This window comes from Miscanthus floridulus, chromosome 15, assembly GCF_019320115.1.
Source record: "Miscanthus floridulus cultivar M001 chromosome 15, ASM1932011v1, whole genome shotgun sequence".
Lineage (NCBI taxonomy): Eukaryota > Viridiplantae > Streptophyta > Magnoliopsida > Poales > Poaceae > Miscanthus > Miscanthus floridulus.
This window is the reverse complement of record NC_089594.1, coordinates 74,756,760-74,827,673: the sequence shown is the minus strand read 5'-3', so window position 1 is coordinate 74,827,673 and position 70,914 is coordinate 74,756,760. Positions and strand designations below refer to the sequence as shown.

The 70,914-nt window shown below is 46.4% G+C and overlaps 4 protein-coding genes across 8 annotated transcripts; 2 read left to right on the top strand and 2 right to left on the bottom strand.

The window, feature by feature from the left end:
- Positions 1–33,228: 33,228 nt before the first annotated feature.
- On the bottom strand, positions 33,229–37,566 carry LOC136507979 (uncharacterized). Its single transcript, XM_066502569.1, has 7 exons — positions 37,222–37,566; positions 34,711–34,848; positions 34,517–34,579; positions 34,326–34,373; positions 34,176–34,235; positions 33,771–33,828; positions 33,229–33,678 (listed from the first exon to the last, which is right to left on the bottom strand). Exons 2-7 carry the CDS (start codon positions 34,834–34,836, stop codon positions 33,590–33,592), a joined length of 444 nt encoding a protein of 147 aa, XP_066358666.1. The 5' UTR covers positions 34,837–34,848; positions 37,222–37,566; the 3' UTR covers positions 33,229–33,589.
- A 228-nt stretch (positions 37,567–37,794) lies between these two features.
- On the bottom strand, positions 37,795–43,102 carry LOC136508745 (putative pentatricopeptide repeat-containing protein At5g43820). Of its 5 annotated transcripts, none has more exons than XM_066503526.1 (6): positions 42,736–43,102; positions 41,807–42,098; positions 38,658–40,715; positions 38,344–38,410; positions 38,188–38,250; positions 37,795–38,080 (listed from the first exon to the last, which is right to left on the bottom strand). In XM_066503526.1, exon 3 carries the CDS (start codon positions 40,457–40,459, stop codon positions 38,849–38,851), a length of 1,611 nt encoding a protein of 536 aa, XP_066359623.1. In that variant the 5' UTR covers positions 40,460–40,715; positions 41,807–42,098; positions 42,736–43,102; the 3' UTR covers positions 37,795–38,080; positions 38,188–38,250; positions 38,344–38,410; positions 38,658–38,848. The 5 variants fall into 5 exon arrangements, with proteins under 5 accessions (XP_066359623.1, XP_066359622.1, XP_066359621.1 ...); XM_066503525.1 differs by having other exon boundaries at positions 38,344–38,381; XM_066503524.1 differs by having other exon boundaries at positions 38,188–38,410.
- Positions 43,103–43,249: 147 nt separating this feature from the next.
- LOC136508744 (uncharacterized) lies at positions 43,250–50,751 on the top strand. Its single transcript, XM_066503520.1, has 5 exons — positions 43,250–43,563; positions 44,740–45,886; positions 46,358–46,518; positions 47,058–47,514; positions 50,201–50,751. The coding sequence occupies exons 2-5, from the start codon at positions 44,843–44,845 to the stop codon at positions 50,609–50,611; spliced, it is 2,073 nt and encodes a 690-aa protein (XP_066359617.1). The 5' UTR covers positions 43,250–43,563; positions 44,740–44,842; the 3' UTR covers positions 50,612–50,751.
- A 129-nt stretch (positions 50,752–50,880) lies between these two features.
- On the top strand, positions 50,881–52,473 carry LOC136508746 (disease resistance protein RGA5-like). Its single transcript, XM_066503527.1, has 2 exons — positions 50,881–51,018; positions 51,185–52,473. The coding sequence occupies exon 2, from the start codon at positions 51,249–51,251 to the stop codon at positions 52,101–52,103; it is 855 nt and encodes a 284-aa protein (XP_066359624.1). The 5' UTR covers positions 50,881–51,018; positions 51,185–51,248; the 3' UTR covers positions 52,104–52,473.
- Positions 52,474–70,914: the final 18,441 nt, after the last annotated feature.

Genomic DNA, 70,914 nt, shown 5'->3' with positions numbered 1-70,914 from the left:
ACCCTCTGCCACGCATAGATATCTTATTTGATCAGTTGTCTAAGGCAAAAGTCTTTTCCAAGATTAATTTGAGATCTGGGTATCATCAAATCAAAATTCGGCCTGAGGATGTCCCAAAAACCGCATTCTCTACAAGATATGGTCTATATGAGTACCTGGTTATGTCTTTTGGATTGACCAATGCCCCCACACATTTTATGTATCTGATGAATTTAGTGTTTATGCCTGAGTTGGACAAATTTGTGGTGGTATTTATAGATGATATCCTGGTCTATTCTGAGAATGAAGAAGATCATGTTGGACATTTATGGGTGGTTCTCACTAGATTGCGGGAACACCAGCTGTATGCAAAGTTCAGCAAATGTGAATTTTGGCTTCGTGAGGTACCTTTTCTTGGACACGTGTTGTCCGATGGTGGAATTATGGTTGATCCCACTAAGGTGCAAGAAGTATTGAACTGGAAGGCTCCCATCTCGGTGCACGAGGTTCAGAGTTTTTTAGGGTTGGCTGGCTATTATCGTTGCTTCATCCTAGATTTCTCTAAAATAGCCAAGCCTATGACTCAATTGCTGCAAAAAGATATGAAGTTTATCTAGACTCCTGAGTGTGATGCGGCTTTCCATACCCTGTGAACTCTTCTAACATCAGCTCTAGTTTTGGCACAACCGGATATCGAGAAACCTTTTGATGTGTTCTGTGATGCATCAGGTATTGGGTTAGGAGGTGTTCTTATGCAAGAGGGTAGAGTCATCGCTTATACCTCTCACCAACTTCGGAAGCATGAAGTGAATTATCCAACGCATGACTTGGAACTCGCTGCAGTTGTTCATGCTTTGAAGGCCTGGAGACATTATCTACTTGGCAATGTGTGCAACATCTACACTGATCATAAAAGTCTCAAGTACATCTTCACTCAACCAGAGTTAAATATGCGTCAGAGAAGACTTGTTTACAAGACTTGTTTTGTAATAACAATGACTCTGTGATGATGTAACCTATTTGCGAACATATGCGAAATGTTGTAACGTACGATATGTTATGTTGAATTACTGTGATCTTGGTTGTATGCAAGTTGGTTTGAAATCCTTCGAGATTTCGGTTGACTACCGGGTTTATATGGGCTCAAGTTCGAGAATTTGATCGTTCCAGCGATTGTTTTTGTACTTGTGCTCTTATAAATTGGTCGGTTCCGTGACACATAGGTTTGAAGGCCCTCCCTTGCCAAGCCCATAGAGTCCCCATTTGGGGATTTCTGTTGGAAGATAGGGTGGGGAATATTGCAATGCCATCCAAGGACTTTGTCGACCTTGTCACAAAAACAACGGAATGGGATTCCATCTGAACGTTTCGGTCTCCAGTAACGCCTGACCCCAGCAAATGTAGGGGGTCAAACCTTACTCGGGGGTTGGTTAAGGTATGGCTACCTCCCTTCCTTTTTTTTGAAATAATCTCCTCGCATCAAGGCCAGCGGCAAGATTCGGGGGAACAGATTGGTAAGATCGCAAAAAACCAAACAAAACAAAATTATGAAGCAAAATCATGAAACTGCTTCCAGACTTGACAGCACCGAGACTTGTTCACATATTACATATAAGTTTTGTTCAAAATTATTCGACTGACTACTCCTGCGGAGGGAGAACCATTTCTTTCAGATTATCCGCCAGGTTCTTCGCAAGAGGAGCCACCACCTTCTCAATCGCTTCCAGCTCATCATCCTCATAGGTAGGCGGGAAACCTTCACTCATCACCTTCAGGTTGATCTCCTTCTCGTAATGAGCATGGGCGATGGTGAAGGCCTGGGTGATCCCGGTGTGAAAAGCACTCTCCTCAAGCTGGCCCACCCGAGCCATAGTACTAGCGGCACGGGTCGCAAGCGAGCTGGTCCCCTCCTCTTGTGCCACCTACAGGTTGTCGTAGACCGCTAGAATGGTGAGGGACAGGCGATCATATTCATCACCTTTAGCTTGAAGAAGCCGCTGTGCCTCGGCAAGATCGGTGCGCAAACTGGCAGAAACTTCCTCGGCATCCAACTGTCGGGTCACCTTGACTCCAAGATCCGTCTGGCGTGCTTTGGCCTCCCGACGTGCTTAATCGCGCTCTCGGGTCGTCCGCTCGATCACTATGGCATCCTGGTTCACCTTCTCCTGCAACGTCGTGGACCTCTCCTTAGCCTTTAGCTTGAGGTCCCGCTCTATCTGTAGCTCCGCTAGGAGCTCGCTGTTTTTCTCACCAGCCGTGGCATTCTTCTACAACAGCTCGTCTCACTCCTTTCGGAGCCTGGTGATCTCCTCCTCATCTAGCTTTGTCCTCGCCGACAAGTCCTCAAACATCCCGTGGGCATCCTCCGCGTCCTAACACGCCTGGACCTCCCGCTGCTGGGCAGCAGCAAGCTGTGCACCCACATCTCCTCGCAGCCGGGCCTCCTTGACAAGGCGATCCCATTCCGCCTTCTGTTCATGAAGGAACTAGGATTTGTTCTAACTGCGAGCAATAATGACCTAAAAAGAAGACCGGTGTCAGAAACACAAAAATACTTGGAAAAGGAGGAAAACATGGAAGAACGAGCAAATACCTGGTTAGTAGGAACGATAATTTCACGCAGGGCCCCTCTGACCTGGTCCAAGGCATTCATCATTATCAAAAGCCTAAAGTCGAGACTTTCCCGCTCCATGCTCTCGAAATGGTCGTCGAGCGTAAAAAGGGCCAACGTTAGGTCCTGAGCGTTCATCCACTAAAGCGGCGGCTCACCCCGCGTAGGGGAGCGGCTGCCTCCCGATAAAGGGGCCAGAGGCGACTCCCTCTGGGTCCTCCGCACCACCACCACGATGCCCGAGGACCCTTCGACCGGATCCTCCTCCTTCTAGGCCGCTTTGAGCACCATGGGTGGATCCACCTGGGCCCCTGGTGGCACGGACTACACTACGCCCTCGAGCGCCACCGTGGCTACGCCCAGCTGATCCTAGCTTGGCGTGGTCACGGCCACCTCCACTGGCGATATGCGACCCTCAGCTAGCTGTACCACGCCCGCCATGGAGGATGCCGCCTGCTCGGCAACCACCGAGGGCACAGGCGCCACCACAGGCGCCATCGGATCGGCCAACACGGCTCCAACAGCGGCACCACCCATGCCTGAAACAGGGACGACACCGGGCAGTGCCATCCGTCCCACCTAAATGGCGAGGCTCTTCTTGGGCGCCAGCCCCACGGAGTGGCCCATCCGCAAGAACCTACACAAAGGTAAAAGCCATTAGATCAAAATAGAAAGGGGGAAAAGGATGAAAACAGGGGAATCAGTGGCTTACACTGACGCCTTTGACCAGCGGAAGCATTTTGGGGACGGATCCCCAAATCCCTGCCCCGACTTGTTTGGGCGGGACCATTTCAAACCTGCCCCCTGCTCTGAGGCAGGGTGGCTCATCTCTCTTACCTCATGGGGCGCGGCACTAGAGCCACTCCCCTCCACCATCTCATGGGGCATGGCTCCAGAGCCGCTCCCCTCCACCATCTCATGGGGCGCGGCACTAGAGCCACTCCCCTCCACCATCACCTCAGGGTCGGCGGTGGCCGGCCCACCTTCCCCCATCCACCGATCCTCGGCCAGCACGCTGTGCGAAGCAGTGGACTCTCCAGCCTCCACCGACCTCACCGACTCACTTCCCTCCGCGTGGAATGGGAAGGGTCCCTGCATGGATGGGTGGGCACTTATCAGCGTGTCCTTGTCCTCCAGGACGCCCCAATCCACGTCGATGGCTACCTTGTCGTCATCGTCATCATCGTCGTCGTCATCATCACTGCTCACGTCCTCTCCCTGATCCCGTGCTTCCTGCTTCAGTCGTCTCTTCTCCTTCATCTGCTCCCTTGCCTTCTTGTCCTGCTCGGCCGTGAGGCGATTCGCCGCCGCTAGGGCCTTGTTCCTTGGCAGCGGAACCAGACTGTCTTTGAAGACTAGCCCCCCCGGCTGGTCCCAATGTCGCAAAAGTGAGTATAAAAAATATGGAGATTCAGGAAAAAGAAAGAGCACGGGAGAAGAAGGCTTACGGATTCGAAGAACCCAGGTTCCGGCCACATTGGGGGATGTCCGGGCACCAGATACACAATGTCAAGGACGCCGCCTGCGGAATCCTTTATCGGCTCCGTCGCCTCCTTAATGCACTACGCCACTTCCAAGAAAGGGAGCGCCTCATCAACAAGCACCGTCCCCTCGAACGACATCCCGGGCATCATCTGATGCAGGGGAAGCATGCGCGCCATCAGCGGTGCCACCCTCCTCGCATGATAGGCGCCGATAATCCCTGCCCCCTTTACGCCCTGTTCCTTTAGGGCTTGGAGGGCGGAAAGAAGGTCAGAATGGTGCTTCTTGTCTTTGAGCTAGACGCCCCAAGTCCACGACTCTGGAGCCTCTTCAATTAGGCACCCAGTGTACCTCGGCAGGGTGGCACTCACATCACCCCTGACATAAAACCACTGCGAGTGCCATCCCTTGTTAGAGGTCGCCAGACGCATGAACAGGTAACCCCTCGACCGGGTATGGCGCAGATGAATGCTGGCACATCCCATCGGCACATTCACATCCTTCCCCCTGATTCGCCTCTTCGACAAACTGACGGTGAAGAAATACCACCACATATCAAAATGGGGATCGATCCCCAGGAAACCCTCGCACAGGGCAACAAACGCCACCATATGTTGAACCTTGTTGGGAGTTAGATGTTGGAGCTCCACCTCATAATAATCCAGCAGCCCCCGAAGGAATCTATGCGCGGGTACGGCAAATCCCCGCTCATGGAAAATGGCAAAAGACACAACATACCCTTCGGGCGGTGCTGGCTCATGCTCGTCATCGGGCAGCAGCCACTCCTGGATGGCGGACAGTGGATGGAGAAGGCCACGGTGGATGAGGCCCTCCAAGCACCGAGAGGTGATGCCAGATCTACCCCACAACTCCATTAAAGCAATTGGGGAGAAAGGTGAGTGTGAGCTCGACGGTGGCTACGAGGCGGGCGCAAGCTTGACGGCGGCTGCGACACGTATGCAAGCTAGTCGATGGTGACGGTGTGGGCATAGGAGGCTAGGGTGATTGGCAGCAGATGTTTCAGACGCAAAGGTAAGGGGGCGAAATATGAAACCTTAGGGGCGAACCCCGTGGTTTTATAGGTGCAACGGACGCGAGAAGGGCAACCGTCCGCCTTGATCTCTGGGCCTGCCATGCGCACCACCGTGTCACGTCACAGGACACGCGCTCGCAGTCCCTATCCTCTCCCACCGAAAATCACAGTGGACGGTTCACATTCCCAAGGTGAATCTAGACTCTCTTCCCACCTGGGGAACGCAGGTCACGAAGATTTTTTCTCTTTGGCCCACCTAGGGCCCAGAAGCTCAGTGGCCGGCCCAACTGAGGACGGGTCCATGAATGATCCAAAATCAAGGGCGCAAGCATTACTGGGGTCTTGATCCATAGTCAAGCCCCAGTTAGGTCAGCCGTGAATGAGATCCCCATGAACAGGATACCATGACCCCCTCGAAAAAATATCCAGTTGACGAAAAACTAATTCCTTTAGCCTTACCTGTGAAGGGTCCGATACAACCCCCCGGGCGACCCTACTCGAATCACCCGGGGGCTCGGGGGCTGCACCCATCTGGTGCGCTCGCGCGCACCCTCCAGCAAAGTTCTCCGATGAAATCAAGAACACCCCCAGGCGATTCTATCCAAATCACCCGGAGGCTCGGGGGCTACTGTTGGGGACCTAATACTGGGGTACCCCAGGAGGTGGAACCAATAACCATCAAATGTTAAAAACTTCTGGATGGACAAGGGCGCCGCTGCATTCCTTGCCCGAATGACAGAAGTTAGGTTCCATCTCGCCCGACGCCTTTGGGCCAGCCCCGCCTCGCTCGAGGGCTAAGGGCTAATCTTTGCCTCACTCGATGTCTTTGGGCCAGCCTCGCCTCGCCCAAGGGCTAAGGGCTAGCCTCTATTCCACCCGACACCTTTGGGACAGCTCTGCCTCGCCCGAGGGCTGAAGGCTAGTCTCCGCCTCACCCGACGCCTTCAGGACAGCTCCGCCTCACCCGAGGGTTGAGGGATACACTTCGCCTCGCCCGACCCCCAAGGGGTGGGCTCGGTCATGCCCAAGGGATAAGGACTGGACTCCGCCTTACCCGATGACCGAGGATGAACCTCATCCCGTTCAATGTCCAAAGACTGGTTTCATCTTATCTGATAACTTCTCTCCTATTCCCTCATGATGATGGGTACATAGCAAGACAAGACGTTCGGATCAACCACGGCTTCAAGGACCATACCCTATGCCCTAGCAGGAAAGGTACTGCTAGGGAACAACTAGACAGGTGCTTTAGACCCTTCCGGGTGCCGTAGAGCCCAAAAGGTATTGCAGGCGCGTGCTCCTCGCCACGTAGAGTTGTAGGCGCCGCCTTCAGCTCTAGGACATGGAACCCAACGAAAATACACGACAACCACTACACTCCAGAAAAGGATTTGTGATCTCCACGAATGTCAGACATGCCATCACCACGTTATGGACCCAAGGGAGCGGCGCTCGCTTCCCAACCCCTTGGGTCCACCAAATCAAAGGACCTTGCCCACAGCGCTACTCCAGACCTCGACCCCGCATCCCTCCGACAGAGACTCATAGGAGCCAGAAGGCGCAGAGCAAGGCTGGGCAAGGTTCATAAGTCAAAACCACTGTACTACAGCCCATACCCTACGTAGGGTAGTATTCTATAACCATCCTGACATTCTACAGGGGCATCGATAGTATTGTAGGCGCTTATCATCCTTTCGCACCCATCAAAATGAGAAACCAGGCTGGGTAGACGTAAGCCACAAGACTAGGTAGAGTACGCATCCTAAGCCCTCACCCTTGTAAAGCCACCCCCTTCATCTATAAAAGGGGATGCGCTTCCTCCAACAGAGGGAGAGACCGAACGACACAAGACACACACACACAGTCAAGCTGATACCAAGCTCTTGGCCTCCTTTCGACCCTTCGATCAGAGACTTGGGACCTGTCCCTCTCTCGATCGTTTGTATCCCCTACTACGAACCATTCATGGTGCTAATAACACGAGCAGCAACAAACTGGACATAGGGATATTCAGCCCGAACCAGTATAAATCTTGTGTCCTTTAGCGCACCATCCGAGCCTAACACGTATTACTATAAATTTACTTATCGGTGCTTGTACAAAACACCGACAACATGGGAGGTTGTGTTGTCTTCTTCAGGTATGGCAGACGTCGGCGCCTGCCACGCTGTTGATACATGGAGGCATATAAGGGGTTTTGCCATGTTCGCCCGGTATGGTAAAAAGCCGATGCCCACAACACTGTCGATTCCTAGAGGCATGTGGGGGGCCTTACCGTATGGGAGTTAATGGTGCCCATAATACCGTAGAGGAAAATGTTGGCACCTATAACACTGCTTGGACTCTATTATGCTAGGGATGTTGCAGAGTACTGTTTTCTGTAGGTGTACAGAGTATGGTCCCCGGTATTGCGGTTTAACTTGTGCGCCCTGTCTTACTTTGTTCATCTGTTTCCTGGTCCTTACCGAGTGGGCGTCCCCGGTCAGGTGGTCCCAGTCGGCTCTGATCACGCTAGTCGGAGAAGAGCAGTGAGCAAGGATTTGGCGCATCCCCGGTCGAAGACATGGGTCAGAGTCGAAAGTAGTGCTTTGGCCAAGCCTTTCGGTCGGAGAGGCCGTTCGGAGGGGGTGTGGAGGCCGAAGCGAGTGCTCCGGTCAGAGAGGTGGGCCGAAGTTGGAAAACGGGCGCCGTTCCTCCTTGGCCAGACCTTCCGGTCGGTGATTGGGTCGCCCTTCTGGCTGTCATTTAGATACTAGGGCCGGCCCACGAGTTATGCATTGTCTGCTTGGGTCGAGACTTTGTTGGGAAGCCGGTCCATGAGGGACCTCGGATTTATGAACCCGATAGGAGCCCCCGAGCCCCCGGTCGAGTCAGGTAGAATCATCTAGGGGATTTTTGTCTTGACAGCGGGTGCGCTTGAGCGCACCGGCGGGTGTAGCCCCTAAGCCCCTAGGCGATTCAGGCAGAATTGTCTAGGGGGTTTTTCGTGTTGCTAGCAGGGGAGGTTTTCATTTCATCAGCAGATGGGCGCGAGCGCACCCGTGGGTGTAGCCCCCGAGCCCCCGGGCGATTCGAGCAGAATCGTCTGGGGGGTGTTGTTAGCGGGCGTGTGTGCATGTTTTCTAGTCAAGACGGAGTCATCAACCAGGGCATCATTGCGTAGCCAAGGCGGTTAGTTTTAGGATCGGGCGAGACGGAGCTCGTGGATCCTGGCGTCGTTGCACGCCGTGGGATCGGGCAAGCCAGTTAGTTTAGGGATCAGACAAGACAGAGCTTGTGGGTCCTGGCATCAGTGCGCACCATGGGATCGAGTGAGTCGGAGTCATGGATTCTAGCCTCGGTGCAGCCCGCGTAGCCAAGGCAGTTAGTTAGTTTAGGGATCGGGCAAGCCAGAGTTCGTAGATCCTGATGGGGCGAGTTTGGGGTCGTAGACCTAGGCGTTTTTGGAGTGCAGTCGAGGCGTAGCCGAGGGATGGGGTGAGTTCAGGGTCACAGACCTAGGTTGTTTGGTCTACAGTTAAAGCGTAGCCAAGGGGTGGGGTGAGTTCAGGGTCACAGACCTAGGCATTTGGTGTGCAGTCAAAGCGTAGCCGAGGGATGAGGCGAGTTCAGGGTCATAGACCTAGGTTTTTTGGATGTCTTGAGCCATTGAGCCCCGTTGGGCTTTGGTAGGGGTCAGTTTGAGTTGTGTGCGATACCCCATCCTCGGTTTCTCATAACTAGAGGGGTTGAGTTTTGTTAGTTGCCTCGATCGCTTGGGCTCGAGTGACACGCTCGATGGGCTCGCTAATAGGTATGATCGAGTGGAATCTGGGTCTGTCGTTCGTGATGGAGTCAGCATAGCCCTCTTATGACATTCCACTACTCCTTTACCTGCAACCTAGTAGATGCCTAGGTCATTCCGGAGACCGACCCAGGTGGCCTGCTAGCCTCCCCTCGATGGAGATTTTGTGGGCTTGGCAGAGGTTTAGGATCGAACGAGAAGGTTGAGATGACCATGTCTGCTTTGGGGTAGACTGGGCGAGGACCGCATGGGGCTCATCTACATTTTCTCCCCTGGCTCAGTTTGATGTGGGGCGGCCTGGAGCCCTTCGTGGGCCGGCCTTCGAACCCTTATTGGTCGTCGCTCATGTCGAATGAGGCAACTATCACTTTGTGATGCAACACGGAGCGTTGTGATGCATTTCGCTGCATGTGCGATGGCTTAGTTCCTGAGCCCCTGGGCCATTCAGGGCCCGAATTGTCTGGGGGCATGGGCGTATGGAATGAATGCGTGTATGGATGTATGAAATGATTATAAAGAAATAACGGGGGTCGGTAGTGTTACCTTGATGACTCGAGTGACGGGGTTTGAAGAGCTCCAGTCGGAAGTGTCCAATCAGGACTCGTGCTCATCGTTCGTGACGGAGTCAACATGGCCTACATGGGGTGTCCCTTTGCTCCTTACCTATCCCTCGATATTTTTCCTAAGCCGTTCGATCGACTTTAGGAAGCCTGATGGTCTCTCCTGGCAGAGATCCCGTGTTTTGGGTTTTTCCAAGTCCCGCCTGGGGAAGCGGAGAGCCGCCTGCATGCAGTGGTGCTTTGGTTCTTGCATCTAGAGTGCGGTAGTGGTGGGGCATACCTAGGCCACATCCCATCTGACCAGGCATCGTTCCGTAGGGTAGGGTGCGTCTCATCGGTCAAGATGCATCCCATCATATCCCATCTGCATTAAATGGGGAAGGGAGAGGGTTTTTCGCTCTGTCATTTTGTCTTTCCCGATCGGTGCGCCTTCCCCAACTGCTGCACCCTTTTCCTTAAGTAAGAGAAGGGAGAAGGTTTTTGCCCTATTCCTTCGCCTATTCCTCATCTGTCACCTCCTCTCATTTTCCTTCTTACCGAGAGCGTTTGTGTGAGCCACGGTGGTTCCTAGGAAAGAAAAGGGAGAGAGCAAGGGAGAAGAAGAAAAAAGTCACAAATCCTTTCGTGAATCCAGAGCGAAATGTTAGACTAGAGGTCATTCACTTTGAGGGAGTCGGTGCTGAACGCCTTTGCCATGAAGGGGTTTCTGCCGTCGAAGGAGGTGACACACTGGAGGGCTCCTGGGCGGGAGGAGTTCTCGCAACCTCGACCCAATGAGGTGGTTTCTTTTCTTGCCTTCCATGAGTGTAGGTTAGGATACCCCGCATATTGGTTCCAGCATGGGCTCCTCAATGAGTAGGGTCTAGAGCTGTAGCACCTCAATCCGATGGGGGGTGCATATCATCGGCTTCATCACCGTCTACGAGGCCTTCCTCGGGATGGAGCCGCATGCGGACTTCTTCCGGTGGCTGTTCTCTAGGCGAGCTTTGCCGGTGGGGAATCTACCCAAGGTCACGCCAGTGGGGGCTAAAAGCTCTAGTTTGGTTTTGGTGAATTGATGAAACCCTAAGTGCTAACCTAGTTTATCAAGTAATCATGAAATAGGTAGCACATTCCAAGTGGTGAAGCAAATGAAGATCATAGCATGATGATGATGCCATGGTGATGATCAAGTGTTTGGACTTGGAAAGAAGAAAGAGAAAAACAAAAAGCTCAAGACAAAGGTATAAACCATAGGAGATATTTTGTTTTGGTGATCAAGACACTTAGAGAGTGTGATCACATTTAGGTTTGATAGCCGTACTATTAAGAGGGGTGAAACTCGTATCAGAATGCGGTTATCAAAGTGCCACTAGATGCTCTAACTCATTGCATATGCATTTAGGATCTAGTGGAGAACCAACACCCTTGAAAATGTTTATGAAAATATGCTAGCACATGTGCACAAGGTGATATACTTGGTGGTTGGCACATTTGAGCAAGGGTGAAGAAGTTAGAGGTGAAATGGAGTTAGTCGTAATGATGTTGGCGTTGGTCAACTGACCGGACACTGGGTCGCTCAGTGACCAGACGCTAAAGGGCTGTGTCTGGTCGTGTTGTCGGTCAGCACAGTAAGAAGTCATAGTGTGACCAGACGCTTGCAGGGTCCGGTCAAGCATGACCGGACACGTCCGGTCGGCAACAATCAGTTTTGGAACCTTACTATAAATGACCGGACGCTGGGTGTTCAGCGTCCGGTCAACCCAGGAGCAGTGTCCAGTCAAGATTGATGACCGTTGAAGTCAGGACACGTGGCTGACTATGAGCGACCAGACGTTGGGGGCTCAGCGTCCGGTCAACTGACCGGAGCGTCTAGTCAGCCCGCGTTATGCCCAGTGAAGGGGTATAATGGCTCTATTTCGTGGGGGTTTCTATTTAAACCCCATGGCTGGCTGTAGCTCAAAAACTTTGGCCATTTTCATTGACATAGCAACCTTGTGAGCTTAGCCAAAGCCCTCCCACTCATCTCTATCATTGATTCATCATCTTTGTGAGATTCGAAGTGAATCCAAGTGCATTGCTTGAGTGTTTACATCTAGAGGCACTTGGTGTTTGTGTTTCGCTGTGGATTTTGCTTGTTACTCTTGGTGGTTGCCACCACCTAGATGGCTTGGAGCAGCGAGGATCGTCAAGCGGAGAGTGGTGATTGTCTCTGGCTCCGATCATGGTGATTGTGAGGGGTTCTTGACCTTTCCCCGGTGGAGAGCCAAAAGGTACTCTAGTGGATTGCTCGTGGCTTGTGTGATCCTCATCTTGTGTTGGTTGTGCAGCACCCTATTGAGGGTTTGGCGTCTGAAGCCAATTAGCACGTGAACCTCCAAGTGAGTGAATCGCCACAATGAGGACTAGCTTGCCGACAAGCAAGTGAACCTCGGTAAAAATCATTGTGTTCATCATTGATTCCGAGGTGATTGGTCTCCATTGTTATTCATCCTTGTGATTGATTGGTTTCTTCATCTACACTGTGGTATAACCTTCTTGATCACTCTCTTTACATTATTGCAAACTAGTTGACAAGCTCTTTAGTGTAACTAGTTGTGAGAGCTTACTTGCATGGTTGGTGTGGCTCTTTAGTTAGCCTTTGAGAGCACACTAACATAGAGTAGTATCATAGCTATTGTGTGAATAGATACTATCTAAACTAGAATTATGGTAGATGGCTTGCTTTTTGAGTAGGCTAGCGCAACACGTGCTTTGCCGCATAATTGTCTAACTATTTTGTTAAGTGTTGTTGTAGAAATTTTATTAGGCCATTCACCCCCCCTCTAGCCATTAGGACCTTTCAGGGGCTTCACCCTATAGAGAAAACCGAGCACAGGAGGCTCATATCCTGCGTACATCCCCTATGACTCCAACCGTGGGTGGCACGGGGAGTGGTTTTATATTAGGAACCCGGTGGAGGCGCCGTTCCCGGTGTTCACCTGTGGGAGGCCAAAGAAGCGGGATAGTTTGTCATGGGGCCCTTCTTGTCGGGAGAAGAAGAAGGTGGAGATCATCGAGGAGGATCTCTAGAAGCTCATGCGGCACGGCCTTGATGGGGCGCGGGTGTTCCACACCCTCTATCACCATCGGGTCGCTCCATTGGCAGAGAGGACACGACCGATGTGGAGGTATGACGGCCCATCAGACCCTGATCATGCGTCGTCGGAGGAGCTGCCAAATGATGAGGTCTAGAGTCACCTCGATCGGGGTGCTACAACTGAAGCCTAAAGAGAGGGTCGATGGAAAGCCTGAACCTCTCAATGTCTCGATGGTGTCCAAACTAGTATGCTCTCCTCTCTTTACTCCGTGTTCTTTTCCCCTCTGCTTTCTTGCTTTTTTGATTTTGAGTCGCCTGTTTTTGTAGGGACTTGATGCTTACAAGTCCTAGATGCACCTCCCGAAGGGGCCAAAGGGCGCGGCTCGGCAGGCCACCTAGAAGGAGGCGGCGGATGCTAGGAAGAAGAAGAAAGCCGAGGAGGCTTGGTGGAAGCATGAGAAGGAGAAGGAGGTCGCACGACGCGTGAAGGTCAGGGAAAGAATGAGCGACATCGAGTTAGAGATCAAGTCAGAGGATCCCATAGAGGTGGATGACATGATTTTCTCCGAGGAGGAAAACCGGGAGGTTGTTGTCACCTCGGTGGAGCGTCACGACCCTGTGGTGATGTCTACTAGTGATAAGCAGGAGGCGGAGAGGCACGCCGAGGTTCCCATGCCGAGGAAGCGTGCTACGAGCGTGGACACCGTCGGTGAATGGGAGGTGAAGCGGATGTGGAAACCGCACCCCTCTGTGGTGTCGCCAGTCTCGTCCCCACCTGCTGTGAACACATCCGAGCAAGCCAGGTGGTCCAAGGAGAGGGCTTGCACCTATGCGTCATCGGGACCAGCGCCAGCGAGTGACTCATAGAGGGAGGATGCCCTGCTTGCTGCTCCGATCGGCATGTCCCGAGCCAAAGGTCGCGGTGACCCATAGGCTGGGCAGGAGCCGGTTGGGATGACTCCACCCTCGACTGAAGTGAGGGGGCACGGGTCGTAGCCCAGGAGCGGTCCTCGCCCTGTGGGCCCGTCGATGCCGGGTCTTGGTTTTAGAGTTGTGCCGCTTACCTCCCGGTATGTTTTTCTTTGTTTCTATTCGATCTTTTGCTATTGAGTCTTTTTGGAGTATGACTGACCTATACTTTTTGTCAGTGGCTAGACGATGATGGGGTTGAGCATCGCCCCAACTCCTAGGTAGGAGGTTTGGAGGCCCACCATGTAGTGCACCATGGTGAGTGGTGGGGAGAACAGGGTGGTGGTGGTGAGCCCTTCTCTTCTGAGGGTGGTGCTCCCCAGGTCGGTTGCTAGTACGGCGACAACGGTGGTGACGGTGCTGGCGGCAATCTTAGTGATGACGACGAAGGCTTCGCCGGTGGTGTCCCTCATGGCCCCTCCTCCACCAGTTCCGATGGAGGAGGAGAAGGAAACCAAAACCCCTGCCTCACTGGGTGGAGGGTTGCACGGCTCACCCTCATGGTCAGAGCTGAAGGTGCCAGGGGGGATGTGGCTAGGATGGAGTCAGAACACCTGTTAGTGGCCCGCGCAACCAAGGTGGTGGAGATCCCCTCCGACAACAAAGCGAATGATGTGGTAGAGCTGCTGATGCCATCGTAGGAGCTGGCGATGGTTTGGTCGGAGGCTAGGCCCTCCGGCGAGCTACCGGAGGGTGATCTAGAGTGGACCTGCCCTGAGGACCCATCAAAGGTGCGGTTCGTCCTTTGGGATTCCCAGGAGTGTCAATTCTAGGACATCCTTAGGGGGAAAGGACTCACCATGGAGTCCGATCTCGCCAAGCTGTCGGTGAAGCTCGTGGACGACTAGGAGCGGGTTAAGTCCACCCAACAGTTGGTCAAGGTTGACATGCAGCTCGCCATGGTGGTCAGATTCCCATGTTTGTCCTTGATCTCTTAGTCTCTTGTTGGTTGCCTTGGCATGCTAGTTTTTCATTTTCGTAGGGTCTGAAGGAGATGTTGTCCCGCAAGTCTTGTTTCCTCTAGATGGAGCAAGCCCAGATGGCCGAGCTTGAGCATCAGCTGGAGTCCACCCGCCATGAGTCCCAGGACTAGGCGGCCGAGGTGACCACGGTACGGGTGGAGGAGCAGCGTGTGGCAGAGCGGGCGACCACCACCGAGCGAGGGCTTGAGGTGACAAAGGCCCACCGGGCAGAGAACGAGGCGAGGCTATAGAAATCCCTAGTGGACATTGAGGCAGTGCTCCAAAAATCCCTGGAGACCCTTGAGTCAGAGCGAAACGCCCTAGAGTCAGAGCAGAACGCCCTAGAGTCAGCGTGAAAGGCCCTGGAGTCGGAGCAAAAGGCCTGGTTGGAGGCAGACCAGGAAGTGCTCGTGCTTTGGGGCCAGGTGATGGGGACAGAGGAGGTGAGCGCCTGGCTGCGCGAGCAGATGGCCCGACAGGCAGAGGAACTCTCCATCCTCGAGAACTTCCACCTTAGTACATACCTTTTCTATTTTTTGTTGTGTTGGTTTCTTCCTTCAGCTTGTTTCTGAGCTTGTTGCCCTTCTTCTAGAGCTGGGCGGAAAGGTGAAGTCATTGGAGAGGGACCTGGAGATGGTAAAGGTGACTTTTGGCCAGAATGTAGAGGCGCTGGCCAAGTCCCTTGAAGAGCGACGTGCTCTTGAGGGGAACTTGACCAGATCCATAATGTTGCCTAGCTCATCATCTCGAAAGTCTTTGGGTCAACGCCAAGTACTAGCGTGCCTACCATCCAACTAGCGGAGGTCCCGGATGAGGTCTAGGCCCTCATCACACACGGGCTATTCTACGAAGCATCGGGGGTGTTGACTTTGGTGGCGACGTACCACCTGAACCTGAACTTCATCACTATCTGCAGTGGGTATGCTGATGGCTTGAGCATGAAGGACATCCAATCACTCGGGGAGAGCTTGCTGCCGCACGCAAGGTTCATGGAAGAGCAAGTCTTGGTGTAGTGGGTGATGGATGCCCACTGTGAGGACATGGCCAAAAGCACACGTTGGGGGGACATCACCTAGCCTACGGATGGTACAGAGCTTAGATCAGAAGTGGACATTGCCCCACCTTCAACCGAGCCGAATGGCATCCCGTCGGGTAGTGAGTAGCCCACGCCTTCGCCGGTCGCACCGACAGCCGATGCCGTCGAGCCGCCCCAATAGCTTGTAAAGTATAAGTAGTTTAGTAGATGCAAAAAGTTTAAGTTCATGGGGGAGCCCCCATGTAAACGTTCTTGTGTACTTAATGACTACAATCGGTTTCGTTTTTTGTGATGGAGTCACTCCGTTCAGGAAACCTTGTTCCTTTCGTTCCTTAGTTTTACCTTAGCATAATTTTATTTTTTATTCTTTCTTTTTTGTACTTGCCCATTCGTCCCGTAGGCTGCAACCTTAGGAGCCCGGGCGTGGCCCGCGAGGCTCAGCTGCTCGTAATCATAGGTAGAGGCGGGGTACGATCGGTCGAAATATTTTAAAACAAAGCTACGTAAGGCAATTTAAAGGAATGAACTACCCTTTTGTTCGGGTAGGAAGGAGTTTCACCATATGATAGTAAACAAAAAAGAGAGGTAGTAGTGCACCCTCGAGGAGCCTCCGAGCGACCTAGGCTGAAAGTGTTCGGGTTAGGGTGCTTTTATAGGAGCAAACGTTTAAGTAAACAATGGTAAAATTGAATTTTAGGGGAAGAAACGAAATAGCTATTCCAAGCGTTGGTGAAAATGTTGTCGTTGTCATCCTTCAGTCGGTAGGCGTCTGGTCGGATCACCTCGACCTTCAGTCGTTCGGATCCTTGCCCGCTACACCCCCTTTCTTGGCTCTCTTCTCCTTTTTCTTCCTTTGGCCCGCCAGCCTATCGCAGAAGGTGCTTGAGGAGCTCGTAGTCCTTGTAGAGGTGTTTGATGGGGTAGGCGTGGTTGGTGCATGGGCTCTCCATGAGCTCGTGGAAGTGGCCTAGAAGGTCCTACTAGGGCTGCTTGCCCGATTGATCAGCCGTGGTGACCAACACGGAGTTGGCCGGTCGGCGGTGATCTTTTCTGTTCTTTTCCCCCTCTGCATGGAGGGGACCTCATCCTAATCCTGGCGCTTGGCCTTGCCTTTGCCATCGGCCTTCGTTGGAGCGCTGTGGGAGCAGCGCTCTCTAGATGCGTCGGACAAAGGCCCATGGTCCCGTGCCATCTGGGCTGGGACTCTGGGTGCTGATGACGCTACGAGCATTTTGGTTTGGCCTAAGCCGCTCGTGTGCAGGCGGGCGGTGCGGAGCGATCGCTAAGTTAAGACGAGGCGCTGATGCGGCCTCCTATGCCGTGCTCGGTGGCTGTAGCGATGAGCAGGTGGAGCAATTCATCCGGTGCGTCCCCACTCCCCTTGTGGGGAGAGAGGCCACGAGTTGGTGTCATGACACGGAGCTCTCCGCCTGTTGAATGGCAGCGGTCTCCACTAGTGCCTAGAGGTTCTGGTGGATCGCCTATTCCTAGGGATCGTTCGGCTCGGGAAGACTGCGCAGAAGCATTGCCACAGAGGCGATGTTTTGATTGGCCTGAGCAAACTATGGGGGATCATTCCCCCTATCCATGGTCTTTCATTGGACCCGACGGCGTGATCTCGGGCGTCGCTCGTCGGTTTATGCGCACGGGGCGTAGTGTGGGGCGCCGAGCGCGCTGGCACAGTCGGCGGCTGGTTCAGCCGCTGTTGTCGTAGCTCCACATCGTGCTCCCATGTGAGCGCGGGGGTCTCCGCACGAGGGTCTAGAGGGGTGTGAGTCTACAAGGACTCTTTACCGCCGGTGGCTGTCTCGAAGCGTCCGCCATAGCGCACTCCTAGGACAGATGGTGGCTAGGCGCCACATCGCCGATGCTGGAGCCGTCACACTCAACATCATCATCCATGAGGTCAAGGAAATAGGTGGGAGCATAGCTCGCCATCCCCACAAATTCGAACATGAGAGAGGGCGGCACCGGCATCCTTCGGAGCCCCCGGGCGTCTGCGTCCACGGGAGATGCGATGCCATAGGGGAACTGATCGCATGGCGGTTGCGGCAGGGACAACGGGGTCCCTCCGGATAATCGGCGGAAGATAGAGAATAGCAAGTAAATAACAACATGTACATTACTCATGGCGGGGTTTGAGCAGAGAGTTTGCTCAGAATGAAGCGTAGATGCCTCGTCGTTGAAGTCATCGTGCGTCCTAGAGCTGATGGAGGGTGCCCCTCCGATGGGCGCCGGAATGAGTGCCTCCTCACAGAGGTGTAGTACGCCGAGCCGGTCGACAATGAAGTCCAGGCTTCCAAAGTGGAAGGCCTAAGATGGCTCGAAGACAGGTGGAACCCACATCCCAATAGGTGGGACTACGGGAAACTCTAGTGAGCCGAAGTGAATCGTATCGCCTGAGCCCGCCATGGCGAAGGTGGCGGAAAAATAGGCCATCCGATGACAAAAAAATGTTGAACGTATAGTGTCCTCCCCATGAACGGCGCCAACTGTCGGTGCAGAAAGTGACCAACAAGTAAATATTTGTAGTTTTGCCGTACGTTGTGATCGGAGGTGGCATAGCACTCAATGACACAGGGTTTATACTGGTTTAGGCAACGTGCCCTACGTCCAGTTTGAGTCGGTCGGTGACTTTATTCCTAAGCCTAGGTGCTCAAAGTTTGCAGTGGGGTTACAAATGAGAAGGAGAAAGATGGGGGGTACAAGAGGTCCGGTCGGAAGGGCCGAGAGTGACGAGAGCCCCGCTATGAGCTAAGTGTTCAAGCGTGTGCTTGTGGTTTGAACCTGGCGGTTCTATGGTTGTGTACTAGTGAACTTGATCGATCTGATGAGTCTGAATGACCTTCTTTGTTGGGAGAGAGCGCATCCCCTTTTATAGATGAAGGGGATGGCCTTATAAGTTAGAGGGAGAGAGTACGTATGCTACTAAGCCTTGTTGCCCACACCGATGGGTACAGGATGATGGTAGGCGCCCACAATACTGTTGAATGTCAGATGCATGTGGGAGGTTGTGTTGTCTTCTTTGGGTATGGCAGACGTCGGCGCCTGCCACACTGTTGATACATGGAGGCATGCAAGGGGTTTTGCCATGTTCGCCCGGTACGGTAAAAAGTCGACGCCCACAACACTGTCGATGCCTAGAGGCATGTGGAGGGGCCTTACCGTGTGGGAGTTAATGGCGCCCACAATATTGTAGGGGAAAATGTCGGCGCCTACAACACTGCTTAGGCTCTGTTGTGCCAGGGAGGTTGCAGAGTACTGTTTTCTATAGGTATATAGAATACGGTCCCCGGTATTGCGGTTTGACTTGTGCGCCTTATCTCTCTTTCTTTGTCTGTTTCCTGGTCCTTACCGAGCGGACGTCCCCGGTCGGTTGGTCCCATTCGGCTCTGATCGTGCTAGTCGGAGAAGAGCAGTAAGCAGGGGTTTGGCGCATCCCCGGTCGGAGACGCGGGTCGGAGTCGGAAGTAGTGCTTTGGCCAGGCCTTCCGGTAGGAGAGGCTGTCCGGAGGCGGGCTGGAGGCCGAAGCGAGCGCTCCGGTTGGAGAGGTGGGCCGGAGTCGAAAAATGGGCGTTGTTCCTCCTCGGCCAGACCTTCCGGTCGGTGATTGGGTCGTTCTTCTGGCCTGTCGTTTAGATACTTGGGCCGGCCCACGAGTTACGCGTTGTCTGCTTGGGCCGAGCCTTTGTTGGGAAGCCGGTCCGGGAGGGACCCCGGGTTTATGAACCCGACAACACATTTTCTAGTAAACCATTTGTAGACATAAATATTGACACTATTTTTTATAAATTTAGTCAAATTTAAAACAATTTGCCATGTTCCAAAACTGTAATTGTATTTTTTTATGAAGCGAGTAGTATTATCTCCGCCCAAGAATACTTTGATGATCTAGCTAGGATTGAAAAATTATCATATCCATTCTATTCTATGATACTTGATGATTTGGGATTCAAATAAAAGTTATCATCTCCATTCTAGATTTGATGATAATGGGATACAAAAATTATCTAAAAAAATATTAGATCTTGGACACACCATGAGAGTTCGCTTGAGTCATACTAACACAACACAAAAACAACTATTTCGATGTCTTGGTCACTGTAGCCACCTTTTACCCTCTCACAAAACACTGTAGCAGCAACGCTGAGATCAGCAGCCGAATAGGCTGTTTGTAGTCTACAGTAGAAGGATTCCATCGTAGAATATCTTATACTAGTTTTTACAGTTAAGACTGCCCTTAGAACGGCCGACCGGAACAATACTGCCGTGGAGACATGATGTAACATATACCGTGGAGACATGCTGTAACATATAGTGTACACCAAACAATTAGTCTATCCTGAATCTCGCGATGACCTGTGGATCCCTGAATATTATAAACACGTTCGCGTCAAGTATCGTAAAAGGGTTCTGTTGGGCTTACCCCATATTATTCGGCTTCTTTTTTTTAGCTGAAACATTGTTTTTCTCTCATAACAATTCAGTCAGAACAGTGTTTTTCAGTCAGTTTCAGCCAAGTTTCAGACCAGCGAATGAGGCCATATGGCGGAAGTGAGAGAGGACAAGGCTCTAACCTTACAACGGGCTTATTAGACATAAAAAGGAAAAAAATGTCAAAGAGACAAGTGGTTTATAGGTGAGCCAATTATTTATTTTGTTTTTATTACTAATATATATATATATATATATATATATATATATATATATATATATATATATATATATATATATCGCGAATGGCACGAATACAGACGTAGACACTCAACACGCACGTACACTCACCTCTATCAATACACATACGCAAATCCTACACCTATAAGCATCTCCGAAAAACTATGACATTATACGGTTGTCTCATAGTAGCAGTAGAATAAAAATGGGTGGCACAGATCTGTTGTATAATGAGGAGACAGAACAGTCGGTATACATGTGCACATTCTTTTTTTCTCCCGATAACATGCCGTACACATTCTAATAACCAACCAGCTAATTAATAGCGTGCACCATTAAGCGAGATTATATTGAATAAAGTTCACAGCCGTCCATATACCAAGGGCCTGTTTGGGACAGCTCCTCAAGCTCCAGATCCACCAAATTTAGCTCCGCTCCACAAAAAGTTTGCCAAATACTTTAGCTCCACCAAATTCAGATCCATCAAAAAGATAGATCTAGGGGCCAGATTCACCATTTTGCTCAAGAGGTGCTCCACGAATACCTATTTTGTACCTGGTCGTAGAGTTGGGTGGAAATTACCCACTACTGCCACTGATTACACACTCCACAACGTACCGATTCATTTTCTATTCCTTTCCTATTCTTCTCGACGCCGTACGGAGGAGGCTGCGACTCATCTTCTTCACTCCACGTGGCCCCGACGTGGGCACCAGGGAGGGCGTGCCGCCCACATCTCTCGCCGACGAGGTCCTCCGGCGAGCCGTCCATGGCTAGATCCGGTAGATCCGGTCCTCCTAGACCTCCTCCACCCCTTTCTTCCTCCACATTCTTGGTGAACCCTGCACCTAGGGGTTGACCTATCTCGGCAGCTCTAGTCTCCGGCCACCGACGCTCCTCCTCTCGACGACGAGCTCCCTCCTATCGACGCCCAGGTCGTCTCGGCTGCTGGGGGGCTGTGAAAGCTCTAGTTTGGTTTTGGTTAATTGATGAAACCCTAAGCGCTAACCTAGTTTATCAAAGTGATCATGAGATAGGTAGCACTACTCCAAGTGATGAAGCAATGACGAAGATCATGACATTGGTGATGGCATGGTTATGATCGAAGGCTTGAACTTGGAAAAGAAGAAAGAGAAAAATAAAAGGCTCAAGGCAAAGGTATAAAATGTAGGAGCCATTTTGTTTTAGTGATCAAGACACTTAGTGAGTGTGATCACGTTTAGGATAGATAGCCGTACTATTAAGAGGAGTGAAACTCGTATCGAAATACGGTTATCAAAGTGCCACTAGATGCTCTAATTCTTTGCATATGCATTTAAGATCTAGTGGAGTGCTAACACCCTTGAAAATACTTGTAAAAATATACTAACACATGTGCACAAGGTGATACACTTGGTGGTTGGCACATTTGAGCAAGGGTGAAGGAGATAGAGATGATAGAGGGTCAGTCTTGCTGTTTTACAACTGACCGGACGCTGGTCTTAGGGAGACCGGCGCGTCCGGTCAGGCATGACAGTGATACCCTAGCGTCAGTCATGTGACCGGACACTGGGCCTCTAACTAACCGGACGCCAGAAGGCAGTGTCTGGTCAGAGGTGACATAGCTGCACAGTAATCAGGGTGACTGACCGGACGCTGGATGTGTCCGGTCAAGTGCCACCAGACGAGTCTGGTCGAAGAAAACTGATTTTGGAACCTTACTGTAAATGACCGGACACTAGGGGTTCAGCATCCGGTCACTTGTACCGGAGCGTCCGGTCAACTGTCAACCATTGAGATCAGACGACTCATGTTGAACACAGGATGACACGTGGCCGCCATCGGGCGACCGGACGCTGAGCCCTGCGTCCGGTCAGTGTACCGGAGCGTCTGATCACCCCGATCAGTACCCAGTGAAGGGGTACAACGGCTCTATTTCGTGGGGGCTTCTATTTAAGCCCCATGGCCGGCTCAAGCTCACTGCCTTGCACATTTTCATTGACATAGCAATCTTGTGAGCTTAGCCAAAGCACTCCCACTCATCTCCATCATTGATCCATCATCTGTGTGAGATTGGGAGAGAATCCAAGTGCATTGCTTGAGTGATTGCATCTAGAGGCACTTGGTATTCGTGTTACGCTGTGGATTTCGCTTGTTACTCTTGGTGGTTGCCACCACCTAGACGGCTTGGTGCAGCGGTGGAGGATCGGCACGAGTTGGTGATTGTTCGTGGCCATCTCCGGTGATTGTGAGGGGAGTTGTACCTTCCCTGGCGGAGTGCCGAAAGGTAACTCTAGTAAATTGCTTGTGTCATAGAGTTACCTCACTTGTGGGGAGGTTCTTGCGGTGTCCAATCGTGTGGATGAGGTTTGTGAAACACCTCTTAGCCGCCGAACCACCAAGTGTTGGTCGACACAACAGGGACGTAGCGTGTTGGCAAGCACGTGAACCTCGGGAGAAAATCGGTTGTCTCTTGTCATTTGTATTCTCCCAGTGATTGGCATAATCTTCATCTTGTGATTGGTTCATTCCTCTACACGGCGGTATAATCATCCTACTCACTCATTTATATTCTTGCAAACTAGTTGTAGCAAGCTCTTTAGTGTAATTAGATTTGAGAGCTTGCTTAGTTATTTTGAGTTCACCTAGTGGAGCTCTTTAGAGTAGCAAGTTTGAGAGCTCTTAGTGAGTAGTAACTTTGCAAGTTGTGTGCCTAGTAATCATTGCAACTAGAATTGTTGGATAGGTGGCTTGCAACCCTTGTAGAGCTAGAGTAAGTTTGCATTTCGCTATTTGTCATACTAATCAAATTGCTCTAGTTGATTTGTAGATTTTTAAATAGGCTATTCACCCCCCTCTAGCCATATTAGGACCTTTCAGGCTGGCCGCCCTGGCCGGTGTAGGGGCTGGGAGGCCGGCTGTCCATGCCGGCGCAGGGGCTGGGCGGTCGGCCGCCCTGGTCAGCGCAGGGGCTAGGGGGTCGGCCGCCCACGCTGCTTTGGCCGGCGAAGGGGCTGGTGCAGCAGCTGGAGCTACAGGCGACTTCTCTCCCCCGCGTCGCAAGCAAGGACATGTGCTTCGGCATCCAACAAGAGGGCAAGAGATGATGAGGTATAATTTCTTTTCTAATTTTTTGCAGCAATGTATGTGTGGGGAAATCTTGATTTGGGGGATGAAAATATTGTGGGAAAACATGGTCAGGGTGATGCAATGGCCTGGACTGATGGTTTCTAACTTGTTCGCCGAACAAGATAGAAAAGGAAATCGGCCCAACACTCATTTGAACAACGTAGGCTTTACCGAGGTGTCCGATAGGTTTTTTTAGTCCACCAGAATAATGTTGAGCAAAACGCAACTGAAGAACAAATGGGACAAGTTGAGAAGGGATTTCACTGCATGGCGGAAATTAATGAGGAAGAAAACGGGAGTTGGTTTCAATTAGGACATAGGAACGATCAACATGGACAACGAATGGTGGAAGAAGATAGTGAAGGTGAGTTTTTTTATTATAATGTTGTTTACATTTGTTGATTTGGAGTTTAGAAAAAAATTCTTATTTCCATTCTTGTCACATGTTTTAGGAAATTCCCAATGTTGGCGAAGTTCAAGAAGAAGCCTCTCAAAAATGAAGATGACTTGAAGGTGATGTTTGGCAACATCGTTAATGAGGAACAAGATCATTGGAATCCTATGAGTTCCAACCCCATCATACCCCTTGATGATGAGACTCCAGTTGATGGCATAGAGGCTGAGGAGCAACCCAGCGAGTATCCCACGGGTGACAACAATGTTGATGGAGATGAGGTTGAGGAGGTGGCCCCAACTCCTATCACAAACAATGCTAGGAGAAGGACCCCGTCTTAGAAACCCCATGTGATTCTTGAAAAGCCCACAAAGAAACCTAAGTCAAGCACAACACTTGTTATTCAAGAACACATCTCAAAGAATTCTGAGACGGCTTCCTCTTTTGTGTCTAGTAGGCATGGTGGGATCACCATTGGTCAAGTCATGGAATATGTTGTGGCATGTGGTGCTCAACCAAAGACCGATGAGCACTTTGTGGCAACCGAGTTGTTTATCAAGAAAGAGCAAAGGGAAATGTCCATGACCATCCCCCCATGACAGGTTTGATTGGCTTTAGAGGAAGTACAATGTGATGTATGGAGGAAAGTGAAGGATAAGTCATTTAGAGATGTTTGTTACTAGCATGTAATGGATGAGTAGTCTTTATTTAATCTTTAGTTATTTTATGTATGGACAACCGTAATATTGTTGAGACGTTGTCATGGACATGTATTAATTAATTATCTATCTTGTGTGTTAACGATGAATGCTCTTTGTGTCTAGATATTTTATTAGTGTAATATGAACAACACACGTGTCCTGCATGAAAAAAAAAATACCAGACAACCCAACAGCAAAACAGGTCGTTCAAACAAAAACATCAGTTAGCCAAACAATTCTCGGGTAGATCCACAGTGGATCCCAGATTCACGGGTAGAGCTGCTCCCTGATGAATGCTAGACGATTCTTTTTCAGTGTAGGAGCTGTCCCAAACAGATCCTATCACCGCAACACGTCGACGTACGTAGTATCTTTATTTGCATGATTAATTTGTGATGCGAAGGAGTACGTCACCAAGGAAGCAGCAGATCCTGTTTATGTGCAAAGTATACAGGAACGTGCAGGGTTTCGTACTCTGCTGACTAATCGTAGACATTTTTGTCGGTCGTTATTTCTGCAAACTGGTCAGGTATGCTACGGTGCCGGCGGCGTGCCGCGTTTCCTTCGGTCGGTGCCCGTGCTATACGTGTACGTGTAAAGGAGAGCTGGCGCGCAAGCACGTACGTATAGACGACGACACTGTGCACTGCTGTTGAGTGTTGACTGCAAAATGGCATGCATGGGGCAACGTACGGCAGCGATTACAAGAAGAGCTCAGCAGCATGTATACACGACATGTATTTTTCAGGACAAAAAATAGTTATGCCGAGTAAATAAATAAAATGGCTACGAGACCTCCATTTTTGTCTTTGTCCAACAGCTACTACTACTTTCATTTCCCTTTATAAAGCATAACTCCATATTACATTTTGACATTTAGTTATTTTATATAATAATATTTATGCCAATAAACTTATGATATTCGTTAACACAACTCGAGAGTGATCTTTAGATTCAGACCCAGAATTTATACTCAATGTGCTTACCTCTTTATCCATCACGTCCGCGTCCTTGTCTCCACTCCCACTCTCTCTCTTCGGCCTTGTCTCTCTCCCATTCTCTTATCTCCACTCCCACTCTCTTTCTTCGGACTTATCACTCTCCCCTTCTCTCTCCACGCGTCACTAGATCTGTGCACTCCTCCTCTTTCCCTCCCCTCCCTTCACCTCGTTAGCGATCCAACATGACCAACGCCCATGGCGCATTCAGCGGTCGTGCGCGTGGGGGCATGTGCCCTTCTGGCTTCCTAGGAATAGAGCTTGGCAGGGTTGTGCCGTGGTGGGCTTGTTATTTTTTTAAAGGTCTTGGAGTGGTGGACCCATGTTGATGGTGCCGTGAAGATTTAGGACTGAAGAGAAGCTAGTTTTCGGATAGGCATGATATCATCATTCGCAACAAATTGGTTGTCACTGAGGTTGAGACACCTGAGCTTAGTCAAGCCTTCAAGACCTATGGAGGTTTCGTTGATGAGTTATGCATACATATGGCCTTGTAAAATATCTTTGAATTATGCATGAGTGTGAAAGAAGGTTACATACCATCAGGATTTTGTAAATTCGCGGAACTATAAGATAAATCCAGCAGCTGAAGCTCATGAAATGGAGAGAACATTGTCAAATCCAGAGTCCAGTCTTGAGCAGATGCGTAACTCAAAATAGAAAGGTTCATGTGTGTCACTCGTGCACTGTCGTCGCTGCATCTGATCCTGTCCCAAGAGCAGTAGTCCTAGCTCTGGAACCATGAAGCAGGGAGCATGTTGGAGTTTGAGTCGAGAAACGAAGATCGGATATGCAAAAGAGCAATGCGCTCCTCAGCAACACAAGCCAAATACGATGTAAAACATGAGCATGGACCCCAACAACTTGTTGCAGCCGCTCATCTTCTTGGGAGAGTAAAATAGAGCAGGGAATGGTGATCAAGAGGGTGTTTTTTGTTGTTGTCTCGCTATGGTGATGGCTGATAGGCCTAGAATTTATACTCAATGTGCTTAACTCTCTATCCAGTCACGTCTGCATCCTTCTCTCCACTCTCACTCTCTCCAGCCTTATCTCTCTCCTCTTCTCTCTCCACGCGTCACTAGATCTGTGCACTCCTCCTCTTCCCTCCCCTCACTTCACCTCGTTGGCGACCCAACATGGCCAACGCCTATGGCACATTCAACGGTGGTGCGCATGGGGGCATGTGCCCCTAAGCGCAAATTTTCTGCCTTCCTAGGAGAAGAGCTTCAATCATTATAGGCTCTTCTCAATATTAATTATTAACTTACTAATTGATCATTAGCATTCTAGGTTCCCGACCACCCAACGGGAGCTGCGACAACGCAAGCTTCTCTACATGGCTCTTTATCTGCTGCTATGGGGTGAGGCAGCTAACCTGAGATTCGTGCAAGCGTGTCTTTGCTACATCTACAATCATGTATGGGTCTTAATGACAACTAAATGGTAATTCAAATATCCACTTGTGACGGTGGGTCCAACCAGGGACTAAATGTCCCCACTATATATCCTGCTTTCACGGTCCCTAGCCTGAGCCATCTTGTTCAATTATTGCTGTTGGTTGTGCATGTATTCTTGCTTAGGTGAGCAAGTTCTTGTTCTCGGCCAGCTAGCTCATCCTTGAGAAGATCTTCAATCCTCCATCCATTCTACTTTCTAATGGTTAGCAACTTCATCTTCTATTTTTTATTATTAATAATGTAGCTCATTTAATGGTTTAGAAATAAATAGAGAAATTTGTGGTATTTTAGATTAGGAATAATAATGGTGGATTTCATTTTTATTTATACACCGATTTCTACGTAACCTTAAACATTTGAATTATTTCTACATTTTTGTTAGCAACATTAGTTCTTGACGAGAGTTAATATATGTTTCTTGACCCATTTTATATATGTTTCTCTAATATATTGCATGGTATTTATATGAGGTTATATATATATTTGGAAGCTTTTTCAGTTTTTTTAGGTATGATGAACGGTGGCGGACTTCCCCTGCCACGGGAACCAGGTTTCCACCCTAGGCGCTCTGCCATTCGTGCCACCGTCAAATAGGGTCGTTCTGCAGCTCCAGATCCATCTATACATGAAATATTTTCACCATCTAAGTTTTGCATGTTAATATGATTCTTGCATATATATACATTCATTCATAATATGATTATTGCATATGTCACAGACTGTATTCCCTATCGAGTGGCTAGAATCAGCACTATACTTGCTCGGGGTGTGGGACATCCTCGTGCAAACTGACAACTGAGGTCTGACTATGAAGTTAGTGAGTTATGGACCTGTAATATTGCCTTTGACATCTTTATTAGGTATCGACAAGAGCAGCACACATACATCATGCAGAGGAGACGACAATCGCCGAACCGCAGAGGCATCGAATTCAATACCGTGCTGCACTGTTTACTAGACAATTGAGCGAACTGGCTATCAAGTGCCTGATTACTAGTACTTCAAGATATAAGCTTTACGTGAGCATAATCTGGACGTGGCACAAGTAAGCGAAAGGATGACAAGATTCAACCATATGGATATGGTAAGTCATGTATAATATATCGGAGTCAAGTTTATTTATTCTTATTATTATATAAGCGCTTCCCTGATATTTTTTTATTTCTCTGCTTGCAGATTTTGCTCAATGATTTTACCTATGCTGCATGTGGCTTGCAGGCCATTCTAGAGCAAGTTATTCGGTGACTAGGGTACACCTAGGACTACGATGGATACCTGGGCCCGTATACCACACATGGACACCAGTTTTGCCTGAAAATTACTCAGAACTTGACCATCAATAGTCTGGCAGTAGGTTATATCTATGAGCGATCATGTCCTCGGCGTTGTCAGGCAAGAGAGAGTGCTTTAATGCTGGGCGTTCAATTACATATACAATGACCACGGTTACAATCCGAGGCATAACAAGGATAGAGTTGCGGCTGGTTTGCAAGGTTTATGTGTTAATTAGAATTATTCGTATGGTTATGTTTAATTAGGTTTATTTGTATGGTTATGTTTAATTAGGTTTGTATGACTTATGTTTATTTCTTATGCATTTCGGTGCCGCATGCGTCTCAAACTTTTTCTCACGCTTTTACATGCCACAAGTTAAGGAAACACTAAGTTTCCAAAATTCATATCAAAATTTATATATAGAATATATAAAAAATCATATATACAATATATCAAAATTCATATCACTAAGTTCAATATCACTGAATTCATATATACAACATATCAAAAATCATATACTCTATACAATATATCAAAATTCATATCACTAAATTCAAACTTTTGATCATGCTTCTACATGCCACAAGTTAAGGAAACACTAAGGTTCGGATTTTTTCAGAGTTGGTTTGCTATCTGCTACAATTTAAATGAATTTTTTGCATGACGGTACAAACTAATTGGAGGTCGAACTGAGGTTACCCCCTAAAAGTTAGCACTATTGAGAAAGTTAGCTTAGAGCTAGTATCTAGCTTATACCATTTCATTTACTCTAAAACTAGAAAACCGGGTGAGGAGTGGGTACGGTGGTGTTACCGTGTGAAAACCATGGCGGAGGGGGGGGGGGGGGCGTCCAGATGTATAGCGAACGCGAATTACATGCGCAAATTTGTGAGTTGAAAAAGAGATTTACTTAGTGTTTATTTTATTTAGCGAGTTTGTACAAAAATGTTGGAGACTTGTTTTTTTTTAAAAAAAAGGAATAGATTAGGGGACTTGTTTAAAAAACTCTTGAAGGTGCTCTTATCTCTGTTAGCTGATGAATCACATCTTGATTGCGCTCTAGACAGTGTGTTTGTACAATAAAAGCATACAGTCGGTGCCTACCTAGGCACCGAGTCAATAATTCAGGAACATGGAGAAGATAAGTACATATAGACCACGCAACGCAGTCTTTGCTGACAATTACCATTGCACGGTATATAATATACTAGACATCGTCGTTCCATCATTCATGTCAATTTCAGTAATCACCGAATCCACGGCGAGCAATGCAATGGCTTGGGCTGGCCGCCCAAACTCTGTTCACTCTACAGTATTCTTGACACAGCCAGCGTTACTCTATCTTGACAGGCAGCCATTTTCAGCACTGACGGAGACACACAGCAAAAGAGCGATGCTCACCAATCACCATCGATGTATCCTTTTGGAACCAGCTTATTAGTCGTCTACCAATGATCAAGTGTGTCGTAAGCCTTGGAAATTTGTGCTAACTAGTAGTAGTTACAGCAAGCTTCTCTTGGGCCTTATTTACAGTTGCAGCTGATTAGTCGTTAGGAGTAGCTTTCATGTCAATTTTTGCAGACTATATGTATGCTACCTGAGCTTATTAGCTAGGTGCTTGTCTGCTTTCAGGTCTTGAATTCTTGGCAGCCTGCCTGGTGTATGGTGTGGTGCACCTGCTAGCTGCAAGATTTTCTTGTTGTGTCATCTGCATATAGGTGGCATGCACATTGCAAGATGATAGGAATTGGATGGACCTCGCCATCTGCCATGGTGCCGTGCCTCCCCATCCCAAATTAAATCAATTTCTACACTTGTCCTAAGTCAAATTATTTTAAGCTTTGACTAAATTTATAGAAAAAACACTAATATTTAGACAGAAAATTAATACCATCCAATATACCAATAAAATATATTTTCATAATATATTGTTTAATTGGTGTCATAGATGTGTTATATCTTTCTTATAAAGTTACTCAAATTTAAAGATAGTTTAATTTAACTTAAGGTGATCCTAGGAATTAATTTATTTTGAGACGGAGGGAGTACTAGTTACTACTACCTCTGCCTCCAAAAATATGTTTTTCCCCTAGTTCAAACTTCAAATTTAATGAAATTTTAGTTTCAACAAACTGAGGTATATACTCTTGTATGATCTAGTTACATACTTACACGCATATATTTCTCGATGTAATTGAACCGTATAGAGCTAATAGAGCTGACGGTTCAATCGGTTGGACACACGACAAACCGTAGAGCAAGACCTCTGACATAGCGAAAGTAACATGCCCTCTAGTAACCAAAACTAACCAAGATAGGGTTCTAGATAAATTGTGTTAGGGGACACAAGAAGATCAAAACACCGTGAGAACATGTAAATGTACAAACATAGTAACGTGTAGCCTACACCAAAATGACTATATATATAAACGCATCCGTTGACTTTCATTAGCTAGTGGCTAGTGCCGACGTGCCAAATCAATCTTTTGCTTTTTGACGTGTACTGCGAGATGGTGTCATCCCTGCTTTCCCTGCACGTATGGCGGATTATTATTATTTAATCGTTTGCGCAGGATTCGTGTCGTTCCTCTACTAGCTCCTGCAGAGATATATATTTGTGCTGAGGCATGCTTAATTCCTGCGCGTAATACGTGTAGTATGAGTATGTAGTAGTATAAAAATGCATGGCGGCAAAGCAAGATTTGCCGTCTTGTCGGGTAACAAGCTAGCTAGCTATTAATAAGTGATCGACCTGTAGGTGACGACTTCGACAATATATATAAAATGATCCATATATCAACAAGCAGATCCAAATCCAACTACGCACTCTACTGCACGCCACATAATCTGTCTGTGTATTTATATGCATGTGCCACGTGGTGTGTGTGCAGACGTGCAATGCATACTTTAACTTGTGCGTATCTATCTGCTACACGTAGTACATATATTTGGATGCGTCAGCAATGGAAGCAGCTGATATTTTTGGCGCCAGGACAGGGGGCATCATATATATATGTATTGTTATATTATATTCTAGATCATGTGACAGATCAGCGCACTTAGTAGGTAAGCAAACAGCAACGTCAGATTCTAAACTAGATAGTATATACTCCAGTTGCATCGTCCATCCTATATGCACACGCTGATCGACTGAACAATATTCTTTAATATGGACGGTTTCCCACCTTTGGATTTCTATTTTTATTGCATCTCATATGAAAGCTACTCGTACATAATTTTCATTTTTAAACTCTTCTTGATACTTATCCACATGAGTTAGTGTGTGACAACTTTTTTCCCTCGAGAAACCGTATAATAACCACATATGCTCACACACACGCGGCCTATAAACACATCGTACTGCATATATATTTAACTTAATATATTCTTCGTCTAGAGACAGAGCAACGTAACTTTTGGTCAAATATTTTTTACAACAACTCATTCAGTAACTTAGGACTTGTTTGTTAGTTGTCGTAGTTTGTCCATCCCTAACCTTCAGCAAATTATGTGTGTCACAAAAAAGTGCGGCAAGCAAAATTCAAGACGCACTTGGTTTGGTATGAAAATAAGTCGATCTCTATAACATGTGTGCCAGAGTGTGCTAAGAAAGTGTGATACGACATAGTTGTAGCAGTGAAGCCAAATAACTGTCGAAAATACTGTGACATGATTAATCTTTGGTGTGGCAAGTGTGTCCTTAGTTTTGAAGTATTAAAAACTGGTTCATTTCAGATTTTTCTTTCACGCTGCTGAGTCCATCCGCGTAAAAATGAAACAGCACACAGCAGGGACATCAGCAGGGGTGCGCTCCGGCACGAATACCGGTACGTATACGTACGTGGTTGGGCAGTGTCTACCCTGGTACGTACGTCGTGTTCGTGTTCGTGCAGACACACAGAGAGTACGTGCAATTCATCAACACGCGCACGATCCGGGGCAATGCAAACTACGGTGCTGCAAGCATGACTCATATGACTGCACAAGTTAAATTCTAGTGCCGTACTATCTCTGTGCATGCAAGTGAAAAGTCGTTTATTTCGAATTAATATCGAGAGTGATTCCTCACTTGTTAATTAACGTACGCCGTTGATAATGAATATCGTATTAGTTTGCTTCATTTTAGAAGCAACCACCTAACTGCACGTACATTCCACTACACGCCCACACATCTTATCCAAACAATGCCGTCAATGGCCCTTTGGAACGTAAGAATTTCATAAGAATTGTAGAGGAATTTTACAGAAATCAGTTTATTTTCACAGAAAAAACATAGGAACGGAAAAAATCACTTAAGTATGTGCACTCACCCATGAACATGCGCAAACACATCTTACCTGAACAATAACATGAAATTCTAAAATAAATCTAAATAATACGAGCGCCTGCGTAAGTTGAGGACTTAATTCAGATGGACAGGTTTCACTAAGCTTAGTTCGCACCCGTACGTATATTCAGCACAATCACAGTCACAGCATGACTGCGCTACCTCTTTGACAGTATATCGATCTGTTTATGCACACGCAACATGTCTGTCTACCTATCCACCGGACATTTTTCATTTTAGTTACCCAGGAAATTTGAAACTGACGTCCACATATATGAACAAGCTGCAGTGTCTCACATGCATGCTTACATGAAAAATGGCTGCCCCAATTAATAAGCTCGTTTTCATTATCTTGTACAGTTGTGTTTGTTGTACACAATCATGTCACTGTGCACTCTTGGCATGGCAGCATCAACCCTTTCTCCGCGGTTCCTGTCTCCATTGATGGCTACATATACTACACATATATGCTGATGCCTAGCTACATGGTTGCTACATGTACACATATACTCCTTTTGGGTTCTTGGCGCCTTCTTGCATTTCTAGCTTCATGAGAAAACAAGATCCTCCAAGCAAACGCTGTTGTTGGGCAGATATATATACAGAATTGAGGGTCACTGTTATCTTTCAGGCCACCCATTCTGTGCTTAGGTAGGCAGCACAGGAAATCTAAACAAAATATGCATACATGTAGGAGCTCAGGGGCGCAGAAGCTCATATGCAGAGACCACCACCACCAGTACCACAGCCAAACAGGCGAATAACATAGCGTACCGTTGCAGCACAACGTGCAAATAAAGCCATTGCGATGCGTCCAGCTGACATCAGAACAAGTCTTTATTATTATTTATTATTATAGCAACTTCTTCAGCTCAATGGGAGTTTCAAGTTTCGACCATCGAATTTGCGCGTGTTTGCATACAGGTCCAGGTACAGCAATGTAAACATCGCCAGCGTCATTTGTTTCAGGCGTCACAAGGACACCAACAGCCCAGTGTAGCGGATACTACATATACCACAACTCACATCCGGTTCAGTCTGCACATCTCAACCTCACCCTCAACGGGATTGTTGGACCGAGTCCACACTACTTATTATCAAGGCAAAAAGTTTTTAATGTGCGTGCGGCAAATGGCATCTTCTGTATAAAAGGAGTACAGCAGCTAAGCTGGGCATATGCTTATTCTTTGTTCTTGTCCTCGACGGGTTCTCCTTGCTGGCTGGGCTCTCCTTGCGGGACCAGATCCTCAGGAGACAAGTTCAAAGTCTCTGCGAGGGGAAAAAAAAAAGGAATCATATGTGGTACATAGGAAATATAAATGCCAAAAGATTACTGACTAGCTAGTAGAAGAAAGGAGTACCATCACTGTCCGCAGATGCATAAGAAGTTCGACGGGCACGGGCATTCTGTTGAGTAGGCTGAGAGCAGAATTGATGGGGAAACATTCAAGTCAATAAATTATAATTAACTTGGCATGATATAGCAATGCAATTAGGACGCATAATTACTATATATGGGACTTGCTACGGGGTTATGATGTGGTCTCAAGCTTATATAAGTATAAGGTATCAAATAATAGACTAAACGTATCAATATACTGCCTCACATATCAACTTTGATGAAGTCAATATGCTACAAGACAATTATATGGATCTGGAACTATCTTACAAATAAAAAAGCCTGGGATTTTCAATTTTTTTCAACCATGTGTCCCACATTGAACTGAATAGACTATCATGCATCTTATGTGGGTAGAAGTTGCTACCTGAAGCTTTGGTCGAAGTGCTTCAAGAGGACCTTTAGGCTTGTTGGGAACACCACCTTGCTGAAAGAGCAAGACACGAGAACATATATCACATTTCTCTGAATAATTAATATCAAGTTCAATTAAACATTTAGGGTAAAAATATATTACCTTTCCTAGAGCCCAATCAGCAGAATCAAAGTAAGCTCGTTCATGGTCCTGATAAGATGTTTCAATTTAAGATCATATTAGTATAGTGAAAAAAATGTAAATATGCTCTACACCTATTTATATATGAGAAAACATAACACAGTTTAAGTAGCCAGAGAAAAGCAGTGACATCATAAGGCAATGTTATTGACCTTAGATATAAGTGGAGTCTTTCTGGGCAATATTCCTCCATACTTTTTCTTAATTACCGCCTCCTGCAAAAACACATAAGTAGCAGTGAGCCAGTTAGAAGGCAAACAATACAAGTACATGAAACAAAGGCTATGTGAATACTACAAATACACACAACAGACAAGAGGGAAATGGTGATGCCAAAAGACAGTACTTCCTCTTGTCGTGAGGGCATCCCACCCACTTCATTCTGGTCTTGAACTTCTTCCACCTTTTTATCTGAAACATCTCCTTCAACACTCACTTGGGCAGGTGCATCATCAGATGCCATCCCAGACATAGGAAACTTGAGCTGCAAGAGAATGAGTTCAACTTCATGATTAATTCATATTCATGAATCAAGATGGTGATCGGCATAATTTATGATGTACAACAGGTAACAGATGCACATATGTGAGACAAATAATTCCAGATTACCACGTGCTCATATTTTCTTTTTAAAAAAATAATACGTTTAGTTTCCTTTATGGCATAGCATGAGAGCATCACCATAAACTAAACAAGGGGTCTAATGACAACTCTGTACACCAACATTGATTTTCCATCCAAAACTTGGTTATGAGAATGCATTCAAAATTTCAATAAACCTGCCTTCAACAGAAGATTAATAGAAGAGCAATGTCTGAGCAAGTGAATGGCACCACAGAAATGAGGACTGCAAACATACTTGCTATCAACAACAATCTCAGCCCTAAAGATCCCCAGTCAGATATGTTTCATAAGGTTAAGTCATGTTGTTAACAGAAAGTTACGAGCAGGTCATTAGACAAGACAACAACAAACACTAGTTTTAACCAATACCAAATAAACTGGAGATTATCTACTGTTCCTATCTACAAGACAGTCCAGAAAATATGTTTGATCTATCCTTTTCTTTGTTAGTCACCATAAAACTTTGTTGTTCTGCATAACTTCCAGTAGCCAAATGAACCAAGCAAATTATGTTCAGAAACACACTTAGCCAAAGCTGGTTTGAGAAAAAAGCATTCACTGAGACCACCTTTCAGAATAATTTTAGGAGTGACACATTTATTGTTTGGAACTTATCAATTAACATTACTTTCTTACCAAAACTGGCATCAGATTTTGTGCTAGAAAGAGACGGAAAAGTATATGTGCTAGGGATTTGCTGGCAACTCCTCTATAACAAGACTTCAGCAGCTGGCAGACCAATTTATGTATCAAAATATGCAGGCTCATGTTACCAGATTGTTTGGTTTGAAATATTAAATGCAGAAACTAAGTCAAAAGCATTTGACAGTGCAAATGCAAAAATAAAATTCTCAACAGATCAAGTGCTAAAGAAATGGTTAGGTCATCCATTTCTTTAAAGCATCCATGCTTTACTACATTGTCATTACAAAGGCCGAAAGGGAATGCAATCTTTTTCCTGTGTCCTTTAACTTAACAATATCTTGTCATAGTTCAGCACATGAGATTATCAGTGAGGAAACATCTTTCTTTTTTCTCAAATTCAGCAAACATGTCTCCTATCGCAGGATTGAATTCGCTGTCTATGAGCATCGATACAAATATGCGTCTCATCATTAGCACCAATACATGCATATGGTATTTTCTCCCAAAACATAGTACATGGACACATTTTACTAATTTTCTGGGAAAAAAAAGTAATAACGCGCATCAATTGTAACATCAGGAACAATATATTAGCTTGCGATTATGCTGTTTCGCTGTATCCTAAGGCCTAAGCTGTCATTCCTATGAGCCAAGGGCCAAGCAGCATTTCAGCTGCTCCACAGTGCCACTTTTCCGGCCAGCACTTGCACTATCAGCACCGCAATACTTGCCCTCTGCACTTTGAATAGGTGACAAGTGATAGGTCTTGGATGGCAAAACAAACTTCCATAACAGGGCCTGTTTGGGGGAGCTGGTGCTTTTGCAAAAGCTACTGGTCCAAAAAGCTCACTTGGTGGTCCGAGAAGCTATTGATCTGAGAAGCTAGCCTGTTTGGCAACCCATTTTTTCTGATACCCAGCTAGCTAGTGGCTTGTATACTAAACCTGAAGGGTGGAATGCATGAAATACCCTCTGTGGGTAATGAATGGCTGATCGATCGTGCCCGAGTTTGGTTAATGGTGATTATTTTGTTTGACAGCTTCAAATTTCATAATGAAATGTAGGATTAAGACATTGCAATTACTCCTCTAATTAGGAATGTTTCGCTGCGTTTACCAAGCAATTACACAAAAGGACATCCTCGACATGACATGTGTTTATCGTGCAATATACAAAAGACCTACTTGAAGCTAACATGTGTGTTCATCAGTCACATACAGAATAATAGTTAGTTCATTATCAAGGGGTTCGGACCCTGAAACATCCCATCCTTAAAGCACTATCACTATCGACAAAGAGCACGACACATGTGCGCTGTCCTTGAACAAATTCCATCAATAATAAGCAAACAGCTAGCATGCCATTTCCGCTGCCCTTGAACATATTTGACTATAAACAAAGAACACATGGAATTTGCTATTCATCAACTCAACATGTCCACCACACTAAATTAATTCCAAATCTCGCGCATCTTCATTCCCGTGCCAGCATCTCACAGGTGTATAAATCGAAACAAGGCAATTTTTCCTTTCCCGATCTGGAATTCGTCTACAGCCGGAGAAGTGGCGGGAGGCAGCACCGATCTTACCGTGCGGAGGACGGGACGCGGCGGAGGAGCGACGGGGAGCCGAAGGCGCGGGAGCGCGGTGGATTCGGGGCTGTGATGGTCTCCTGCTGCAGAATGGGGAGGAGGCGGATGGGGAAGCCCGGAACGGGCGCGGGGAGGAGCGGGCGGCGTCGATCCGGAGCTCGGCAAGGAAGGGAGGGTGCCGGAGCAGCTGGGAGGCGCGGCGTGGGCGCGTGGCCGTCGACCGGGCGGCGCACCCGTTCGAAGGCAGGCGAGAGACGGACGGGGACGGGTAGGGAGGAAGAGGAACGGGGAACGCGGGGCAGCCGGCAAGGATGCCGACTTGCCGAGGGAGGGTTGCGTGCGGGGCGCGGGGGTATTTGAGGAATGGCAGAAGCGGGTAATTTCGTTGGCTCGCAAGGCCATATCTATACTCTCAATCTGATTTAGTACTAATTTATTTAAATTTGATCTAATGACGAGATTAGTATTATTGTTGGAGAAAATTAGTATTATTGTTGGCCATATCTATACTCTCAGTCTGATTTAGCAGTTAAATTTGTTTTTTTAGGAGAAAATTAGTATTATTGTTGGACTTGCTCATTTTTTTTCAGAGAGCACTGACTTTATTTATTCAGTAGGATAAGAATTACAAACTCCATTCGGAGTCTCCAAAAGGCAAATATGTCTACCTATTGACAAATTTATAGAGCTTCTAGCTAATATATGAGCGTCGACATTTGACTTCTGTCCCTCAAAGATGAAATCCGCTCTAGTGAAACTCCTCCTTCTAACATTTATCTCCCGGACAATTGGTCTGTACGTGCCGAACCGCTCGCCCAGTAAACTCCTCACCGCATTGGCACAATTGCTCGCAACTCTGAAATAGTGCAAATTAATCATGTTATTTTTTTTTTTATCAAAGCAGAGAATGACCACACTTGACACTAGCTATATTCAATATTCATCAAAACATGTCGAGCGTACCAGTCAGGAATAGAAAGGTCAGGTCGTCTATGCAGCAGGCTGGTGAAAACGAAAAATCCCATCCTGTGACAGCCACAAAGGCGAAGCACATGCCATCCATGAGCTTTCTCTCTTGAATACTAGTGCAGCATAATATTCTCTCGTGCTTATGCTTACAAAGTGTCCACATAGAAGACTACATTGAGCATCATCACCTGCAAGAAGATGTGTAGGCATTATATTGCTGCCAATTGACGCAGAGAGAGATGGATTAGTTATATCAATAGTACTCACAAAAAAATGATAGCAATAGCATGAGGAAGGAAATCAGCGAGCTAAGACAAAAAGGGTAGAAACATGTGTGTATTGCTAGTATCTGTCGTTGTACTAATATTAAATGTGATTTGCCACATGCCAAGTACCAGCAAGGGTACGGGGACAAAGGATTACAACACTCATACATACATAAAATCGTAGTTACAGATACATACCAGCTGTCATTTTGACCTTCAAGTGCTGCAGCTCACATCCTCCATCGCCGTTCTGCTCAACTTGAATTGCTAGGCCACTTGATGTTGCTTGCAGGACAACCTGGGCGCATGTAAACAGCGTTCCTCAATGTGGAGTTGTGAACTCTGCAGCTCTTCTGTTGGTTTACCATCCGCACACAAACTGATTATGCTCAGGAATGCCAACCATTAGCACGACAATAATTGCGTGAATTAGTAAGTGCACGTGCATGTTTGACTTTCTTGAACAAATTATGTGCGGTCTCAACTTTGTCCATCTCCAACAGCTTGTTGTTCAGTTTGCTGTAAACAACTCTCCCAAGACAGAAGCCATTCCTAAGTGATTCCTCCACCACAGACACAGCAGCATCAACCTTACCCACATTGCAGAGCCCATTTACAATAAACTCGTAAATCTCCTTATCAGGTTGATATCCACACTCCTGCATCTCTTCCCAAATGTCCAAAACAATTCCACTCTTCCCAAATTTAGCGAGCCTTTCTAGCAAAAGCTTATAAGCTTTCAAGGATATTACACAACCAGCTTTCCTACTCTTTTTGTAAATCATCAAAGCAGCGTGAGGCGGTCCAAATGTACACAATGGATTGATAAATGATGTTATCATCCCGGTATTTAGCACAACTCCTTGGGCCAACATGTCATCAAACATGTGGAGTGCATCAGCTACCCTGCGGCCTCTCAAAAAGGCTTTAATCATCTTGGAGTATGTGTTGATGTTTGGGGGACAATTCTTTTCCAACATATCCTTGTAATACTTGATGCAACTGTCCAAATCCCCAACGGAAATAAAATTGAAAATAAGTGCATTGTAGGCCATCGTAGTTGGACCATATCTCCCATGTACCATATTCTTAAACTCTCTGAGTGCGTCCTCAGTCTGCCCGGCTCTACCCAATCCCTCAATTAGATGGCAATGTGAAACCTCATTTGGAACCAGCCCATCCTCCTGCATCTTTGTCCAAACCTCCTGCAATTTATCAACACTCCCAAACCTCGCCCAGCCACCCATGACATCATTGTACACATCGCTATCAAGACCAAGCAACTCCTTACGAGCAGCCTGCAAGAGCGAGCTAGCAAGACCAACATGTGACCTCCGGCAAAGACACCTGATGAGGACAGTAAATGCCTCCTTTCTGTGGCAGGCTTTCCCAATCCCAAATCCAAATTGGTCGGTACTGAGCACCTCAACAGCCCTACTGACATGCCTGGCGGCAACTAGGCTATCAATGATGACCTCCAGCGTGGTCAGGTCTGGAAAGATGTTGTTTCTGCGCATGATCTGAAGGGCGTCATCCAGAAAATCAAAGAATTTCTTCCTCCCCAATGCCCTGATGACAATGTTGCAGGTGTGGACGGATGGGGGAGGCTTGGAGTTAGTGACCACCCAATCGAAGAAAGTGATGGTGGCGGCACCACTGAGGTCGCCGGCGTTAACGACATTGGCAAGAACATCTGGTGAGAGCGCCATGGTAGCTCCAATGCCTGTGGAGGATAGCGCCTGGTGGAGCGCAGTGCGGCCAGGGGGCTTGCGGAGGAAGACCCCACGGAGGCGATCTGCGGCAGATAGGAGTATGGAGGTAAGCGGTGTATGGGGGTCAGGAGGAGAGTCGGTAGAATGAAGAATAGTAGGGAGTGGAGGTGGATTGGTAATGGTAGGGGAGGGGAGGAAGCGGAGGGAGGAGATGACCATGTCCTCAGCTGAGGCTGAGGTAGAGTAGCTGCGGCAACTTTGGAGGAAGAGGAGGCGCCGGGCCGCCATCCGTTTGCCTCCTTGGCAACCCCTTCCTGCTCACGGAGACAATCCTGGTTGGAGCTAGGAAAGAAACCACCACGGGCAGCAGTGGCCGTGGCTGTGAATGGCAGAGGCTTGGGAGAGACGATGCGGAGATGGAATGGCAGAGGGCTTAGGAGAGACGATGCGAAGATGGAATGGCAAGAGAAGCAGAGCTTGTGAACCGTGGGTCAAACACCAACGCAGGCGGCAGTACCCATGCCCATCCTTGAGGCCATCCCACCTGACATGCAGCAACAGATGTTTGGAATTAGTCAAAACATAAAGGTTTAGAGCTTGCAGAAAGGTTTCTCATGCTAACCAAAGATGAGAATTCATTTTGATCTAATCAACTGCAACTGATGATTCTCCATTCTCCATTCTCACATGAATGAGTAATTCCAGCGGATTATTCAATAAGCACAGAAGCTGCTAAACAGATACAATATTATAGACCTTGCTCCGCAAGAGAATCTTCATACCCTAAAAACTGACATCCAATTTTACCAAAGCAGCATCCAATGGGAAATGATTGGTGAAGGCAAGTTCTTCACAGGAAATGTGGTTTTGTTAAATTGATGCTGAAGGCCGAGAGCAAGAAGCACTCACTCACGACTGCAAACTACTGAAAGCGGCACTCACTTGAACATGATTAGATCAACTCTCCACAAAACACATAACTCCATTCCCCTGCTTCCCATGTTCTCACTCTGAACAGAAATTAGAGCTGCTACTTAACACATATGTTTCTCATTTGTTCCAGAAACAAATATATGTTTTTAAATTACAAAGGACTTGAATCTTCAAAAACTTTTAGCTAGCTAGCTAGATCTTTTAATCCTACCAACCCGTGATGAGTGACCTTCCTTTTCCGGAATCATAGAAATTGCACTGTAAGATCAGTGAGAAAAACTGACAATGAAAATTTCTTTAAAGAAACAAAGCTAGCTTCTTAAGAACAGTTTTGCAAGACTTGCATGATTTACCAGCATGGGCTCAAGATACTACTGCATTTTTTGCACCTGCAAGCCTGCAACTTTGATGAGCACAATGCAGTGCACCAACCTTTGAACAGATAGATCTGTTCCACCTTATGTTTCAGCTACTTGTACTAGCGCAAGATATAAGCTATCACTATTTCACTATCCAAGACAAATTTCAGTAGCCAAATACGATTTTTTTTTTTTGTTTTGAAAGAGATGCTTGACTGAAACAATTGAGAATTTGAGATCACAACCGCCACATCTAATCGAACCTCGCTATCTGCATGTCTCGTCCAAATGAATCGCTCACTCGCGAAGGGGAGGAAAAGAAACAGAGGATGTGGATGTGTACCTCTTGGTGAGCCGTGGGGAGGGGAAGAGGGGGTCCTTCTTCTCCAAGTCGAAGGGCCTGGAGCAGAGTGCAGCTTCATGGACACCAGAGGGAATGCTGGAGCGCCAGGGGCAACAGAATGGGGATCCTCGTCACTGCTAGTCCTATGTTTAACGCATCCACGGCTCTCCTTTGCTTTATTCATTGCAGGCGGCGGCTCCATGGAGATCTCACTGCTCCGCTCCTCATCGGCGGTGGAGGGGATGCAATGGCGGATCAAGGATTTAAATCCAGGGCATGTCTAACCAAAAATCTAATATGCAGCACAATATAATCAAAAACAAAATCCAATAGACAGTTCGATACAAGTATAGAATTCTTTAAACGATTTTAGTATACAAGTAAAAAATAACCCAAAACAAATCTAAAAGGTCTCATAATTCGTTAAATTCAACAAATAAGTTAGCAACGTGCAAAACATGACAATATAAATTGTTCGGATATAAGAAAAGGTCTTAAGTAATAAGTCTAGGGCTTTTGCTTTACGTGCATCATTTTTAGCCAATGAGATATGCTATCTTCAACAATCTCAACATTTCTTGTCACTCTCGAGACCCAAACCGTAAAGGGGGAAAATTGGCCAACTGCTTTTCAAAAACTTTTTACTCTCTTCCTATCATCGCACTGATGATACAAATTTGGTGAGTTTTATTCGCTGGATAATCACTGTCACCACACGCATCAAGAAAAAACATGAAACTTAGTTGCATCCTGCGTCTCTACTAAAATCACAGAATATTTAGTTGAAAGAGACGGGTCTAACAAATGCTCCTACTTTTTCTTCCCTGAGCACACTAGCGCAAGTTCCTATAGGATACCAGAAACTCTTCTACGTGGCATTCATATGCTGCATCACAAATCCATATATTTCATGATAGCCAATGACTCACCAGAGATGCAGAGCAGCAGTCGGCACTTAGCAGAGGCAAAAGCAGGAGGAGCAGATGCAGGGCACTACACTAGAGCAGCGGCGGCGGCCGGTGGGCACTTGGGGAGGGGCAGGGGAGCTCGAAGCCCGACCACGGTGCCGCTGGGCTGGAGGATGGGGGCGGGCGGTCCAGCGGCCTAGCGGAGTCCAGCCCTGGCGGCACCGCAGCGCGGCGGCGACGGCGCTCAGACGCTCAGCTGGACGGCGTCGGGGTCAGGACAGACGGGGCGGCATCGGCTTCTCATCTGGCAGCGTTACGGCGGATCCGTTGGGCAGCTTATGCGCAGAAGCCGGCGTCCGTTCGTCTGGGTCGCCGTGCCCGCGCGGCCGCCGGCCGACAAGGGGGTCGGGCGTCGGGAGGTACTACTGGCGAATCGACAAGGGCACAGCCGAGCGATAAGCGAGGCCCAACACGGCCTTATCGATTGTGAACCAGGCTGCCATTGGGCCTGGCTTTGACGGGGCCGGAGGAGAAAGTTCGTTTCCTGGGGAGCCCGGTCGCTGTGAGCATCCGTGGCCCATTGTGATCTCGCCGTCTCCCTCAGCTCTCTCTCACTGGCTCACCGCACGAGCCCCGTCCCCCGATGGCGAACAGCGGGGTGAGGAATGGGGTGGGGCACATGATGAGCTCGAAGCTGGACCGGGAGAGCGCCAGCGCCACGCCCAAGGCGGCCGCTGGGAAGCTGCGCCTCGCCTCGGCGGCAGCGGCAGCGTTCGGCGGGCGGCCCGTACCGACGGACCAGCTCGGGGCCGCTCCCCGCGGCGGGCGGCCTCGCGTCGTCGGATGGAGGTGGGTTGGTGTGGCTCGCTCTTCGTCTGGTCTGGCTCCGGTCGTGCGGAGTGGGATCCGGATTTGGGTTTGGGTTTGGTTCTGCGGGGTTTGGGTGGGTTTGTGGATTCGGAGCTGCATTTGGTCATTCGGATAACTTGCCCTGCCTCGCTGCTGCTGCAATTGACTATTAGCCTATTAGGATTTATTAGATTTTCTTTTCATGAGTCGGTCTATCCAACAATCAGGTATTTTATGCAGTTTTAATATATGATTTTTTTTTTACACCATAGAATTAAGATCCAACAACCTCCATCTTTTTTCTACCTCCAGACAATCACAAGATCATAGATCCATATATCACAAGAAACAATTTTTTTTCTATGCAAAGATAAAAGAGGATAAATCGTGTGGGGTCGAGGGGCCACGACCGCAGCAGACGCGACGCTGCAGACTGACGGACCAAGACGCGACCGCAGCAGACACGACGCAGTAGACTGATGGACCATGGCTGCCCACAGTTGAAAAGAGAGAGGGAGAGGGAGAGGGAGAGGGAGAGAGAAAATCCATGTGTTTTTTTTTATGTTAAAACATATGTGTTGTATAGCATTTCTATTCATAAAAGGACGAAACTAGTCATTGCTAAGCACTAAGATTCTTGCACTATCTAAAGCAGATTAAGGCCATATACTACGAACTACATCACACATCTTTGAAGACTTTAGCATCAGCCAGCACTTTGATTAAAGGTTGCATATAGTTAAGATTGAAGACAGGAAATTAAGAAAAAAAAGCTATATATGACGATAGTACAATATAATCAACCAAATCAGAATAATTGACATGTTTAGCTAACCCATAATGACAGTCCATAATTGTTGCACTTCACCTGTTCCACCGTGATGACAGTTCATAACTAAAACCTACATACACGCCTAATCTGATTTATGAGGCGTGTTGGCATCTACACGTGAGAGGTAATTTGAATTATAAGTGGATAGTTCACGCTTCCTCACTAGCAACTTAAGCGCGTAGGTGCAGCCCTTAATAATCGTGTAATTCAGACACATCACGTGATCCAATCTAGCCTACTGACTAAACTAACGAAGTAAACTGGGCTAGTGGGCTACATTAACTTATTGTTACAACTTGAGCAAGCCCTGACAATATGCAGATGAAAATTGCTCGATCTTGCAGCTTGGTTCCTTATATTGAATCCAAGGCTGGCTTCTGCACCAGCACCAAAGTCAGCAGCATCACCTCCCATACACAGAAGCACATCAGAGAGGGGAGCTAAGCCATGGAGACCACGGTGCTGAGCTTGGGCAAGTCCGTGCTGGATGGAGCGCTTGGCTATGCCAAATCCGCTGTGGCGGAGGAGGTCGCCTTGCAGCTCGGCGTCCAGCGCGACCATGTTTTCATCAGGGAAGAGCTTGAGATGATGCGTGCTTTCCTGAGGGCTGCACACGACGAGCGGCGAGAAGACCACCAGGTGCTCATGACCTGGGTGAAGCAAGTACGTGATGTGGCCTACGACGCCGAGGATTGCCTCCAAGACTGTTCCATTCATCTCAAGAAGCCATCGTGGTGGCGTCGCCCAAGCACACTGCGGGAGCGCCACCGCAACGCCAAGAAGATGAAGGAGCTGAGAGCCAGGGTCGAGGACGTGAGCCAGAGAAACCTGCGCTACCAACTCATCAATAGTGCCGGCTCTAAGTCTGGAGACGGTGCTGAGGTATCTGGTGCAGCAGCAATGTCAGGCATGGAGGAAGCACTGTGGCAGCAGAACAAGTCCAAAGCGGATCTCATTCGACTGATCAACAAGAAGGATGAGGACCTTAGAGTGATCGGTGTATGGGGAACAAGTGATGTTCTCGGGGAGAAATCCATCATCGAGAGAGCATACAATGGCCTCAAAAGGGACAGGAAGTTCCAGTACCACGCCTGGATCAGTATGGTGCGTCCTCTCAATACAACAGCGATTCTTCTAGATATTGTGATGCAGTTTGCTGTAGATTCTCTCAAGGAAGAAACAAAGAAACATGCCTCAGATCCTGAAGTTCAAGACCTGCGCAGGTTGTGGGTGGCCAAGGAAGATGATTTGGCTGAAGAGTTCAGGAAGTTCTTGAATGAGAAGAGTTACCTGATTGTGGTTAATGACCTATCCACTATGGATGAGTGGGACCAGATCAGAACATGTTTCCCGACTAACAAGAAAGGAAGTCGACTCCTGGTGTGCACGGAGCATGTAAAAGTTGCAAGCTTGTGTGTGGAGCCATCGACTATGCTACCAGAGCACAAGCAATTGTTCCCTGATAAAGACCTCTATGCTTTCTATGACAAGGTAATATTCAGAACCCTAAAATAATCTCGTTTTGATCTAGTTCAGCTTCTCACATAACTAAATATAAATGTAATGAACTTAATTTTTTTATAATGTAATGAACTTAGTATCTACATGCCTGATTGGTTGATGGCCGAAATTTGGTTGCCAAAATTTGAGCAAGCGAAGATTTTGACAGCCATTTGGTTTGCTACCAAAATTTGCCAACATCTCACAATTGGCACGCCAAATCTATGGCAAATATTTTTGCCCAAGTTTAGCAACTTTTTCTAGTCAAATCTTGGCATGGTAAATTTTGGTAGCTAAGCAAGCAGGCCCTACCTACCAACCTTCTTGTATGGTTGAAGAAAGAAATTTACATGGAATAGAAAATTATTACATAAACATTTCCAATATTTTTTTTAAAAAAATAACCTAAACATTGCCTTGTGAAATAGAAAGCAGCACCTAACTTGTGTGTTTGTACTTTAGGGTTCACAAGATATAACATGTTCAGTGGATCCGGGGCCTAGCTCAACCATAGACACTCTTGATGACAGTAACTCTGGGAATGGAAAGTATCTCACTCACATGGAGACAAATGTAACTGCTTTTAAGGAATCTAAGCTCATCGGGCGACAGAATGAAAAGTCGCTGTCGATGTTTTACCACCGATAGCCTGCCACGGGGGTACCCGGGGCAGTATGTTCGGGCTTCGGCGTATGCCGAACTCGATGGTTTACGCAAGAGACAGCCGATTTATCCTGGTTCAGGCCCTCGATCGTAGATCGAGTAATAACCTTACGTCCAGTCGGCCTTAGCCTTTGCGTTGGATTGATTATGATCTGCTCTGTTCTCTCTTTTGACAGGAGCGTTGCCCTCCTTTATATAGTCAGGAGGCCAAAGTCCTAGTCGGTTTACAATGAGATTTCCTAGTAGGATTACTTGATAGTTCTACTACTAAGATTTACATGGGAAGAATCCTAGTTGAACTGCTCTGTTCTCTCTTTTGACAGGAGCGTTGCCCTCCTTTATATAGTCAGGAGGCCAGAGTCCTAGTCGGTTTACAATGATATTTCCTAGTAGGATTACTTGATAGTTCTACTACTAAGATTTACATGGGAAGAATCCTAGTTGAACTAGATCTTCTCTCTCCCTTGCGGGGTATCCTGTGGGTCCCGTATTGACAGTCACAAATTCTCAAGTTGATTTCAAGTGAAATTAGCCAAGATTTTGAGGTTATCTCTGTATGGGGAATGGGTGGTCTTGGCAAAACCACACTGGTTAAAGATGTCTATCAGAGCCAAGAGCTCAACGCTATGTTTGACAAGCGTGCTTGTGTCACAGTAAAGCGGCCTTTCAATCCTACAGAAGTTCTCAATAGTTTGGCTGAGCAACTGAGTGGTGAGAAGCAATGGAACCATGACATTTTAGATGGAAAAAAATACTTGATTGTTCTTGATGATTTATTTACCACCAAAGAATGGGATGATATACAGAGTCATTTCCCTAGAATGGTAACAGAAAGCCGGATCATAGTCACCACAAGGTTAAATAAAATTGCTCAGCATTGTTCATTAAAGATGACGCACATTGTGGACCTTAAAGTCCTAGAAGAAAAGGACGCACATGACCTCTTCACAGAGAAGGTATTTTTAGCTTAATTATAATTATTCATATAGAATGGTTGGGAATTGATATTTGTGAATCCTCCGGTTCTTTCTTTCTCTAGTCATTTTTTCAGAAAATAGGTTTTCCCCGCTTTATTTGCATAAAGCGCAAAACATCCAAGATCGTTCCAGCGTATTCTAGGCGTGGTTGCCACCTAGCACACGTCTTTAAACTCCAAAACTTAACTGTTCAGCAGCAGATTATTGCAAACACTAGACTGGACGGCTAACTCAGATGATATCATTTCTTCATCTTGAGGTGAACTTGCAATGTTGAACTCCACCTCCAAGGGTTGAGCAGCCGATCGACCCAAACCTGATGTATCCATCACTCCCCTGGTCTCCTAGCATAACCGTGGAGGCTGTAGTGCTGTTCTTTCCACGCGCTTCGCTATTTCCTCCACCTCCACTTGGATCTCTGACTTGAACAACACGAGCCACCTTCTCAACATTCCAACCACTCTCAGCATCAGCTTCCTTTCTGACTTTCTCCCAACTATGTAGCTCCCTGAAAGCACACGTCATTGCGTAATTTCCGAAGGTACTATAATTAACATAGCAGAGCTAACAGTATTAGTTATAATATGTTTCTTGTTAACTATCCAAAAACTAGACACTGGGTCAAAGTCATCTCATAGTTTGATAACAGCAACTAAGAGATCAAGCTCTGGATTCTCCTTGCCACACAGCAATTAAAGAACAAGTGAGAGATCAATTCTAACACAGAGCAAAAGAGACAAGTTGGATCATCCACATTTCTTCTTTTGGCCAAGTTATCTCTAGTTAATAGCATGTTATTGGTTAAAAGCCAGATTAAAATTTGTACTCTTGGTGCAATTTGAAGCTTCCACATGGTATGTACATAAACAGGGGGTCACACCTCTATGATTAATCACTGTATAAAGAGATTGTACAGAATAGCACCCACTAGAACTAAATTTCCAGATTATATGATCTTCATCCGTGTGGACAAAATTAGGCTATCAACTATTTGTGACTCGAACCACTTGTACATCACATTCGCAGAAACATTTCCCCTGAATGAAAACTTCAGGTTTTCTCCATCCCACGCTTCTGAAATAGTGTGATCCCTTGCTGATTATTTTATCACATACAAGGGTCAGAACTGTTTTGCCAAATTAAACTTGAGTTCCCAAACAAATTATCCTCCCAAAATCTAATCTTTTTCCCATTTCCCACCAACTATTTATGTATACATTGTTATACACTACTTGCTCGAAATGATTTATGTATACATTAAAATAATTAACTAGAAGAAACTAGTTATCTACAAAGAACAATAACAGAAAAGAGAGCAAAATTAACTAAAGGAATCAACAAGCGACAGTCATGGCACATAATCAAAGTACAAAGCATATATTTCTAGAATCGATGGTAACTTTTGTTATTTATTCATTTGTTTCAACCTTTCCCAAACATTTATGTATGCGGAGTGTCCACCAACACATACTGTCGTTATCGACCCTCATTTTATTTTTATACAAAGCATATGACACAACAATTCATTTAATTTTGTAATTTAGACTTCAGACTTTGGACTATTAAGCGTTAGGTGGGATGGTCACTAATGATGTTTCACGCGGAGGACACTCAAGTGATATTGTTTTATTTTCTGTTGGTTCTAGATCGACAGTGATAGAATCATAGTCAATGACTGTAATTCAATCATGTTTAGTTCAATAAATCAGCATGATGCCAGCTATGAACCAGCAGTAATAAACTTTTCTTTGGCTTTTAATTGGTAGTGATCATGGCAGAAACTTCTATATTATAGGGTTACATATGCAAATGTGAAGTCCTTACTAGTTTATGGTGGTTGGTGGGTTTAAAGCAACTAACAGGAATGGTTTTAGTGTAACACATGCACGGCCCTGTAAAACAAGCAAGGCCAATAGCTAAATAGCATAGTTTTTTTAGAAAGAAAAAACCACAAACCTAGCTTGCAAGGACCTATTATTTTCTACTCCATATGCGTACAAGCAACATTTTCTTTCCTCGAACACGTTGGAGAGCTGTGTATCATTATATTAAGAAGAAAAAAGGGTCAACACAACCACAAATAAACAAAAACACCAACACCCACACACACTGCATGCGGCACTCTAATGTTTTGTGATTACAAGGGCGCCTGTTAGGGAAAAAAAATCGACATGCGGGTATGACGGCCCCTTGCATTTTTTAAGAAGAAGGACGATCTTCTCATACAGATCTAGAAAACACCCGAACCCCCGCTCCCATCCTGACGCAGCGGAATCTATTGCCCTGTGAGAACTGGGTCGGGCCGTTCTGCGCTTTGTCTTATGGGGACGAGTGAGGGGATGTTTTTTACCCCCAGCCTGAAATTCGCTCCCACGGGGAGTTGAACTCAGGACCTGAGGCGGTGCCGCCGGAATTCCCTAACCACTTGGGCTAGAGTCCTTTGGCAAGCGCGCCTGTTAGTACAAGCAACTAATTATGCAGTTTACTTATGTAATTATGTTCAGGTATTTTGGGAACAGTTTATCAAGTCTCAATAATACAAGCATTAACCTTTAAGGGCAAAAAAACACATCATACAGTAATTGCTTTAAGGAAAAAATTAGAAATACAAGTATGTATCCCTCAATAATTCTTTTATATGTGATGAAATCTGAATCAATTTCAGGTATTTGGGAAGATTACAAATTTAAATGAGGAATGCCCTGAGTTGCATGAAGAGGCTGAATTGATTATGAAGAAGTGCAAAGGACTTCCCCTTGCAATAGTGACCATAGGTGGCTTCTTGGCGAAGCAATCAAAAACTCCCATGGAGTGGAAAAAATTGAATTCACATATCGGTGCTGAGTTGGAGATGAATGAAGGGCTTAGAAATATTAAAAGTGTCCTCAGTAAGAGCTTTGATGGTTTACCTTACCATCTGAAGCCTTGTTTCTTATATCTGTCTATCTTTCCTGAAGACCAAGATATTAAACGAAACTGCTTGGTGCACCGGTGGATTGCTGAGGGTTACTCAACAGAGGTGCTTGGTAAGTCTGCTGCAGAAATAGCTGAGAGCCACTTTCATGCAACTCATTGACAGGAGCATGATACTACCAAATAAAACGACATATTTCAGCCAAAAAGTAATCAACTATTGCCAAGTCCATGATCTCATGCGTGAAATAAGCATCTCAAAGGCAGCAGAGGAAAATCTTGTATTCAGGCTGGAAGAAGGTTGCAGCTCAAACACAAATGGGACAGCACGCCACCTTACTATAAGTGCTAATTGGAAAGGAGATGAGGCTGATTTCGAGAGCATGGTGGACGTGTCTCGTATACGATCGTTAACGGTGTTTGGAAAATGGAGGCCATTTTTCATTTCTGACAAGATGAGGTTCCTGCGTGTTTTGGACCTGCAAAACACGAGTGGTCTATGCAATCATCACCTTGAGCATATTGGGAAGCTTCTTCACCTCAGATATCTTTCTCTAAGAGGTTGTAGAGGTATCTATCACCTTCCCGACTCTGTTGGTAGCATGAGGCAACTCCAAACACTAGATATTAGATTAACATGGATTGCCATGCTGCCAAAGACCATCGTCAAACTTAAGCAGCTGCAGTATCTTCGCGTTGGTGGCTTAAGAACTGATCGTTTTTATTTCCTTCGTAGACTGAAGAGGAAGTGTGCGGCATTTTGCTCATGTCAGCCTACATATTACTCCTATGATAGTGATATGGAGGAGACCTGGTGTGATAGGTGCACTAAATGCTGGTATGTCGCGATGCCTGGCCTAGCGACGCCTTTTGGAACTGGTACTCCTGTGCCGAGAGGTGCGGGGAATCTGAAGGCCTCGCGCACACTAGGTCGAGTGGACATCGGAAGTGGGAACGCCCAAATAAAGGAAATAAAAAAGCTTACTCAGTTGCGCAAGTTGAAGGTCACCGGTATCAACAAGAAAAATTGTCATGAGTTCTGTTCCGCTCTTGAGGCTCTCAGCTGCCTGGAATCATTGTCAATGTCTTCATCAGGGAATCAAGATGATTTAAGTTGCCTTTCAGATGCTGTATTCTCGTGTCCCAATAACCTCCGTACCCTCATGCTGTCTAGCTATCTGGGCAAAATGCCGGCATGGATCATGCACCTCCGGAACCTCGTGAAGGTGAGGCTAATGTGTACCCATCTAACGGATTCTGATGGCACCATGCAACTCCTTGGCAATCTTCCATCCCTAGCCATCCTATATTTAGGGAGTTACACATTCGATGTTGAGGGACTCTGTCTCGATTTCCTACCGGAGGCATTCCCTTGTCTAGTGGCGCTAGACCTGTGTAGCGCACACAGAAGAGCAGGCCAAGGTGAGATCAAATCTGTGGAGTTCAAACAAGGAACAGCACCTAAGCTTGAGATGCTCGAGTTCAGATATCGTTACGATGTAATAATCAATGATGGGTTGTTTTCTGGGCTAGCATCCCTCCGAAGCCTGAAGAAATTTCAGCTGGGCATCCGCAGTTTCGAAGGCAACGAACCGTTTGTGGAACACGTACGAGCCCAGCTTGCCTTGAATCAAAAGCGGCCCGTTTTGATATAGGGATGATAATTTCTGTAGCGCCACTGCAAAAACTCCAAAATCCTAGCCTTGATTTATCACCAGACTTGTACCCTCTATATATGCAATTTTGTTTGAACAATCTATGCCTCCGTCAATTCTCCATTTCCCTTAGTAATCCTATAGTAGTGAACCGTCCATGTCTGTATCTGAACAATTCTGAATCCCTACGGTTATTGTCATGTCAGTATCCTGAGCACTGAGTGTGTGTGCTGCCTCTGTCCCAACTGCGTTTGGGTGCGCACGAGTTTTCCTTTGTGTGTGTGTGTGATATAACAAATTAATCGGCGAATTTCAGCCTCTGTTGCCTTCGGCTTGGTAATTGTACCTGTACTACAAAGGCTGACACCGTTGGTATGAGGGATGACATTAGTGCATTCTATTGGCACACAATTAGCCTATTCGCTGGTTAGTTTCTAGGTTGATAAGCCCGGCTGGTGCTGGTTTATTATGAGAGAAAAATATTATATTAGATAAGCCCTAGCTGAAACCAACAAGCGAACAAGCTGAATATCTGATACTGTTCTTTATGATGAAATCAGATTGATGCACCTAGCGTGCACAAAAAGTTAGGATTTCTGTGCTTCTTGCCCCTGAGCTTTTCAAGTTTGTTGAATGGGCAACAGTAGTTTCATTTAACAACCACAAAAGCATGCAATTCACTCAGCCTGCTCGGAAATGCTTGCTGCAGCAGCGCTGGCTGCTGCTGCAGTAACCAACACTTGTAGGTACTGAAGAAACCCACCAGCAGCTGCTGCAGCGGCTGGTGTTTTAGATTTAACTAGTAGACATGTTCGTGTGGTGCACGCTGTGACGAGTCTATAAAAAAAATCTTCATATTGCAGGAATAACATGAAAATCAAAATGCTTAGTTTGCTTTTTTAACAATACCAGCTATCAAGATAATAACAAGACTAGGGGCCTGTTAGGATACATTAGTACTTTCTATTTTAGATAATGGCTAAATTATGTAATTTGGTATCTTTGTTTACATGGACTCTTGGAATTGCTCTAATAGCTGCTAATTTTTAGCTAGCTAATCTTAAAAAAAAAATTACTTACCATCCACACCTGGCAGCATGCGGACTTCCAACCAAATTGTGCCGCGTGGAGAGAATTAGGAGCCATCGCACAGTGTTGCTGCATGGTGCTGGTCAGATTAGCAGGTCCACTGGTCAGAATTCGCTCGTACGTACCGTGCCGCATGCGGATGGCCCTCATGCAATTTTTCCTCTAAAATCTTTAGCCGGGGCTGTTTTGGATCACCTACTAATATCTGGTTGGACAGTGAGTTTAAAGTGTATATGAGCTATTAGCACATATTAACAACTACAAACCTGCTAATAAAACTAAGGGGGCGTTTGGATCCTTTCATTTGGAGTAATTAAAATCTACTTAATAAATTAGGCTATTTGGCTTAGAATTTGATATTCCACCATTTTTCAAAGTTCAAATATAAGTCTATTTCAAATTCATAGGGTAGAAGATGAAAATTAATTCTATAGTAGATCACCATTCCCTGTTCGCTTGAACTTATCAGCTTGCCTTATCAGCCAGTCATGGTATAGTATTTTTCTCTCACAATAAATCAGCGAACAGTACTTTTCAGCGAAACGAACATGGCTTTACAACTTATAACGTACTCTTCAACTCGCTCCCCTACGATAAAAATGCAACACATAATTATCTTTCTCGTATAGCCAACAATAATATACAAATATAATACATATACAACCATAATAACTTAATTAATATGTGTCTAAATTATGATTATTAAAATAAATTTAATTCTAAGGATTCAAACAGGGCCTAATAGTAAGCAGCCCTCATGCTAATAATTAGTAGGCTTATTAGTAGATCTGTTCGGATCCACTCGCACTAGTTTAGCCGCTAATTTTTAGTGTTGATGATAAAAAACAGACCCTAGGTATTACCTTCTCATGAGAGTCTGAACCTAAATAAAATTCATGTGTCTTGTACAACCATGTGCTTGCCTCGCGCACAACGCCCCGTAGTTGTGCCACCGGTGGCGAAACACTAGCACTAACTTTCTTTTTTAGAACTTCTACCGTCTAACTTAATCATATCTTGACACTTGTACTTGAACGTAGAGGCAAGATAAGAAGAGCGCAATTTTCAATCAAAAAGGAAAAAAGAACAGCCCAGGAGGCCAGGACTATGGGCCGGATGCAGAGAGAAATTGCTAATCGGCTCGTGGGCCGTGACAGTGAATCGCGACACGTCCTTTTGCAGTTGCATGCGACAGGTACTGTTGTTTCCGGAGATTATTTGCTATTCTCATTTCGCCGACCAACGTAGCAGATGGACAACCAGTTCGCTTCGCTTGCTCGTATACGATCGTGGATTATAAGCTGGAACATTATTTTTTCTCTCACACAAAACCAGCCAGCAGTAAATAATCCATGATTGTTTACGACGAAACGAATGTTGGAGTTGTTCCAAATTCACTCCAGGATATAGGCCAAGCTTCTGACGGAGCGAAGTGGAGGCCCGTCGCCGGAGGCTTGGGCGGGAGCGTAGCGGAGTCTGAAGCTGGCCCATCGGGTCTCGCCCCTGTGTTCGGGGGGTGCGGGGGGCGGAGCCCCCGCGGTACGGTACGGTATATATACCCTTGCTAGGGTTTCGTGGAGACTTGATTCTCTTGTAAGCCGCCATAGGCGTGTAACCCAAAACTCTTGAGATAGTGAGATTGTTGCTGGCTGGTGCCCGTGGTTTTTCCCCTTCACATCGGAGGGGTTTTCCACGTTAAATCGTGTGTCTCCTCTGTGGCTTGATTCTTTACTTTATATTCCTATACGTCGTTCGTAACAAGTGGTATCAGAGCTTTGGTTGCTGTTAGGGTTCATGACGACGTCGATGAAGTTCGATCTTCCGCTGCTGAACTACGACACGCGGTTCTCGCTATGGCAAGTCAAGATGCGGGGGATTCTGGCGCAGACTCATGACTATGATGAGGCGCTGGATAGTTTCGGAAAGAGGAAGGCCGAGTGGACTCCAGAAGAGATCCGCAAGGATCAGAAGGCGCTCGCCCTAATTCAGTTGCATCTTCATAATGATATTTTGCAGGAGTGTCTGAAAGAGAAAACTGCTGCAGAACTATAGCTGAAACTGGAATCGATCTGTATGTCCAAGGATCTAACCAGTAAGATGCAGATGAAGATGAAGCTGTTCACCCTGAAGATGAAGGAGGAGGATTCAGTGATGAGCCACATCGCTGAATTCAAGAAGATCGTCGCCGACCTAGTGTCGATGGAGGTGAAGTATGATGATGAGGACTTAGGTCTTTTACTGCTATGTTCTTTGCCAAATTCGTATGCAAATTTTCGTGACACCATACTTTTGAGCCGTGATGAACTAACCCTAAAGGAAGTTTATGAGGCTCTCCAGTCTAGGGAAAAGATGAGAGGCATGGTGCAGAATGACGGGACATCGTCCTCCAAGGGCGATACTTTGCATGTGAGAGGCAGAACTGAAAACAGATCCTCCAATGATGGCAATGATGGTAGAAAGAACTACGAAAGGAGAGGCCGTTCAAAGTCCAAGCCGCATGGTAATAAAAAGTTCTGTGTTTATTGCAAGCTGACAAATCATAATGTTGAGGATTGCAGAAAAGTACAGAATAAGGAGAAGAGGAAACAAAAGTCGGCTGGTAAGGTCTCTGTTGCTGCTGCTGCGTCTGATGATGATTCTGGAGATTGTCTGGTAGTATTTGCTGGTTGTGTTGCTGGTCATGATGAATGGATTCTCGATTCCGCATGTTCATTTCATATTTGCACTAACAGAAATTGGTTTAGCTCGTATAAGCCTGTGCAGAAAGGGGATGTTGTGCGGATGGGAGATGATAACCCGTGTGACATTGTGGGGATTGGATCAGTTCAGATCAAGACTGATGATGGCATGACACGCACGCTGAAAAATGTCAGGTATATACCAGGGATGTCCAGAAATCTTATCTCATTGAGCACGCTTGATGCAGAAGGTTACAAATATTCCGGTTCAGATGGCGTTCTGAAGGTATCAAAATGTTCTCTTGTTTGCTTGAAAGGTGATCTTAATTCTGCAAAGTTATATGTTCTTAGAGGGTGTACTTTACCTGGTTCTGATTCCGCTGTTGCTGCTGTTACTAATGATGAACCTAGTAAAACTAACCTTTGGCATATGCGTTTGGGACATATGAGTCACCATGGTATGGCAGAATTGATGAGGAGAAACCTGCTGGATGGCTGCACTTCGAGTAAAATAAAGTTTTGTGAGCATTGTATTTTCGAGAAGCATAAAAGGGTACATTTCAACACTTCTGTTCACACCACTAAAGGTACTCTTGATTATGTTCATGCTGATTTATGGGGTCCTTCCCGCAAGTCCTCACTTGGTGGTGCTCGTTACATGCTTACAATTATTGATGATTACTCTAGAAGGGTTTGGCCTTATTTTCTGAAACAGAAAGATGATACTTTTGCTGCTTTTAAGGACTGGAAAGTAATGATAGAAAGGCAAACTGAAAGGAAGGTAAAATTGCTTCGTACTGATAATGGTGGAGAATTTTGTTCGCGTGAATTTAATGATTATTGCAGATCGGAAGGCATTGTTAGGCATCACACCATACCTCATACTCCACAACAGAATGGTGTGGCCGAACACATGAACAGAACCATCATATCTAAGGCCCGTTGCATGCTGTCTAATGCCAGGATGAGCAAGCATTTTTGGGCTGAAGCTGCTAATACTGCCTGTTACTTGATACACAGGTCGCCTTCTATTCCACTAAATAAAAGAACTCCCATTGAGGTATGGTCTGGTACGCCTGCTGATTATTCACAGTTGAAAGTTTTTGGATGCACTGCTTATGCTCATGTTGATAATGGGAAATTAGAGCCTAGAGCTGTTAAGTGTCTTTTCCTTGGTTATAGTTCGGGAGTCAAAGACTATAAATTGTGGAATCCTGAAACAGGAAAGACTTTTATGAGCAGGAGTGTTGTTTTCAATGAATCTATGATGTTTACTGACAGTTTGCCCTCAGATCATGTTCCAGAAAAAGAGCTGCAGCGTATGCGCATGCAGGTGGAGCATGTTGATGATGATACAGGTGTGCAGGTGGAGCCTGTTGATGAGCATGGTGACCATGATAATGATGTTGCTGAGGATGATGCTCATGATGATGTTCAGCAAACTCCTCCTATTTTGCAGTTAGAGGAGGATTTACCTATTGCTCAACGCAAGTCACAAAGGACAATTGCACCTCCTAAGCGTCTTATTGAAGAGTGTAATTTGTCTTACTATGCTTTGAGTTGTGCTGAATAGGTGGAGAATGTTCATGAGCCAGCAACCTATAAAGAAGCTATTCGTTGTGGTGATACTGAGAATTGGATTTCTGCTATGCATGAGGAGATGCAGTCTCTTGAGAAGAACAGTACATGGGAGATTGTACCTTTGCCTAAGAATAAGAAGACCATCAGCTGCAAATGGATCTTCAAGAGAAAGGAGGGTTTATCTCCAAGCGAGCCTCCAAAGTATAAGGCAAGGTTAGTTGCTAAAGGCTACAGTCAAATTCCGGGTGTTGACTACAATGATGTGTTCTCTCCAGTGGTAAAACACAGTTCAATTCGTACTTTCCTTAGTATTGTTGCTTCACATGATCTTGAGCTTGAGCAGTTAGATGTGAAGACTGCGTTTTTGCATGGAGAGCTTGAGGAGGACATATACATGGACCAACCAGAAGGGTTCATAGTGCTTGGCAAGGAAAAATATGTGTGCAAGTTGAAGAGATCCTTGTATGGTTTGAAACAGTCCCCTCGTCAGTGGAACAAGAGGTTTGATTCATTTATGTTAGCACACAGTTTTAAAAGATCTAAGTATGATAGCTGTGTTTACATCAAGCATGTTAATGGATCACCTATATATTTGCTGTTATATGTTGATGATATGCTGATTGCTGCCAAGAGCAAGATTGAAATCACTAAGTTAAAGAAGCTATTGAGTAGTGGTTTTGATATGAAAGATCTTGGTAGTGCTAAGAAAATTCTTGGTATGGAAATTAGTAGAGACAGAAAATCTGGTTTGCTATTTCTTAGTCAACAAAATTATATCAAGAAAGTTCTTCAGCGTTTCAACATGCAAAATGCTAAGGTTGTTAGTACCCCTATTGCACCTCACTTTAAGTTGTCAGCTGCTCAGTGTCCTAGTACAGATGAAGAGATTGAATACATGTCAAGGGTTCCTTATTCTAGTGCTGTTGGGTCTTTGATGTATGCCATGGTTTGCTTTCGTCCAGATTTGTCATATGCTATGAGTCTTGTTAGTAGATATATGTCTAATCCTAGCAAAGAACATTGGAGGGCAGTTCAGTGGATTTTCAGGTACCTCAGAGGCACAGCAGATTCCTGTTTAAAGTTTGGAAGAACTGATATGGGTCTTATTGGCTATGTGGATTCTGATTATGCTGCTGATCTGGACAGGCGAAGATCACTTACAGGTTATGTGTTTACTGTTGGCAGTTGTGCTGTGAGTTGGAGGGCTACTTTACAGTCAGTTGTTGCTTTGTCTACTACTGAAGCAGAATATATGGCTATTTGTGAAGCGTGCAAAGAATTAATTTGGCTGAAAGGTTTGTACGTTGAGCTTTGTGGAGTTGAATCTTGCATAAATTTGCACTGTGACAGTCAAAGTGCAATTTACCTCACTAAAGATCAGATGTTCCATGAGAGAACTAAACACATAGATATCAAGTATCATTTTGTGCGTGATGTGATTGAAGAAGGTAAGCTGAAGGTATGCAAGATTAGTACTCATGATAATCCTGCTGATATGATGACAAAATCTGTTCCTGTTGCTAAGTTTGAGCTGTGCTCAAGCTTAGTTGGTTTAATTGGATAGTCCAAGAGACTATTGTTGGCACCAGTGGTTTTCTATCTTTGTTATGTTCAGGATGAAGGGTTGATTTATGATACAAGATGAATTTGTCTCAAGGTGGAGTTTGTTGGAGTTGTTCCAAATTCACTCCAGGATATAGACCAAGCTTCTGACGGAGCGAAGTGGAGGCCCGTCGCCGGAGGCTTGGGCGGGAGCGTAGCGGAGTCTGAAGCTGGCCCATCGGGTCTCGCCCCTGTGTTCGGGGGGTGCGGGGGGCGGAGCCCCCCGCGGTACGGTACGGTATATATAACCTTGCTAGGGTTTCGTGGAGACTTGATTCTTTTGTAAGCCGCCATAGGCGTGTAACCCAAAACTCTTGAGATAGTGAGATTGTTGCTGGCTGGTGCCCGTGGTTTTTCCCCTTCACATCGGAGGGGTTTTCCACGTTAAATCGTGTGTCTCCTCTGTGGCTTGATTCTTTACTTTATATTTCTATACGTCGTTCGTAACAACGAAAAGGCTGCATATCTTGATTTCTGGGCGTACGCATACGCGCATCTTTGTCTACATATATACATGTAGCCGTCAATTCATCAGCGTGTGGAAACTGGAACTGATGGCATCCACTCATAGGCTCATATCAGTGTCAGTGTCACCCATACGAATGTTTCACGGCAAACGGCTGTGAAGCCCCCTTCTCATTACAAGTACTGTATGTATCTGGTAGGAGTTGCTGTGGATGCATGTCACTTGAGGCAACATCAGATGAGTCCTTCCTTGTCGTCCACACATCTGTCATCTGAATTAATAACGGTTGCGAACAGTTTCCATTCAGACTTCAGAGCCGTTTCGAGCAGCAATTCTGAAAGAAACAGCACATGTACAAAAGCTTACTCAGTTGCGCAAGCTGAATGTCAGTGGTATCAACGAGAAAAATTGTCATGAATTCTGTTCCACTCTTGAGGCTCTCAGCTACCTGGAATCATTGTCAATGTCTCCATCAGGGATGAATATAATGGTAGTTTACATTGCCTTTCGGATGCCGTGTTCTTGCCTCCCAATAACCTCCGTCAGGGATGAATACAATGGTAGGAAGGAACCCACCGCGCACCGTATAGCAGAGACAAGGGGTGTCTGGGGAGGAGCCGGAGGAACCTGCAGTACTGGCGGAATGAACGCTGGCACGCCTGTGTGCTGAAGCAAGTGCTGGAATAGTGCCATGTTCATCTGCCTATAATGATCATCAATCTGTAGCTGTAACTGGTCGTGGCGAGCTTGCGTCCCAGCAAACAAGGTCAGCATTCGTGAATGGTGCTCCTCTAGTCCTCTTGGACTGTGGCCCGATGCCTCAGGTCTGCTCTCATAGCCTCCAACAGGGCGAAGAACCTGTCGTCACTGGAGGATGGTGCCTGAGGACAGGAGCTGAACCCGAACCACCAGCCTCTGAGTCGTGTGCACGGGGAGACATCGTCGGTGGCTGGGGAGCAAGGACTGTGCAGTGCTCGTCTGAACTGTCGGCGGACTCAAGGTCAACGTCCTCGTCAAGCAACTGTGCCAGCTCTATCTGCGAAGTGGTCCTGACCGCGAAAATTTTGGTCAAGGATAGGAAGGAAACCACTGCGGGCAGCAGTATCCGTGGCTGCGAATGGCAGAGGGCTTGGGAGAGAAGATGCGGAGATGGAACAGCGAGATAGGTGGAGCTTGTGAGTGTGAACCGTGTGTCAAACACCACCGCAGGCGGTAGCACCCACAGCCATCCTTGAGGCCATCCCACCTGACCGCAGCAACAGATGTTTGGAATTAGTCAAAAGTCAAGACATAAAGGTTTTAGAGCTTGCAGAAAGGTTCAAAGGTTCAGAGCTTGTGAACTATGTGTCAAACAAGCACACAACTTCATGATTAATCCAAATCCTTGAATAAAAATGTCAAGAGGTCAAATTCACTGTTTGGTTCAACTTTCTCATGCTAACCAGGGATGAGGAGAATTCATTTTCATCTTAGGCCCTGTTTAGTTCCCTCTCAAAACGCTAAATTTTTCAAGATTCCCCGTCACATCGAATACAAAAACGCATGCATGAAACATTAAATATAAATAAAAAATAAAACTAATTACACAGTTTAGACGAAATCCACGAGACGAATCTTTTAAGCCTAATTAGACTATGATTAGACACTAATTGCCAAATAACAACAAAACTGCTACAGTGTTCATTTTGCAAAAAAATTTGCATCTAAACTGGGCCTTATTAGAGATATGTATAGTCTAACACATATTACTTACAGATCAAATCAACGGCAACTGATGATTCTCGGTTCTCACATGAGTAATTTCAGTCAGATTATTCAATAAGCACAGAAGCTGCTAAACAGATGCACTATTAAAGACCTTGCTCCCCAAGAGAACCTCCATGCCCTATAAACTGAACTCCAATTTTATCAAAGCAGCATCCGATGGGAAATGATTGGTGAACTTTGCTTTGAGAACTCGATAAAAGGCAGGTTCTTCACAGAAAATGTGGTTTTGTTAAATTTATGCTGAAGGTCGAGAAAGCAAGAACTCAGCAGTCCAACACTGATTTTAATCACAATCATCTCACGACCGCAAACTGCTGAAAGCGGCACTCACTTGAACATGATTAGATCAACTCTCGATAAATCACATAACTCCATTCCCCTGCTCCCCATGTTCTCACTCTGAACAAAAACTAGAGCTGCTACCTAACACATATGTTTCTCATTTGTTCCAGAAACAAACATATGTTTTTTTATTAAAAAAGGACATGAATCTTCAAAACCTTTTAACTAGCTAGATATGGGCCCCGTTCGTTTGGCTGAAATTGGCTGAAAAAACAAGCCAAAGCTAAAATGTTGTGAGAGAAAAACACTGTTCCGGCTGAAAAAAGAAACCGAATAAACTGGCTTTTAAAGTAAGCCGAACGGAGCCATGGATCCTTTAATCCTACCAACCCTTGAGGAGTGACCTTCCTTTTCCAGAATCACAGAAATTGCACTGTAAGCTCAGTGAGAAAAGTTGACAACAAACTTTTCTTTAAAGAAACAAAACTAGCTTCTGAAGAACAGTTTTGCAATCTACCAGGCCTAGCCATCCTTAACACCAGCGGCGGATCCAGGAAATATTCTAGGGGGGACTGAACAACACTGCTGCTCGATCTTAAGTCTCAGCCCCCCCTACACTATAGAACTTTGCCTAAAAATTCATAAGGGCTCTACAATAATTTGCACTGTTTCGGTTTGGGTAGGGGGGGCTTGAGCCCCCCCCCCCCCGCCCCACCGCTAGATCCGCCCCTGCTTAACACTAGACTATTACACATTCGAAGTTCAAGGCCTCTGCCTGGAGCTGGGACTTGGCCGTGCTATTTGAGGGCGGGTCATGGCACAGTCTTTTGGCACGACACGAAATATTTTGGGCTGTGCCGACACGACACGAACATGAGGGTTGTGCTGTGCCTAGGATCTCGGCACGGCGGGCTACATGGCCCGGCCCACATTTTGGGCCCTGTTTGGACCGGCACGGCACGAAAATGATACGTAGACATTTATACAACTATACATTGCAATTTTCTAGCATTTACCATACTATCTCTCATCTAATTCTTAAATAGATTATGAAAATCATTAAAACTTTAATTAAAATAATACACACAAGATATATATATTTCGTATCTTGAGCTGAAAAGGAAAACTAGCAGAGATATTTCGAGGGCCGTGCTTGGGCCGGCACGACCTGAAGGCGTGTCATGGGCCATGCTTGGGCCGATGAAAAGATTCACCGTGCCATGTCGGTATGGTCCGACGTGCCTCCGGTGTCTAGGCACGACCCAAAATGGCACGAAGCACGAGAGGGCTGTGCCGTGCCAGCACGGCCCGGCCCAAGTCCCACCTCTACCTCTGCCTCAATTTCGTACCAGAGGCGGCATTCCCGAGTCTAGTGGCACTGGACCTTAGTGGCTTACAAACACGTGCAGACGGGGATGAGATCAAATCTGTGGAGTTCAAACAAGGAGCAGCGCCTAAGCTTGAGATGCTCAAGTTTGCATATCATCACCATAAAATAAACAATTATGGGTTGTTTTCTGGGCTAGCATCCCTCCCAAGCCTCAAGAAATTTCAGCTCCCCCCTATTGGGTTCGAAGGCAGGGAAGCGCTCATGGAACATGTGCGAGCCCAGCTTGCCATGTTTTGGTAAATCAATGGTAATTTCTCTGGTGCCACCGCAAAAAAACTCCGAAATCCTTGATTTATGACCGTAGGACTTGTACCCTCTATATATGCAATTTTGTTTGAACAATCCATGCCTCTGTCAATTCTCCATTTCTCTTGGTACTCCTGCAGTAGTGAAATGTCCATGTGTGTGTGCTGCCTCTGTCCCAACTGCGTTTGGGTGAGCACGAGTTTTCCTGTGTGTGTTGTGTGATATAGTCCCTCCGTTCCAAATTATAAGGGATAAGGGATAAGGGATCGCATTTGTGCGCACACACAATATCTGATATTGTTCTTTATGATGAAAACAGATTAATGCACCTAGCGTGCCCATCAAGTTAGGATATCTGTGCCTCTTGCCCCTGTGGTTTTCAAGTTTGTTGCGTGCGCAACAGCAGTTTCTTTTAACAACCACAAAAGCATGCAATTCACTATCAACCTGCTCGGAAATGCTTTCTGCTGCAGCGCTGCGGCTGTAGAAACCAGCAGCAGAAGCGAACAGGCCAGCATGTGTGTTAGATTTTTTTAACTAGTAGACATGTTCGTGTGGTACAGGAATAACATGGAAATATAAATTCTTAGTTCGTTTTTTTAACAATACAACCTATCAAGATAGTAATAGCATGATCACCAACACCAAAACATGACTAGGTATTACTTTCGCAGGAGAGCCTGAACCTAAATAAAATTCCTGTGTCTTGTACAACCATCTGCTTGCCTCGCGCACAGCGCCTTGTGTCACCGGTGACGAGACACTGGCACAAATGACTGTTTTTTTAGAACTACTACCGTCTAACTGAATCATATAGCTTGACACTTGTACTTGAACATAGACGAAAGATAAGAGAGGCTCAACTTTCAAAAAAAAAAAAAAGGAGAAGAACAGTGCAGCACTATGGTCCGGATGCAGAGAGAAACTACTAAGCGGCTCGTGGGCCGTGACAGTGAATCGCGACACGTCCTTTTGAAGTTGCGTGCCACAGGTACTGTTGTTTCCGGAGATTATTTGCTAATCTCATTTCGCCGACCAACGTAGCAGATGGACAACCATACTCCTATCTTGATTGCTGGGCGTGTACGCTCACGCGTATCTTTGTCTACTCCCTCCGTCCCACAAATAAAAATTCTTGGACTTCTACGATTCCTGTTTGACCGTTTGTCTTATTTAAAAAAATTAAATAAATACTATTTATTTTGTTATGACTTATTTTATCGTTAGAGATATTTTCATAATAATTTATTTATTTTATTATTTTCAAAAAAAAATTAAATAAGACAAATGGTCAAACAGTAATCGTAGAAGTCAAAGAATTGCGTTTATTTGTGGGACGGAGGGAGTACATATATACATGTAGCCGTCAATTCATCAGCGTGGAAAACTGGAAATGATGCCATCCACTTATAGGCTGCCGTTCTTGCTGACAGATGCACCATGCATCCCATACGAATGTTTCACCGCAAACGGCTGTCAAGCCCCCTTCCCATTAGGAGTTGCTGTGGGTGCATGTCACTTGAGGCAACATCAGATCAGTCCTTCCTTCTCATCCACACATCTGTCATCTGAATTAATAACGGACGCGGACAGTTCTCATTCACAGCCGTTTTCAGCAGCAAAGAATCTGAAAGAAACAGCCCATGTATGTAAACATTTGGATCGTTAATTGGTTTCGCTGAAAAGTCATGAGCCTTAGAAATCTCTGTGGCTGGTATTATCCACACGAACCTTCTTCTTAATTAAGACTATAAGCCGTGGCAGTTGATGAGCCATTGGTAGTAGTAGTAGTTCTCATGTCCATATTGGAGAATGGAGATTACTGCGTATCTGCAATCTGTCCTGGAACTCTTGCATGCAACCGCCTGATGATCACTTGAAAGAGTTCCTCAGCTTACTGAGAAATTAAACGAGGCCTTGTTCAGGAAATAAATAAAACTAGGAGAATTACACGAAGTTTTGTGACCATGCTTCAGTTGAAGGGAAGTAGCTAGGACTGTTTTGCACGGTGGATAATTAACCATGGCAAATAAAGGTACTTCTGAAGATTGACTTAGGCACTTAGCATTGGACTATCAAAGGCTGCATGTTTCTGATTTCTGAAGATCTGTAGTTGTTTCTTGTGTACCATATCCTCCGGCACATAATAATAATAATGATTTGCAAGAAGAACGGGACAGGCGACTGCTGCTGCTTGATGAAGCCTTTCACAACCTGAGAAGGTTAACGTTGCTGTTGATGAAATATCATCAGAGTCCGGCCTCGATCGATCCTGCACAGCCACACGCTGGCGTCAACGGCAGCCGATCATGTCACCGTCGAGCCCCCGCCCTCCATCGATCTATGACGTCGTCGTCGTTTTCCATCCAGCAGTTGGAATGCTGAACCGGCCTGTCAGACAGACCACAGACGTAATCGTTGATTCCTGTCACCTGTCAGTGTTTACACACTCTTGCTCAGTCTCGGTTTGCAATTGCAAGTGTCGCGCGCAGGTCGACGCCTGGCTAGCTTACCTAGCTGCTGGATACAACACGCGACGAGCTAGTAACCAATGCAAGCCACGTACAGCAGCAAAACTGGTCAATAAACTGAACGGAGAGCTTGGCGGAGAGCTGCAAAACTGAAGTCTAAACTGACTAAGCTCGTGCTGATGGCTGACGTTGCTGGTAGCAGTTCATTAGTTCCTGCGTGCGTTGGCAAGCAAAGCCTGTTGTTCTTTACTGAATTAGTCTAGCGCTGGCAAGCAAAGCCTGTTCACACAGCGCAAATCCCCGTATCCCCGCGTTGTTCGCTCTTGCATGATAATGATAGCACGAGTTCGAAAGAACTGCTGACGGGTGATGGCGGCCTGGATTTTCTACGCTCCCACGGTGGCGTGAAAGCGATGACGGCCGCGGTTTCCACGAGGACGAAGAAATCAAAAGGTGATTATTAACAAAAGTAGTAAAGAAATAAACCTCGCTCAACAACCCTAGAGGATCATCATCCGTGTGTGATGACTGATGAACTGCCAATGTGTGTGCCGTACGACGAGTGATCATTAACGGATGGAAGGCGTCGTTTTCCGCACGTGATCGATCATATGTACTACTATGGAACGCTAAAGTCTTGCGGTGCCGCTGTTTCAATTGCACGTAGCGGTTTGACGTCGCAAGCACGGAGGTATAGCAAGAATCCCCCACGTTTCCATTTGCTTTGGTCCTGTGGAGGGAGCCGGGTTAAGTATCCTTTTTGGGGGGCGATTTGATTTGTCAACTACTCGTACTAATTAGGTGATTGTTAGGGCCTATCTAGATCGGTTAGGGCTACTTATTAGCTGGGGCTAAAAACTAGCCCAAATTAGCTCGGATTGGCCAGCTAGCTGCCTAATAACTAATCTAAGGTCTAACTAAAAAATTAGTCTACCTATTAGCATCATGTATGGATAAGCTAGAACTAAAAAATAAATGGCTAACAATTAGCTCTATGCATCTAAACAGGTCTTAATTGCACGTTGGTACGAGGTGGTGGTATAAGGAGAAGATGGAGAGCCTTTTTATTTCACTCACTCCCAACTGACTAGTACGAACAGTTAGTAGCCACGAGCATCTTGTAGCGTGTCCTTTTAGGGCTCCACCAACGCTCCAAACTGGATAATAGTTTATTGTGTGTTTGGTTTGGGTGGGGACGAAGAGGATGGGATGGGATGATCCTTTTTTATAGTGTTTGATTTTGAGATAAGTGGGATAGGGTCCATCATCTTTAAAAAATATCCACATAATATTCTTTAATACGGAGGACGGCCCCGTCCCTAAAAAATGAGGGGGCAGTGAGTGACAAGTGAATGATAATCGGGACCAAACATGGGACAGGGACGATCCCATCTCCCATGCAACCAAACACAGGATAAGGACGTTTCGTCCCCCAAAATAGGGGATAGAACCACCTCATCCCACATTGCCTCACAACCAAACACACACTTAGGTAGCGTTACACCCTACATGGAGAAGAGAAGAAAGAAAACAGGGCAGCCTACAGAGAGGAACTTGTAGCTTGGGCAAAAGAGAAGGATGTGGTGCATGGAAGCACAAAGATTGAGGACATGATTGGAACTTTGGCCATGATTCCCTTGCTTTGCCTCGTCTAGATGATGCAAGCCACGAGATGCTTGCTAGCTCGGGAGAGCCGATTTGGCTCTCTTGGTGCATGAAGGATAATCTTGCTAGCGCTGAGATCAAGATAGATGAAGCCCATGATCCAAACAACTTGTTTTCAGTCCATGAGAAAAAGCCACGTGTGTGCGCGTGAGAGATGCCATTTGTGGCCTTGTTTGTTTCCGCTTATAATAAGATTATTGGTTAGAGAAAACGAAAATCCCACTAAATGTTTTGATTTTTTTTTTCATTCTTCTAGCCATCTCAAAACTTTAAACTAGCACAATCGAAATCGAGAATAAAAAAAAATTCCTAGATACGGTAATTATAAACAAATTGATTATAAGCCGAAACAAATAGAGTCTTTGTTGGGAAAAGGAACGCGGAAACGAAGAGTAATAGATCTAGAAGTAGTAATAGGGTGCATCCAATGATTTTTGTTATCTTCATCCATCCAGATCTACATCATGGACCTGTCGCGACAGGGAGGGTGGAATTCCAGCAGCGACTTGTGAAAATGAGGGAGGGTAGTATCGTCTTTTTCTTGTGTCCTATACAGTAAAAAAGAAAAGCTCCTGAAATTACTAAAAGAGAAATCCTCCAAAATCCCTCGTATCGAAGTAACTCGCGTGCGTAGGGTTATATTTCAAAAGGTCTATGAATTGGATGTGAAGTAAGGATTAAATATCAAAATTTCGTGGACCCCAGACGGCGTACTCGGCCCCCGACAAGGATGGACCCACGTACTACTCGTACACAGCCCAGCAACCCCTCATCCATCCCGCGGCCGGGCCCACAAGACAGACATCCCTCTCGGCGCATCCGTCCCATCCAATCCACGAGCAAGATCCGTCTCCCGCCCGGTCCGCTCCAAGTCTGCCCCGCCAATCTTCTGTTCCTTCCTTGCTTCCTCCCCGTGACTCGCCCAGGTCCGCGGCCCCCAGCGGCACCGCCACGTCTAGAAGGACAGCCAGCCACGCCGCGTCTACCAGCCTACTACTGCTACCGAGGCTATACCGCCAGCCCGCATCTGGTTCTGGTCCGGCGGCGCCCCACAGTCCCAGTCCACCAGTCCAGCGACAAGCAGCACGGCAAGGAAAAATCCCGTGCGCGCCGCGTGCCCCCTCCTGTGTGGCCGTGGCGAGCGCGAGCGGGCCTGGGCCTGGGCCCCGTCGCATCACCGCCAGGCTGGCCCGCTTGTCGGTGGCCTGGCTCCGCTCCGTCCAGCCCGGTCCAGGGGGCGTGGGGGCGTGCTCGCTCGGTCCCCACGGGCGGGGACCACACGGGGCGTCAGATTCGATTCGTTCCCCGGCACGGGGTGGGCCCCGCCGGTCAATTCCGATCCGTCTCCACTGCTCCCTGTGCCCACTCGCGTGCTCGGGCGCTCGGCTTCTCCGGAGCGACCGGTTCGTCGTGCCTCTTCTGCCTGCCTGGCGTCCGCTGCGCCCACGCCGCGTTCCGCCCTCGCAGGCTAGTCGTCCCTCCCGCCTCGCGGTGTGGTGGACCCGGTCCATGGGTCGAGGCGACCCAAGAACGGATCACGAGATCGTGCACCGCAGGTCCGCAGCCGCTTCCCCGGGGTTTTGTTTATTTTTTTTTTAAAAAAACGCCGGGGCTCCATCCATTTCGAGGCTCAAAAGCGGAAAAAGCGCACCTGGGCTGCTGCTGCCTCTCTGCCTCTGCCATCTCTCGACGAAAAAAGCCACACCGGACCGGAGGATGCAGATGCGATTATATATTATCTACTGACTTTAATATCAGCTTTGCCTAGGCTCAGTTTCAGCGCGTTCAAACCGTACGACGCGGGACGGACCAACAAGCGATTAACATGGACCAGCTCTACGTACGGTCTCAAATGATTCCTTACCTTTTGTGAAAATGGCAACCACCATGCCTGCTGACAGAACATTCAACATTTTGGCTGTGTTTGGTTGGCCAAAATTTAGAAATTTGGCTACTGTAGCACTTTTGTTTTTATTTAGTAATTAGTATTCAATCATGGACTAATTAGGCTCAAAACGTTCCTCTCGTAATTTTCAACCAAATTGTGCAATTAGTTTTTTTCATCTATATTTAATGCTCTATGCATGTATCGTAAGATTCGATGTGATGGCTACTGTAGCATTCTTTGGAAAAACTTTTTGAAACTAAACAAGACCTTCGTTGTGTTCTGAATTGTGATGAATAATCTTATGGCCCCCAATGTAATTATAGCGTGGAGTATGCTCTTTACTGAGCTCGTCGTTGCAGGCAATGGACGTTGGAAGTGCATCAAAGTTTGGGAGTCTTCTTCGTTTCAAACGAGGAATTATAAAAAAAAAAACATTAGTTCAAGGCAAATTTGATATATTCCAAATTCACAATGCCATAACTGATTAATGAATGACCTTTTTCTCTCTTCCTGTTGGCTTGGTTCACGGCTGCATGCATGTTGTTAGACTGTGCAGCAGTCGATAATCGAATAGTCCAGGCAAAGGCGTGGCCTAGCCACACGCAAACAGAACAACCTCATCATCGTTTTATAGTGGACCGCACGATCCATCGGGGGTTGCTTAATTTGGCTTCCTAATTTATTCGTTCCTAGCGAAGAATGTGAAAGTTCATCTAACCATTTACTCGGTTTTGGATGATTTAATGACAACATGATTAAAGATCTAACCCGTTTGCTAAATGTGAATATATAATAGGTGAAAGGATCAAGATGCCCAAGAGAGGGATGAATTGGATAAATTCTAAAATTCTTTGCAATAATTAAGTCCTACGGTTAGCCCGATTAACCCCTTGTGCCTAGAAAGTGTTTCTATTGATCTACAGCACAAAAGTTTAGTAACATATGTTCCAATCATACTCTAGCATGGCAATTCTATGAATGTAAATGACAAAAATTGAATTGCTCAAAGTAAATGATCAAAGTAAAGAGAGAAGGAGAAACGCGGCGATGTTTTACCAAGGTATCGGAGAGTCGCCACTCCCCACTAGTTCTCGTTGGAGCACCCGCACAAGGGTGTAGCTCCATCTTGATCCGCGCAAGGATCAAGTGCTCTTTACGGGTTGATTCTTTGACACTCCATCGCGGTGAATCACCCACAACCACTCACAACTCGAGTTGGGTCATCCACAAGCTCCCGTTTTACCCAACTATGTTGTCAGAGTCAACTACAAAGAAAAGGATATGACTATGACAGCAAGAGATCAGAGAAGGATTGATCCTAGAGGTTTGCCTAGGATTCAGTATGATCATCACTTTCACACTATGTTCCATCTAGATTATTACACCAGTGTGATACTTGCTAGAAATCCTGTGATAGCCAAGTCTCAGTGGATAGATTGGAAACATGCCAGAGATCTACGGAAGTCCTCCATTGACTATGCTATTGCCACTTGTCAGCACACAGGTGTATACACGCTCATGGAGTTTGTGCATGATTCGAACTCTGAAGTCATTGCACATTTTTATGCCACTCTGTTTGTGGAAGAGGAGCCAAGGCGTATGCATTGGATGCTTGAGGGCCAGTGGTACAGTGTTGACTATGACGCCTTTGCAGCTTTTCTTGGCTTCTTAGAGGAGGACCTTCAG

What these genes read in the sequence shown, in the direction of transcription:
- LOC136508745 (XM_066503524.1), bottom strand. Translation starts at nt 40,459, where the DNA reads ATGGCGGCCCGGCGCCTCCTCTTCCTCCAAAGTTGCCGCAGCTACTCT.
- LOC136508744 (XM_066503520.1), top strand. Translation starts at nt 44,843, where the DNA reads ATGGAGACCACGGTGCTGAGCTTGGGCAAGTCCGTGCTGGATGGAGCG. An exon ending in TCTATGCTTTCTATGACAAG is followed by an intron (nt 45,887 to 46,357) that starts GTAATATTCAGA and finishes TTTGTACTTTAG; the next exon opens with GGTTCACAAGATATAACATG. An exon ending in GGGCGACAGAATGAAAAGTC is followed by an intron (nt 46,519 to 47,057) that starts GCTGTCGATGTT and finishes GTATTGACAGTC; the next exon opens with ACAAATTCTCAAGTTGATTT.
- LOC136508746 (XM_066503527.1), top strand. Translation starts at nt 51,249, where the DNA reads ATGGAGGAGACCTGGTGTGATAGGTGCACTAAATGCTGGTATGTCGCG.
- LOC136507979 (XM_066502569.1), bottom strand. Translation starts at nt 34,836, where the DNA reads ATGTCTGGGATGGCATCTGATGATGCACCTGCCCAAGTGAGTGTTGAA. An exon ending in AGACTCCACTTATATCTAAG is followed by an intron (nt 34,374 to 34,516) that starts GTCAATAACATT and finishes ACATCTTATCAG; the next exon opens with GACCATGAACGAGCTTACTT. An exon ending in TGCATCTGCGGACAGTGATG is followed by an intron (nt 33,679 to 33,770) that starts GTACTCCTTTCT and finishes TTCCCCTCGCAG; the next exon opens with AGACTTTGAACTTGTCTCCT.